Genomic DNA, 72,089 nt, shown 5'->3' on the forward strand with positions numbered 1-72,089 from the left:
AGCCCCAAACTGGAGTGGAGTAGAGGTGAGCAGGGGTTCAGGGAGTTTAGATATGCTTTGAAGACCTCCTTTCGAAATATTGTCCTGCCTTAGATGCCTCCCAGCTTCAAGAGTTAGAAGATGAATCTGAATAGGGATCAAAATGCACAGAACAGGAGGCCCTTTGGGGGCTAATGGAGAGATATCAGGTTTGCAGAGGGGTGTTCGGTTGCATGGTGCTTTGTGAACCAACCCAGGGTAGGAGGTCAAAGCGTTCGCAACATGCACTCCATCCCCCACCCTCCCTTCTTAGAAACAGGTATTTCTCTTGGTCAATCCTTATTAAATCCAATACTTGTTTTGTCCTAGACAGGGGCGCAAGTGTTCTCATATCAGCCACGTTACGGAAAGCAAGGAACTCCAGTCCATCCAAGTGCATTTGGAATGTCGTTTCTGAATCACTGGAATTTCCCAGGGACTTGGGCAGGAGAGGGGGATAGAATCGGGAGAGAAACTCATGACGCCACTTTATCCGTTGCCCTGAGGATAACCCACTTCCAGAGCCCTGGATTTTATTTGCGACTTGCTTCTTCTCTTTCTCGCTTCCCCAGAAGGTGATCTGGGCACGTCCCCATCGCCCCAGGCTGGCTCGAGATCAAGCTTGGAGTCGGGACGCCCCTCCTTTCAGAATCACAGAGCCCCTTCCTTGGAGCCCACTCCCCCTTGACAAATAAAACCAGGGCATGGAGATCATTACGACGCACATTATTAGGCAAAATTGGATTAATTAACCTCGTCTGGCCTCTCAGCTTGGGAGACAGAAAAAAACCGAGGTCTGGTTCAAATGCAGCATTTTGAAAATGTCAGCCATGGCTCGCTGATAAATATTTATAAATATATATGCCGCATATCAACAGGGTGGCCAGTGTATTTTTACATGTAAGTACACAAAGGCACTCTGTTGCTAACACGCATTCAAAGCAGCAGCCTTGAAAGGGCCATTATAGCTTGCACTATGAATGTTTATTAAGAATAATATGCAAAACGGGGCTCCATCTGAATGGGCCCATTGATTGGGTATCAGAGAGGCCAGGGCTGGGATGGCGGATTGTCAGGAATGATAATAATGTCCCTAACAGAACTTGCCCCGGCCCGAGAGAGTGGTGTGGTGTGTCAGCAGCCCTGGCCACTTCTGGTTGTGGGTGTTTGTTCTGGAAACATTGACTTAAGGCTCAAGCAGGTCCTTAAACCATGGCGCTCAGGCCTTGAGTCATGGAGCCATGTGAACGATTTTCCCTCTTGAATTGAGTTCCAAGTAGTAATTCGAGTTTTTGATGTGCATCCCAACCAAATCCTTTACTCCTCCCCATGCTCTGAGTAGAGCATTTCCTGCGGATTTTTCCATGTCGGCCCCTTTCCAGTCTCTCTCCTGCTTTTTTTAGTTGAGCCGCTTTCAGCTTAATGCCCTCTGGGCATCCCAGGATCCCTTCCGTGTTTTAGCGGTCTCTTCATTTATTCAGTCAATGTTTACTGAGTGCTTACTATGTGCCCAGCCTGGACCAAATGCTGGGGCTGCAGTGAGGGATAAGAGAGACACGGTCCCTACCCATCCTCCTGGGAGGAGACATGAAAAAATCAAGTTGACAAAGAACAAGGATGACTTCAGAGAGGGATGTGGCATTTAAAATCGTGCAGGGTCACGTTAGGGAGGGTTTCAGTTGGGTGGGGTGAGAACTGACTGGCAGGAAGGATCCAGCTTCCCACAGCCTCATGAACATCTGAGGCCAGAAGCACCTTCCCAGGCAGAAGGAACAGCAAGGGCGGAAGGCCGATGCGGTGTGAATGTGGCGTGTTCAAGGATCAGAAATGTAGAAAGGTTAGTGAGGCAAAAGCCAGAGAGCAATGGGCAGTTGGCCAGAGCACCAGAGGATGTCCACCCTGGACTTTAGTCTTGGGAAACTGAAAATGGCTCTTGTAACATGGGCTCCTCTCAATCTGTAGTTGCTCACGCCTCCATCGCTAAGAACACTTGGGGAAGCCAGGAGGTGTTTGTCAGGTTGTTGATCCAAAATCGTCCTTGTTGATTTTCCTGGGGAAAAAACCGTGGTCCACAGATTTTGGGTATTTTCCCCTACGCTGTATTTGGGTTTGAGCTTGACTCCGTCTGCCATGACATTTTTCATCACAGAGCTTGAAGATCCCTCTTTTTTATTTTTTTAAAAACGTCTTTATTGGAGTATAATTGCTTTACATTGTTGTGTTAGTTTCTGCTGTATAACAAAGTGAATCAGCTATACGTATACTTATATCCGCGTATCCCATCCCTCCAGGTGGTCACAAAGCTCCAAGCTGATCTCCCTGTGCTATGCGGCTGCTTCCCACTAGCTATTGAAGATCCCTCTTTATTTGATCCCGGTTCACCTGGAGGCCTGCAAGGTAACTGATTTCCCCTCAGGTACTCCTTGGCTCACTTACTGCTCAGCATGGTTGAAGGATAAAATTTAAAGACTCACCTTTATTTACTATTCCAAGAATAGTTGACATCACGATCAATATATCCGGACAGAAGCTATTAACATTTTAATGAGTTACTCAGTAATATTCCAAAGATGTGTCAACAAGTCATGGCCCCTTTGATTAAGGATGTACTTCAGAAACTACTGTAAATATATATAAGAAAGGCTCAGAATGAGGAAGTGTCACCCATCAATCCTGGGAAGAAGAGTGAGGACTCATGAATAAAGAAGCTCACAAGGTGACTGTCCCCGGGTTACACAGTTTACTGTAAGAGCAATAACCTTTTCAAGTGCCATCGGTCTCCACTAGATGACACACAAAGATGTCTGCTTTTGTCAACTGTCAGGTATATGTGTGTTGGCGGGGGCGGAGGGGAGGTGCAATGTGGAATGGTGATGCTGAGGGTAAGGTAGAGAAGAAATGTCTGCACATCTTTCTTTTAGATCCAGATCTGGGACATCAAATAAGGGAGGGATAAAGCTTCGGAGGGGAAAACAAACCTAGGAAAGGGGAAAGTTATTGGAAAAGAGAAGCCTGGGCAGCTCTGAGGAGGAAGGAGGGGGTGACAGAGGCCAGCAGAAGGATGTGTGCACAGATGGTTCCAGTCTGGTGTGCTGAATGCTTTGGTATGAAGACTCTTTCGAGTACGCTCTCCCCTCATTCATCCGATTCCCTAAAATTTCTTGGACAGGTGCTCTTGAGGTCTCCCTTGATCTGATTGGGCTCTAGACTGCTGGCTTTATACTACTGCTGGTGGGTAGTGGAATCCGATTCTGACACTGGCCTCTCCCTGGGACTGTGGTCTCAGGAAGGCAAACTTATTGATAGTTCTGTGTTTGTGCTAAGAGGAAGAGGCCCCCTCGTGTGTGAACTTGGGGTGAAGGCATACCACAAGATGCAGCTTACCTTCTGGTACAGACACGGACCCCAGGGTTTGCTCTTGTGCTAGACTTGGGCTTGGGGGAGGGGTGGGAGACTAGAAGAAATGAGAGGGCACTTCTGATATTCATCACCCTGTGATCTTTCCAGTGATGAGCCATGTGACTCCTGAACCAGAGCATGGGAAGTTGTGAGCTTCAGCAACTTGAATCTAGAGCAGGGAAAAGCAGTTGGTAAGTGGGGGTAAGGTAGGGATGAGGGTAAGCCCGGAAAAGCACCCCAAAACTTTAATGACTTTAAGTCATCCTTGTTCTTTGTCAACCTGATTTTTTTTATGTGTCCTCCTAGAAGGAGGAGGTAGAGGTACGATGGGGAAGGACTGAAGTAAATGAACCAGAGTGCTGTGTTCTCACGACATGGTGCCTGTGAACACCAAGGACATTTAAATCAAAAGAGATCCAGCATTTTCTATCCACTTTGCCATTTTGCTTTAATTTCTCTTTCCTGAAAACAGGCAGACTTTGAAGTGTGAATGACCTGAGTTCAATCCCAGCGCGCCTGTTCATTAGCTGTGAATTTACTTCTCTGGATCACACAGGTTCAGCATTTGTCAAGCGTGACCGATAATACTGCTGCTACCTTACAGAATTATAATGAACATCCAATGAGATAATGTGTATAAGCACTTACCACAGTCTGGTGCGTGGTGAATAAATGCTGTCTAGGATGGCAATCTGTATTGTTGCTAATGGCAGTGATACTGGGCTGTTCTTATCTCTTAGTTGATGAGGGCCAACTCATAAGCCAAATAGGAAAGGAAAAGATGGGTGGCACCTGTAATGTTTTCCATATTATCTTTCAAATAGTTGGAGAACAATAGGGTTGGTAGGCAACCTAACCATGGCTCTTCACTTCCTCTGAGATGACAGGTCGTTGCTGAATTTCTCTATTATTCAGAATTTTGACGATGGTCCTACTGAGTGTCTACGATGCACTTCTGGTTTTGGCAACATGGTGGACCAGGCTGATATGGAACAGATCTGGATACAAATGCCTGTAAAAGCTGGATAACTAAATCAATTAAAAAGTCATAGGTGAAAGAAAGGGGAAATCCCAGTGCTAGAAACACAGAGGAAACTAGAAGCCAGAGGAAATGGAGCCATCTGTCATGCAACTGGAGCTTCCAGGGTGGAGTCTCACCACAATTAGGTCTTAGCACTTGGCTTTAACACCCACTTAAGGGCCGGGGACCTGTGTCTCAGACCCCCTGCATTAAGACCCTCCAAAGGCAACAACACCCTCTGTGAATGGAGGACCCAGAAGCCAAGAGGTTTTTTTTTTTTTTTTTTTCACATCCAAGGTTCTAAGTGGGGAAAAAAAGTTAGTTATTCATTTTTTGGCTGCGCCATGCAGCATGCGGGATCTTAGTTCCCCGACCAGGGATCGAACCCATGCCCCCTGCAGTGGAAAGGAGGAGTCTTAACCACTGGACTGCCAGGGAAGTCCCTGGTGAGTGATTCTTAATCTGAGAACTTACCTGAAATTGCTTCCACAAACCAGGCAACAAAGAATCCCCTCAGAAGAAATCCCAGATGAAGACAAGCTCATAAGAACTCTGGGACACGAGGGGAGCCATCGTGAGCGTGGGCTGGCAGCAGAGTCAGCAAGACGGGCCGATCGTGTGCCAAGTGTTGTACCAGGAGCTGGGGATCATGCAATCTGTGCAGGGTACACAGAAGGTTCTGGAACCTGGAGGGCGGACCTCAAATAATGGCCCACCACAGTCCACCCTGTAGATGTTTCTGAATGTTCTTTCTGACCAGAAAAGATGATAGTCATATATAACTCTTTCAAGATACAAACTTTATAAGAGGTGTTGAAGTCCCCCCAGAAAGTTTACCAGTGTAGAGAACATCTGTGGCTTTAGTCTAACCAGCATGCTTTCTCCCTGCCTCCTGGTAAAAGCCAGCCCCTTGTCTGGGTTCTGGGTAGACTGCCAATCACATACCCTCCTCCTAGGCACAGCTGTGGACACATGATGCCTGCTTGGTCAATCCTAGTATCCCACCCCTGGCCACAGTGAGTACCCCAGACATGGGCATGTGACTCAGGCCAGGGCATCTGAGTGTCCTTTCCTGAGGTTTTATGCGTGGATGATGGGAAGAGTGACTCTCTGTCCTTTAGGTTTGCTCAGGTGCAATAGCATAGGGCTGGAGCTGCCTATGGCTGATCCTCTCCCACCCCACCCACACCAGCCACATGCAAAGAGCCCACCTACCGTGATAATAGTGAGAACTGACATTTATGGAACAATTACTATGTTCCAGGTGCTGTTCTGAGTGCTTTACAAGAATAACTCAATCTTCACATCAGTCTTATGAGATAGTTTATTATCCCCATTTTGCAGATGGAGAAACTGAGGCACAGAGAGTTTAAGTAAGTTGCCCCAAGGCCACATAACTATAGGTTATGAAATCTGGACTTGAACCTCAATAGTCTGGCTTTAGAGACTTGTGCCTTAGAAATGAATAGATAGAAGCAGGACCGTGAGAAAGACAGATGTACGGGTGGGTGGCTGGCTGGCTGGCTGGCTGGCTGGATCAGTAGTTAACCAAATAGACAGATGGGAGATCTGGTGATACATGTGGGTTTCTGGACTCTCTGAACCTAGCTCTAGTCTAGGATTCCCAGTTTTTCATGCAGTTATGTTTCCTTTTTTGCATGAGTTAGCTTGAGTTGCTGCAGATCACTTTGATTTACTTTCTGTGCATGCAACACGCTTTTCCACTGCCCTTCTGGTTGCAGCATATACTTTGCCTTTGGGAACCATCCCCTATTCCCTGCAGTTTCTGATGGAGCTGTCAATCAAGCTGCCTCACCCTCTCCTGGCCACATGGGTGGAGCACATGACCCAGACCTGACCAATCAGAGTACCCGGTCCCCTGGCCACAGTGACTGGTTCAGGGATGGGCATGTGTCAGAAGCTGGGTCCATTGGTGTCCCTTGGGAATTTTATTCAGCAGAGAATGGGGGAGATGATCTCTGTTGGACTTGCTGTGCCAGGGGGATGGGCAGTGGGGCTGCTGGGTGACTCCAGGTTAGGGGCTGGTCTGTTTCCCACAGCTGACTTCTCCACTGGGATGTCCCACCATCCCCTCATGCTCAGCGTATTCCAATCTCAGCTCACCAGCTCCTCCCCTAACCTGCCTTCTCTCACCATTTCAGGGGATGGAAGTCTGGGCTTGGAACACAGAAGATGAATCCACCCAGTTTTAGGTACTGTTCCTAGAACTTGGGACCCCTTAACTCAGGATGAAGATTGGATATTTAGAGTTTCTTGTATATCAACCTTCCTGCCACCCGCACGGCCTCACCAGCATCAGAGGCCTAGACCTGTGCAATCCCAAGGGCCGCCGTGCTTAGAAGGGCCTGTGCTTGCTTTAAAGCTCTTCTAGCACCATCTTGAAATTCTCAACGATTTTTTTAAACAATATTTATTTTTAAATTTTATTTATTTATTTGGCTGCGCTGGGTCTTAGTTGCGGCTCATAGGCTTCTCTCTAGTTGTGGCGCATGGACTCTAGAGCGCACGGGCTTAGTTGCCCCGCAGCATGTGGGATCTTAGTTCCCTGACCAGGGATCAAACCTGCATCCCCTGCAGTGGAAGGCAGATTCTTAACCACTGGACCACCAGGGAAGTCCCTCGACAATTTTTTAATAAGGGTCCCTGCATTTTCATTTTGCACTGGGCCCTGCCAATTATGTAGCCTCCCTCCCGATTCAAATGTTCTCCTGTTCCTGGAGGGAAAGCAGCAGAAAGGGCTTTTGATTTTCTCTCCCTTTGGCTAACTTGCCTGTGTCCTCTGGCAGAGGTGCTATCAGCCAGACAGGAGTAGAGGAAGGGGAGGGGAAGGAATCAAGAGCCCAGAATTAGGGCTTCCCTGGTGGCGCAGTGGTTGAGAGCCCGCCTGCCAATGCAGGGGACGCGGGTTCGTGCCCCGGTCCGGGATGATCCCACGTGCCGCGGAGCGGCTGGGCCCTTGAGCCATGGCCGCTGAGCCTGCGCGTCCGGAGCCTGTGCTCCGCAACGGGAGAGGCCACAACAGTGAGAGGCCCGCGTACCGCAAAAAAAAAAAAGAGCCCAGAATTAGTCCCAAACTGGGTAAGTCAGCTTTGGAATAATTGACTGTAGATGAGGGTGGTGGACCCTCATTGGACACAGGTGTGTGAGCCGTCAGCTTCTTTGGCATGAGTTAGGGCAGGAGCCCTGGGACAGCAGTGAGACAAGGCAAGGTCCCCAGGCAGGACCTGTGATTAGCTCCTCAAATGCCATCAGCCCCCAGGCTGCATGGGAAATGACTCCAGCCTCAGAGGACAGGCGTTGGTACTTGAGGCTCACCCTGGAAATGGCAGAAACAAAAAACCTGACTGATAAAAATAACTCTCAGCCAATAGTTTGTTTCTACAAAATTGCAATTAAGCAGCCACTGGCACTTCCAAATAAACATGGTACCAATATCCATCTCTTTGAGGTTTTATTTAATGCTTTGTGACATCTGACACCCCATGTCACTCGTCAAGCACCAAAACAAGAACCTCATGTCACCCAACCCCTAACGCAGATGTGGAAAGCAATCGGCAAAGTCTGTCATTACGACCACATGCTACTAAAGAGACCTCAGTGCATTGGGACCACAGGCTGGGCGGGAACTCCCCAAAATATATGTTCTTCCCTAAAAACCCCCATTTCTGAGCTGACGTTTCTCCTAGAGAGGAGAGATCCACATGTTCCAGAATTGCCCTCCTTCATCCCCTCGAGCAAATTATTCTTATCAAGACTTGTCAGTGTATGACTCCATTGCAGATACACCAGATCTCAGCCCCTATACCAGATGTTACTCCTCTTTTTAAAAAAATATTATCAAAATCCAAGAATGTGTCTTGTGTATATAACGGAAGGGGTTTCATTATTAAGACACATGTACGACTTACAGAAGACATCCAGGTGACATCAAAAGGTTAAAATCATAGCCTCTTTTCAGGTTGCCGGTAATGAGTGTATGTATGTTTATTGAGGGAAAATGCACATAACATAAAATTAACCATTTTAAAATGAAAAACTCAGTGGCATTTAGCACACTGACAGTGTTGTGCAACCACACCCGTATCTAGTTCCAAAACAGTTTCCTTACCCCAAAAGGACACTGATTAAGAAGTTGCATCCCGTTTCTGCTCTCTCCCCAGCTCCCCCAATCCACTTTCTGTCTCTGTAGATTTGCCTGCTCTGGATAATTCGTATAAACGCCATCATACCACATCATACCACGTGTGGTCTTTTGCATCTGGCTTCTCTGACTCAGCATAATACCTTCAAGGTTCATGGCACGGCAGTGGGTACCAGCGTGCACCATTCCTTTCCATGGCTGGGTAATATTCCACTGTATGTTCACTGAGCATGTGGGAGTTCTTTTTTTTTTTTTTTTTTTTTGCGGTACGCGGGCCTCTCACCGCTGTGGCCTCTCCCGTTGCGGAGCACAGGCTCCGGATGCGCAGGCTCAGCGGCCATGGCTCACGGGCCCAGCCGCTCCGCGGCATGTGGGATCTTCCCGGACCGGGGCACGAACCCGTGTCCCCTGCATCGGCAGGCGGACTCTCAACCACTGCGCCACCAGGGAAGCCCGGGGGTTCTTTATTTAAGAAGTCACTTTGAGTCTTTTCCCTTGGTTATCTGTGACCAGGTAAGTCTTGTTGGCACTGGCTTAAGCACGATTTTATGCACATGGCAAAAGGTGGCTCCCTGGCAGAGAAGTGATGCAATGGCACTGTGAAATTCCCTTCCACCTCCTCCCTGCAACCACAACAGGGCAGAGAAAGATCGCCAAGAAACGTCTGCAGCGACACACGAAGGGCGGGTCAGGAACAAGCGAAAAACTGTGCTCAGGTGAGGCTTGGGCTGCAGGTGTTTGGAACCTGCATCCACTGCTGGAAATAGAGTTTCGACCCCTCAAAGTTACGCAAATAGTAATCAGAGAAATAAATTTGAGGCTGGAGTCTTGGCTGGTTAGGGAAATGGTAATTCAGTTAGTGTTCTTGGGGTGGGGTCCTAAACGAAACGATTTGGGGAACTCTCTCGCTGGTGTGGCATTACATAAATGGAGTCTCTCATATCTACAATGGAATATTACTGAGCCATTAAAAAGAATGAAATGATGCCATTTGCAGCAATGTGGATGGACCTGGACATTACCATACTAAATGAAGTAAGTCAGAAAGAGAAAGGCAAATGCCATATGATACCTCTTATATGCAGAATCTAAAAGCAATGATACAAATGAACTTATTTACAAAACAGAAACAGACTCACAGACTTAGAGAATGAAATTATGGTTACCAGGGGGGAAGGATGATGGGGAGGGATAGATTGTGAGTTTGGGATTGACATGTACACACTGCTGTATTTAAAATAGATAACCAGCAAGGAAATACTGTATAGCCCAGGGAACTGCTCAATATTCTCTTATAATCTAAATGGGAAAAGAATTTGAAAAAGAATAGATACATGTATATGTATAACCGAATCACTTGGCTGTACACCTGAAACTAATACAACATTGTTTTCTTGTTCTGTTTTGTTTTTTTAATTTCTCAAAGTATCAGTGTCCATTTTTTTTTAAACATCTTTATTGGAGTATAATTGCTTTACAATGGTGTTTTAGTTTCTGCTGTATAACAAAGTGAATCAGCTATACATATACATATATCCCCATATCCCCTCCCTCTTGCGTCCCCCTCCCACCCTCCCTATCCCACCCCTCTAGGCGGTCACAAAGCACTGAGCTGATCTCCGTGTGCTATGTGGCTGCTTCCCACTAGCTATCTATTTTACATTTGGTAGTGTATATATGTCCATGCCACTCTCTCACTTCGTCCCAGCTTACCCTTCCCCCTCCCCGTGTCCTCAAGTCCATTCTCTACGTCTGACTCTTTATTCCTGTCCTGCCCCCTAGGTTCTTCAGAACCTTTTTTTTTTTTTTAGATTCCATATACATGTGTTAGCATACGGTATCTGTTTTTCTCTTTCTGACTTACTTCACTCTGTATGACAGATCTAGGTCCATCCACCTCACTACAAATAACTCAATTACGTTTCTTTTTATGGCTAATATTCCATTGTATATACGTGCCACATCTTCTTTATCCATTCATCTGTCGATGGACACTTAGGTTGCTTCCATAACACAACATTGTTAATCAACTATACTCCAATACAAAATAAAAATTTTTTAAAATGGAGTCTCTCTCATTGGAAAGGAAGGTCCCTCACTTTGGGCTACTTGTAAGGCTGTTCTTAAACCTATGTCACTGTGACAATGCAGGATTTCCCTCAACTTTTCAGTGTCCTGCTCAGAATTTCCTGCAGAACCCCCCTCCTCCCAGGCACCCTCACTCCTGTGCTCTGTAAACGCTCTCAGATAATACCCACGCCTGGACCCCTTCCAGTCAGATAAAGTATGAAAGTTGAGGCTTCTCTATCCTCTCAGATTTGATGGAATGGCCACTAAAGTCTCTTTAGCATTTTTTCTTTTTTTTGACCGAGAAGCATAAGTGTGCGTTTGAGATGAAGATAGATGATTCTTGAGTGAAATGGGATTTTATAAATGGGGGTGTTTGTTTATGGGTTTGAAACATTAAAAAACAATACTGTACCGACTCTCACAAGGAAAAGGAGTTATTCTCTCTCCCTGATGAAGTGTTTGGGATGATTGTTGGGGAAATCAGTGAAGGAGGTTTGTTTTTTAATGGTTCCTACTGGGCGTGTCAGGAGCAATTCTCTCACGCGTGCTCCCTCTTTTTCTCTCTTGTTCTCACTCACACGTATGCAGTTTAAAACCTTGCTTGAGTTTTTCTCTGTGACCAGGACTCTGAAGCTATCAAAATCCCCCAAATAAATCTGATTCCCACCTGCCTCCTGTCGGGAGGGCAGGGCTGTGTTTGCTCGGCTCCTAACACAGGGGCTGGCACACAGTAGGTGCTTAGTAAATGCTGACATTTACTCCTTGGCTGTATCAGTATTTTCCGGGTTCTGGCAGGATGGGGGTTTTCTGTAAGCCTTTCATGTCGGCTCGCGCGTGGGGATGGCGAGAGGTGAGCATTGTCAGCCTGACTAGCCGGGGCAGGGAAGGGACATCCTGATGGGATGAATTCAGCAGTCTCGCTGGGGCACGAGGAGTCCCACGTTGCCCTCTGGGACCCCTGACAGGCCCTTCCCTGTAAGGGCAACAGTGAGCCAATCAGGGGTGTCCTGTGATAAGCGCCACTATCTGCAGTGCCAAAGCCAAAGTGGAAAAAAAAACGTAGCCTGTCCCAGAGTGACAAATGATGCTCCTGGTGGGCATGCCGTGGGTGCCTCACAGACTGAACTCCCGCCAGGCATTGATGTTTTGTGAGAAGCAGAACAGGAAAGGCAGACCCCGGGGTCTGTGGCTGGGCCTACTGACTCAGCAAACCCTGGTTATGCCTCACCCAGCACTTTGGTTATGTGGGGAATGCGTCTCTTCATTGTTTACACCGTGTGGAATTTGGCCTTCATTCTTCATTTATTGAACGATTGCTTTGTGAGCACCATTCATGTGCCTGGAATTGCATGTATTGTAGCAGGGAGAAAGACTGTTAAACAATAAACATGATAAGTAAGTAACGGAAATAGTAGGTGAGTGTAAATAGGGCGGTCAGGGGAGGTCTTATGAAGAAGGTGACGTTCAAGTCCAAAGCATCATGATTAACTCCCTCTGTGAAGTCTAATGAAGTAACAGTTTCTGAAATGCATGATTCGAGCTCTTTCCAGCAAAGGTTCCTTTAAATAAGTGGTTCTCAGGTGCAGGCGGTTTGCCCCTCCCTCCCAGGGACACTTGGCAATATATGCAGATTTTTTTTTTTTTTGCGTTATGCAGGCCTCTCACTGTTGTGGCCTCTCCCGTTGCGGAGCACAGGCTCTGGACGCACAGGCTCAGCGGCCATGGCTCACGGACCCAGCCGCTCCGCGGCATGTGGGATCTTCCCGGACGGGGGCACGAACCCGCGTCCCCTGCATCGGCAGGCGGACTCTCAACCACTGCACCACCAGGGAAGCCCTATATGGAGATATTTTTGATCATCACAACTGAAGGGGTTGCTACTGGCATCTAGTGGGTAGAGGCCAGACAAGGCCCAGGACAGTCCGCCCATGACAAAGAATTGGGCCCAAAGTGTGACGAGCGCTGAGGTTGAGAAGCCTGGTCTAGACAGGCAGACTGGCTTTCGTAGACACTGGGAAAGTATGGTGGATCCGTCTGCACTTTCGTTGGCTGAAGGGTGGACCACACAGCATTCGGCAGAGCAGATGCAAACGCCTGGTGCGCTCGAATCCTGCAGCCCCGGCACATTCTGCCGAGATGAGGGTAATAAAGATGATGATTTGCACTAACTGGTGTAACCTACCACCAAATCTCAAGGGAAAGAAAGTGAAACACAGCCCGAGAAGCTCTGTTTATGGTGCAGGAAGGGTTTAGTGACTTGAGCGCTCAGATTACCATTTGGATATCAGTTTCATCACCATCAACCTCCAATTTCCTGTTTTGCTTGTCTTAGAATTACTTTTTTTCTTTTTCTTTTTTTTTTATGTTTGCACAATCCATATGGCTTTGGCTTCAAGTTGATTAGATATGGAACTGGTTTATAATGGATTAGAATGCAGGATTTGTTTGCTTTGTAATATTTTAAGAAAGAAATGAAAGAAGCTATAATGATGGAGAGAGATATTGTATATTTACAGTCTTATTCTTTTTTCATTACTGGAAATGACAACCTATTTAGAAATGTGGATTATGGCTCTTGGTCACTTTTTAATTTGTGTTTCACTTTAGGGTTTTCCTGAGTTACAAATCCCTGCTGATTTGTGAGACTTAAGAGGTACACGTGTACATTTATTTTTCCTTTTAGCCTTTTTCTTTTTTGTCCCCCCTGGGGTTGTTTTTTTCTTTCCCCCTCCATTTATATGTTTTCCTATAAGCCAATCCGTGTGCCACTTTTTCCTGCATGGCCTGTACAGTTGGAAACGTTATTTGAATCAGCCCTGTGAAACCGACGGCCCCAGCTGTTAAACACTGATCCACGGTGCGTTGACACTCAGCGTTGAACTAGGTGACACTCACCTAGTTCAGCTCATATTTCAGTAAATATATATTTTCTTGATCATTTCAAACTACCATGCAAAGCCACATCCTGCCGTCTGTTAGATGCTTAGAGCAGTGCGATATGCCCCTGACGGCTCTGTAGGCTGCAGAGGAAGGTTGCACGGGCTGGATCCATGGCCAGGAGACCATCAGGGCAGTCTCCACACACCCTAGTGACCCAGAAGATGGGCTGATTTGGGGACCAGGACTAAGAGCTTAGATTCTTGGGGTTTTCTGGGTCTCAAGGTTAGAGGTCTTTGGCAGATTTCAACATAACCAACCTTTAGGATCCTTTAATGTCATTGTTAGAAACAGTGTGCATAGTCACAGGCTGAGAACTTGGGATCAGGATCTAGGACGTTTTGTCTGATAGCCCTGGATCCCCACCTTCTGTGATGTAACCAGACCAATGTTTGTGGGATTAGGTAGGCAGTTGTTGTGGGTTGGGTTCCCTTCAAAAGATATGTTCAAGTACCTGGGAATGTGACCTTATTTGAAAATAGGGTCTTGGGACTTCCCTGGTGGTCCAGTGAGTAAGACTCTGTGCTCCCAGTGCAGGGGGCTCAGGTTTGATTCCTGGTCGGGAACTAGATTCCACACGCATGCAGCAACTAAGAGTCCACATGCCACAGCTAAAGATTCCACATGCCGCAACTAAAAAGATCCCGCGTGCCGTAACGAAGATCGCATGTGCCGCAACTAAGACGCGGCACAGCCAAAAACAAACAAATAAATAAATAATGAGTAAATAAATGTTTTTTAAAAAAGAAAAGAAAATAGGGTCTTTGCAGATGTAACTAAGATGTAAGTTATAAGAAGAGAAGAATGAACACAGAGATACATACAACAGACACCATCATGTGAAGGCACAGACGTATGGAGGGAAGACAGTCATGTGACAACTGAGGCCGAGATGAGAATTATGCAGCTACAAGCCAAGGAACTCCAAGGATTGCCAGTAACCACTGCAAATTAGGACAGAGGCATGGAGCAGACGTTTTCTTTCTGAGCCCCCAAGAAAGAGCCAATCCCGCCTACACTTTAATTTTGGATTTCTGGCCCATAGAACTGGGAGAGAATGAATTTCTGTTGTTTTAAGCCACCCAGTTTGCAGTGCTTTGTTATGGAAACCCTAGGAAAGTAATACGGTAGTGTTAGTTCATTATTACTATTATAGTAGCTCATTAAGAGAAACAAAAGGATTCTTCAACTTTGAATTTCTAGGAGAAACTGAGAGCCAAACATATTTAATCCAGAATAATTAAATTGAACCTATTTTTAAAAAAATGAATGGGAAAACTTATCAGTGGTGGTCAACTGGATCCCATGAATTAGTCAATAAAGGGGGTTGGGAGTTGAATACAGGTATTTGTATTTTTACTCAGAGCAAAGAACTAAGGAAGGCACAGGTATGGCTCTTACTCTTGATTCAGTCTCTGGTGTTTGCTAGTTTAGCTGGAGAACTAGTCAACCGGGACAAGGCATGCAGATCAACTTTGAATTCCTTGGTTGCACAGAGTTCAAAACGTTCTTGTTTTACCACTGCCATTGAAACCAATGGATTTTTCTTTTTTAACTCTTTCTTTGGAAAATCCTTCTTGAACAGCATTCTTTCTTTTGCTTCTCATAGTTAACTTGAATATAATTCTACAGTAAAGTTGACAGTAAATTAGTTCGTTGATAGTAACTGACCTGTACTCTGTCCCCACTGCAGCCCCCTCAGAGTGGAAAATGTATCCAACTATCTTTCATGTTAATCACAGGAATGTGTTGGCTGCTGGAAATAGCTTTCTGGTTCCCAGGAATAGTTCTGTCTATCTCCAGCCCTCAGTTTGTTTTGATCCTGTTATATACAAAGGCAGAAAGAAATGAAAATAGCATTTCTGCTTCAGGCATGAATCTAGGACTATGAGTCTTCCATACTAATGCCTTAAGTCTCAATACCCAGGATCCACTTCGATCTCTGTGGGCAGTCCGGCAGTGCCCTAAAGGTTCTCCAGGGACCAGTGTACCAAATGGACTCCTTATACTGGGCAGTTAGGTTATGCCACATCCAGATATGGGATGTGCAGACACCAGCAGACTGTACAGGCTACTTTGAGCCGCTTGGGTGCATTAACTTCAGGGCTTCTAACACCCTGTCCACAAAATGCTGGTACTAACTTTGGACGAGCAACATGTATCTACCGGACACCTGGGAAATGAGATAACCTGGCACTAAGGCGGTGTCCTTGGGAAGTGATCCAATGCTGCCAAGACCTTTGCAGAGCTATTTTAGGCTGGTTCACACTGTAGGTGTTGACTTGTTGCAGTCGTTGGATGGACTAGTGGCTGGGGGTTGGGAGCCAGGGAGAGAAGAATCCAGTAGAGGGAAAGAGTGAGTGGTCTATGTGGGGAGAAGGGGAGAGGGAGAGGTGATGGATATGAGAGGATTGAGGACAAATTCTCCACAATTCCCAGCTAGCCCATCCAGGCAGTTGGTCCAGCCTACACGATAACAGAAAATAGCTACCTGTACTAACCAACCCTGTCTTTTGATGTATAAATATGAACGGCAACCAAGGAGCACCATACGTTCAAAGGGAAAATAAGCCCAAGCAGGAGGACCAAAATGATAAAATAGCTGATGCCAGAGAAAGAATCAATAAACTAGTCCACAGATAAGAACTCAAAACAAAATTTCTCTCCAACTTGCAATAAGAATCTTGGAGGAGTTTGCGAAGATATTGCATTTATAAAATGAGAGTAGTTGCTCTGAAAAAGGAGCACTTAGAGAATAAAGAAGAGTTCTTGAAAATTAAAAATATTATTATCAAAATGAAACCTGTAATAAAAGACTTAGAAGCAAGCATAAAGGCAATCTTCCAGAATAAAAAGATGGAAAAAAGAAAGAAAATGTAGATGACATAAAGGATCAATTCAGTAAGTCCAGTATTTTATCAGACAGCAGTTCCAAAAATACAGAAGAAGAAAATTGAAAGGAGGAAATATTCAGAAAAAATAATAGAAGGAAATTACCAGAGCTTAAAATAAACCTATCAGAGCTAAAGAGAAACAAAAACTCAACTAAAGTGTTCAACAAATATTGGGCACGTTGAATAGGTCAAATTTCATACCTAGACAGGTCCTTGTAAAATTTCCGAACACCAAACATAAAGAGAAGACCTTAAAAACTCACAGATGCAAAGAAAGGTTATATACAAAGGGAAAAGAATCACATTTTCATTGAATTTCTCATCAACAACACTGAATATTAGAAAACAGTAAGACAATGCCTTCAAAGTTCTGAAGGAAAGTGATTTCAAACATAGAACTTTATATCTAGCAACTTGTCAATCAACTGAGAAGGCAAAATAAAGACATTTCATACATGAAAAGACTCAGAAAGTTTTACCTTCCATGTAATCTGTCTGGAAAAATTACTTAAGGATATACTCTAGTAAAATAATGACAATAACAGCCAGCAATTATCAAGGGCTTACAAAATACCAAGCATGGTTTTAAACACTTGATATGCACGAACTAATTTTATCCTCACAGTTCCCTGGAGTTAAGTCACTATATTTATCATTATAATCCCATTTTATATACTGGAAACTGAAGTATAGGAGGATTAGGGAACTGATCCAGGGTCACGCAGCTACTATGTGGTGGGCCTGAAGTTGCACCGAGAGTCCAGCACTTCACCAACAGAATGTACCACCTCTTGGAGCTAGAAAGAATCCAGTGAAGGGCAGGGAAGGCTGCAGGCACAAATGAACCTAACCCAGGAGAAAACAGAAAATAGGTGTCAGGATGCGAGCCACTCAGTGGATGTAGGAAGCAAGCATTCCAAATTAGGAAGAGAAGAACAGACTTCAGGGAGCACAGCTTTAAGGTGGAACTAGATTCTCTGAACAAAGAGTGTGATTAAGAAAGCTGGGTGAGGGCTTCCCTGGTGGCGCAGTTGAGAGTCTGCCTGCCGATGCGGGGGACACGGGTTCGTGCCCCGGTCCGGGAAGATCCCACGTGCCACGGAGCGGCTGGGCCCGTGAGCCATGGCTGCTGAGCCTGAGTGTCCGGAGCCTGTGCTCCTCAACGGGAGAGGCCACAGCAGTGAGAGGCCCGCGTATCGCAAAAAAAAAAAAAAAAAAAAGAAAGCTGGGTGATCTTATGATGGGCTGAAAGAATATGCTTCTTTTGTGAACAAATGTTTAAACTCCATCAAACCCAAGAAACTGCACAAGGATGTCATGGTCCAAACATGAAGGAAACTAAAGTGGGGCATGACTGGAGCTGGTGATGAGGTGTAAGAAGAAAGAATCCAGTTGACTCTGACACCTGGCTCTGTCTCTTTGGAGGGGCCCAAGCTGGGGGCAAAGCACAGTATTTCCTGCTTCATGGGTTGAATCACATCACATGGTTCAGAGATCAATATTTACATAGTCATGGTGTTGTAAACACTGTTTGTTGGGTTTTGTATTTAAGAACCAACCTTTGGACCAAATTCTCAGTTTTCACTCTAAGTAGAATGTGGATGATCAAACCTTGGCATGGCAGAAAGAGAGGGAAGAGGTGGAATGGAGGAGACAGGCCACATGTCTTCATCACAGAGGATGAAGCAAAGCCCAGTAGTGTCTAAGGTTGATGGACCAGAGGTTTGAATGTATTGTTTAAAGCAGGGTTTCTCAACCTCGGCACTGTTATGGTTTGGGCTGGAGAAATCTCTGTTTTGGGGTTTGTCCTGTGCATTGTAAGATGTTTAGCAGCATTGTTAGCCTCTACCTAGATGTCAACCTCACCCCCAAGTTGTAACAACCTAACACTGTTTCCGGGCATCGCCAAATACACGCACCCCACAACACACACCCAAGGGGATTGCCCTTGGTGAGAACTACTAGTTGAGAGTTATGAATATAACCAGTGGAAGAACTAAGAGTAAAATAAAATTAACAAAAATGCGGAGAAGGTGGAGGTGTTGGGGATTAGTATAGTAAGCTAAATCACTCATCTCTCATAGCTATAAGTTATAAGATTGTGATCTAAAGTTGGTAAATCGAGATAAAGCACTATCATTTTGATGTGGCAGCATTCTGAAAATTATGTATGATAAAGTAAAAAATGAACCTACTGGTAGTTAGGCTGTGAGAGAAAACAGAATGGAAATAGAAGCCACCGCTTACAAAACTGCGCTATATCCCCAAACAATAAACCTATTAAACCATGACACAGGAGACAAACCAAGCTTGTTCAGACCTATGTTCTCAACAAGACTACAGACAAGCTGACCTCAGGTAACTGCTGGGACTCATGTGTTCTTCACCTGTTCTAAAGATAAGACGTTGTTCCGGCCACTTGCCTTGATTACAAATCACCCTACGATGAGCCTATGGAAGGGTCTGCGTAAGTTTCTGATCACCCCCATTTGAGACGCTCTGCGGTTTCCCCACTGTTCCCCTTTCCAAGCTAATACACCTAACTGTGACTACAAGTATGCTCCAGGTAGCCTTGGGCTGGTGAGTTTTAACATTTGAAACTTATTTTAAAATTTAAAATTTTAATTTAAAATTACATTAAAATTGATTTTACTTGGTTTTAATTGGTAACAAACCCTGTCGGTTACCTTTGCTCTGGCCTGCCCAAAATATCCACCTGCCGGTGGGGATACTTGGATTTGTTACAGAAGCTACAATGATAAAAGGGGAATTGACCTTACAGCTTACGTTCCTAATTCCTTAATCACTGCCCTCTTTCCTATTCCGAGGGCAAGCCTGGAGGACCCAGATTTGAGAAGCAGTGAAGCCAAGACACCCCTTCTGCCTTCGAAGAGGGAAGCCTATTTGTTCCCTGCTCTAAGAAGGACTGTCACAAGCTTCAGTTCTTTGATCTTTACGATAACAGAAGTGGCTCTGGTATTCTTTGTTGTGCGGGAGAAGATGAAGTTGGAGAGATTCAGCCACCTGTCCCAGGCCTCCTTCCCAGGAAGTAGCCTGTGGGCCGCTATGTGTCCAACACCGGTTCCTCGACTCTCCCCTGGGCCAGCCTGGGCCAGGGAGGGCAGGTGGGACGTGAGGTGTAAGGTGGGGCGAGATGGGCCACCTGCGGCTCCACGGAGGCTTGGGGTGCGGGTCGATGAGCCAACGGCTGGTGGGGACCGAGTTCTCCTGACGGGGTGCTCGCGGCGGGCCGGTGCCCTGGCACTCAGAGGCCACGTGGCTGACATCTCTACCAGCTCCGGGAGTGGCACCAGGAAGACCTGCTTCCCCTTCCCTTCTTCCCCACGCCCACCTCCCCACAGGCTGTGTTCCAGCAGGTGCAGGGCAGGGTCACACAGCACTCACGGCCATCAGGCACCCCTGCTGAGACCGGCAACCACTCAGGCCCAGCAGCCTGGCTTGCTCCTTCCAGGACGCCACCTGGAAATTTCTGCCAAGAGTTGGGGCCCCTAAACTGGGCCAGGAAGTCAGCCCCTTCCATCCACACAGGTGGGGTTCAGGGGTCCCAGAGATGAAGGGCCAAGAATAGCCTGAGATTACGATGCAGTGCTTCCCGCACAGGCTCAGGCCGGGGTTAGCTTCTGGGACAAAGATTTCAGGTCCCTGGATCTTCTCTCCCACGCATCAGCTTCCACCCTTCTTGGGGAAAAAACACCACCAACCACCCCGAGCACCCATGCCGTTCCTCTTCAGATAATTCCCACCAGAACGCTCTCATTGCCTTTGTCTGTCTCACGCAAAGCCTTGCCTGCAGGACCAGATGACTGCACCAATGCGGGCCCCTCGTCTTGGGTAAGCTGGCGGAGGAAGAGCGCGTCCAGGTGTCTTGGATTCTCTGCGTGTTTGTCATGGTGGAGAGGCAGCCTTCACGTCGCGGGGAAATGTGCAGCACGACTGCCGTCAGCCTGGCTGCCCGATTCCTCAGACGATCAGTTCCAAGAGAAGAGGTCATTTCTCTTGTAAGTTTCTGGTTCTCAGACTCGCTAAGAATCAGTCATTCGTACTCACCCATGTTAGCTCTGTCTTTTGAGACTACGGAGCCGCGGAATTTCTAATCCAGAGACGTCACCCCTGCCGGCGCTTCTCCAAAATGGAATAGTGGGTGGTGGGGCGGGGAAAGAGAAGGGAGACGCTGCAAAACAGCAGGTGATTCCTGCCAATGCCTTTTCCTTTTAAATGTCACAACATGGCTTTTTTTTTTTTGGATTACAGGGCAAGATGAACTCTTTGTAGGTTGATCAAACTCACTAAAGGATAAAACCCCATATTTGTCCATCTATTGATGGAAAAAAGAAGCTATTCTTATTCCAGGTCAGGAAATGGTAAAAGGGACAACATTCGTAAGCACCTTGCTCTTATCAACAGCAGCAGAAAGCTGAACGTTAGTCTTCCGGTTAATGGGTTTTCGCAGCTCAAACATCAACGCAGGTCAACTTGCAACGTCACCTGCTCCACCGCCACGCCTTTTCATCTCTCCCAGGAGCTCTGGTGCAGACCAAATAAGACTTTTTCCTGATCTGGGCCGCCTACCCTCCAGGCGGGCCCTGTATTGGCTGGGGGTTGGCTGCTGACCAACCCTCCAGCCTGAGATCCGTAGGCAGTAAGAGTGTTTTCTAAACCCAGTGGCTCTCAAAAGATTATTGTCCAGGTAGAACAGGCAGTCTGACAGCTGGTGTTAAGTCATGGAAGTGTCTGGGGCAGGTCCGTGGCTTTGGGGACAATGCAAAGACCATCAGGATCCTTGGTTTCCAAGAGCGTGGCTCTCGGACTGGCGTCATCCCCAGCCCTCCTTTCTCCCTGCTCTGTGTACCTCCCCTCCCCCACCCCCAATCCCCCGCCCCTCCCCCCCCATCCTATTTGGGTCCTGACCTCAGGCGGAGCGCTTGCCCTACGTTCAGGAGCCTGGCTTCTCAAGTTGCTCCTCCGCCAGTCCACTTCTGAAAACTTGCGCCTTCCTTTTTCTTCAGAGACACAATTCCTTTCTACCATCTGGGCCAGGATGCTAGTTGAGGTCTTGCTCTCAGGGCAGCTGCCCCTAGGCTGGTGAGCTTCCCAGTCTATCCGTGGGAGACCTGGCCTTGCGCACCATCACGCCCCCTCTGCCTGGGCCTGACGTTTCCTTCCTGAACTGTCGGCCTGTGGCCAGCCATAGCCGTCTCCCAGCCCACCTGCCTGCCTCTCTAGATCCCGGACCCTATTCTCCTGGGTCCCTGCCAGACTCCCCAGTCCTGCACAGTGGTGGGCTGGCCTCTTCCTGCTGGTCTGGATTCCCTCCCTTCCTGGCTCTGCTCCCAGGCTGGCACTCTCTCCCACCCCGGGGCTCGCCTGCCCCTCACCCCCTGCCCTTCCCGGGGCACAGGGCTCAGCCGTCCCAGCCTGCCCTGCCCAGCTGCATGCCCTGCTTGGTCTCACATGTCAAGACCAAGAGCTGCCCACCGCTGCTGGGGCCCAGGAGCCTCCCACCAGCCCTTTGGGGAAAATGGTTCTCATTTTTTGCCTCAGTGGGTTAGAATTTCCCAAGAGAAGGGGTCTCCTCTTTTCCTTTGAAGAACAGAATAAAATTAGAATATTTGTACAGAATGCTGTGCATCCAAGAAGATCCATGTTCTCATGGACAACTGCTACTCCAGGGCTGAACTCAGCGTCCAAAGGGCCCTCGCTCACTGACCAGCAGACATGTAGACGCCATGGTGAGCTTCAGAAGGTGCCCTGACGTCCTTTTCGCATCAGGGTGCGACATGTGGTCCAGTTGCCAGCACTGTGGCTGCGTATGGCAGGCCTTCCCTTAGCGTTGGCTGAATGGAGAAACCCCCAAGGGATCCAAGAAGAAAAGGGGGAGGGGAAGGAAGGGGGTACAGGGCTCTTCCACACCCGCCTCCCCCAACCCACCATGAAAAGCAGAGTCATTAGCCACCAGTGGAGCTGTGTAACTGCCCTTTAGGAATTAAGCATGTCTCTAGTTGAGGGTACTGGGGGCAAATGCAGTTCTTTAGGACAGAGGATTGGGAGATGTCTGAGGGCACTTGGTAAGTGCCCCTCCGTTACACAGTGTCATAAACTGGGTGTGGCTTCAATAACAGAAACGTCTTGCAGTTCTGGAGACTAGAAGTCTGAAGTCAAGGTGTCGGCAGGGTTGGTGTCTTCTGAGGCCTCTCTCCTTGGCTTGTAGACGGTGGTCCTCTCCCTATGTCTTCATATCAGCTTCCCTTTCTGCATGTCTGTGTCCAATTTCCCCTTTTTATAAAGACACCAGTCATTTTGGATTAAGGGCCACCCTATTCCAGTCTGACCTCATCTTAATTAATTACATCTGCAATGACTCTATAGGCCAAATATGGTCACATTCTGAGGTCCAGGGGGTTAGGACTTCAACATATGAAATTCAACCCATAGCAGGGGACCTTGGGGTCTTTGACAGCAGAGGTGATGGGGGAGGGGAATGGGTGTTCTGGGGACAGTACTCACCATCACAGTGAACTTGTCACTTTATTTCCTTCTATTCAATATTTCTTAAAGAGATTCATGTTTCACTTGAAGGAGGAAAAAATGTGCCCCAAGAGCTGAAATCTACCATCCTACTTCCATGTTCTTGGTGGGACTCTGGTCCACCGTGAGGCTGGTTGCTGGGCCCACTCCTGTAGTGGCGGCTGGGAGGGGTGGGCAGCGGTGCTGCCGTGGTGCCCTAGGGTGGCTCCCACCAGGTTCAGGTTTCAAGAACAGGGAGGCGGGAGACAGGATGCTGCACAGATGACAGGTCATAGCCTGCTCCAGGACCCGTCAGCCTTCCAGAGAAGGAGAGAACACGTTCTCTGTGGAGGTGAGCTTGACGCTGGGCCAGTGATTGGAAGGGTTGGATTAGGGAAGCTTGAGGGCACTGGGGAAGGAGGGAAGGAGAAGGACAGGGCTGGGTGTGTTGAAGGATGTGAGTGGTCCAGGTTGGCAGAAGCATAGGTTGCCTGCAGGGGCACGTGTGCTGGGCTCCCCATAAGGAGAGCTGCCCTGCCAAGGAGCCAGACATTATTCTGGAGTCAGTCCAGTGCCATCAGGGGTTTCTGACATGAGGCGTGCCTGTGAAAGTGAGGTTTTCAGACCACTAGTCTGCGTGAGTGACACAGATCTGGGTGATGAGAGGTGGGCTGGGGCAGCCAGAAGGGAGAGGGAAGAAGGTGGAAGAGGCCTGGGGCTGGGCCTGGGCGTGGCCCAGTCAGAGGGAGCCATCAAGGCACCTATGTGCCACATAGGTTCTCTGCTCTACGGGAGAACAGGGTTATATTGATGGGAATAGAGGTGCTTGGAGGGAGGAAGGCCTTTGCCTCGGCAGGAGGCCCCAGGAGGAATCATGGAGCAAACAGAGAAGGCAGGTCTGAAAGAGAGGAGACAGGAAAAGGATGGAGTTGCAGACTTGGGGGTTGTTCCTGTTACAGAAGCTTCAAGGGGCAGAGGGAGCAGTGGGAGATCCCACAGCTATTTAGTGGGATGAGGAAGGAAGGAGGAGAGACAAGCTAGTAGAAGATCATAAGCTCCCTGGGGCAGGGACTGTCTGTCACTGCAGCCAAAGCCCTGGGCCTAGCAGTGTCCCCGGCACATAGTAGGTGCTTAGCAAATACTTGTTTAGTGAGTGAAGGAAAAAAGCTGGGGTAGAGCCTCAGCAGCCAAGTTTGAAGAGTATTTTAGGAAGGGACAGCGGTCAACCTTGGAGCAGCACATGTAGACCTTTTATATCGTATCAGTTTCCTGGGGCAGCTGCACAGTTGGCCACAAACTGCGTGCCTTAAAACAACAGAAATTTATTCCCTCACAGTTGTGGAGACCAGAGGTCTGAAATTAAGGTGTCGGCAAGCCACACTCCTTCTAAAGGCTCCAGGGGAGAATACTTCCTTGCCAGTTCCAGCTCTTGGTGGCCCCTGGCACTCCTTGGCTTGTGGCAGCGTCACTCCAAATTTCACCTCCATCTACACATGGCCTTCTCTGTGTCTCTCCTTGTGTCTTTTCCCTTTCTAACTCTTCCAGGGACACGTGTCATTGGATTTAGGGCTCACCATCATCCAGGATGATTTCATCTTGAGATCCTTACCTTAATTACATCTGCCAAGACCCTTATTCCAAATAAGGTCACAGTCTGAGGTTCCAAGTGGATGTGAATTTTGGTAGGGCCACCACTCAACCCACAGTGACCATTGACTGACATTTTTGAGAGTGAAAGAAGAGAAAAAAATATATAAAAGTTAACGGTCGGTTTCAATCTTTGTTTGGAAGTACCAGAGAAAGAGAGGAGAAAAAAGTTTGGAGATGTTAGAAGGGCAGGAGGTGACTGAGAAACAGTTATTCCATGGAGCAAATTTGGAGATAATTGGCAAGGCTGCCTCATGTTCAGTGTTAGCAAGAGCAAAGCAACACTGATTGAGGAAGGAAAACAAAACATTGGCTGAGTTGTTTTCCAAAATTGTGGTGACCTGGGGTGTTCCATCATGTTGTATGCAAACACTCCCACCCTCATTTCACTTTCAATATTGGATTAGTTTCCCCGGGGTTGCTGTAGCAAAGTGCCACCAACTGGGGGACTTAAACAACAGAATTTATTCTCTTACAGTTTGGAGGCCAGAAGTTGAAAATCACAGTGTCAGCACCTGAAACCTGTAGAGGAGAATCCTTCCTGCCTCTTCCAGCTGCTGGTGTTGCCGGCACTCCTCGGTGGTCCTTGGCTTGTAGAGCATCACTCCAACCTCTGCCTCTGTCATCACATGGCCTTCTATCTGTGTCTGTGTCTATGTCCTAATATCCTCTTCTTATAAGGACACTAGTCGTATTGGATTAAGGGCCCACCCTAATGACCTCCTCTTAACATAACCAATTACATCTGCAATGACTCCAATGATTTCCAAATAACTTCACATTCACGGGTACTGATGGTTAAAATTTCAACATATCTTTTTGAGGGAAAAACAATCCATAACAAACATATTCTACAGAGCTGGGGAAGTTCTTCAAAAGCCTTAGAAATAGCACCCCCACGAATCCAAGAAACTTCAGTGGAAGCATGTGGAATCTGGTGTCTGAGTGTAATTATACCCAGAGAATTCCCACGTGGTGTGAGATTCCAGCCACAAATAGAGTGGCCGAAACAGCATATTTTTTCCATGGTTGACTATGGCCCCCATGAGAGGAGATGCATTCAGGACATCTTGGAAGAATAGCATGGGCACACCTCTCCCCACTCCTCTGGCCCCTGGCCCCCTTCCCATCACCCAGGACCCTCCTTGACCACCGCCTCTAAATCACAGCTGTCATGCTGGCCTTGAGCCCACTTCTCAGCAACCAGGGGTTGAGGGCAAGAGACAGACCTTTTTTTCAACTTCAACCAGCTTCCAGATTCTTGGCTTCTGGTGGATCATAAGTGAATGAACTGAAAAGTTTCCCACATAGGCAGCTGGCCCCAAACTACCAAATGCCAGAAACTTCAGAAACGTAGCATCGTCCAGACCAGCTGCTCAGAGGTGGGGATAAATTGCAAAACAGGTTTGGTAGAGGAGATGGTGCCATTCTACCCTAACCCCTAGGAGGACCTCCCATCCTTGGATGCCAGGAATCCTTCCAGGACTGGATGGGAAAACTGGGGTCACCCCACCTGCCCACAGTTTGTCCTGACCCCCGGGCCACTGTTTGCAGTGAATCAGGCGCCCCCTGGTGGACATTTTGAATACTCCCCTTAGAGAGGCGCGTGCTGGCCGTTGGAGGAATGGTTGGTTCCCCCAGGACGCTTCCCTGGCTGTCCACTGGTTAGGTCTCCGCGCTTCCACTTCAAGGGACACGGGTTCGATCCCTGGCTGGGGAGTAAAGATCCCACATGCCGCCTGGCGCAGTCAAAAAAAAAAAAAAAAGGCTCAGAGTAAGAGAAGACATTAAGATTGTCCAGGACATGTCTCTGGTTTCAAAGATAAGAAAATGGAGGCCGAGAAGAAAGGTGACATTTCCACTGTCTTAGAGCTATTAAAGGCAGAGCAGACTTCTCCATTCTTTAACCACTGAAGAAAGCTTGTGCTGTTGCAGTCTCAAAAAGAAAAGAAAAAAGAAAAAAGAAAAAGAAAAAGAAAAAGGCAAAGCAGCTTAGAACCCTTGGTTATCTAACAGGACACCAAGGATAATTTAACACCATGCAGAACTGGGTCATTTGTGCCTCGTCATGTCCTTAAGTGGAAAAATGTTCACTTGGGGGTGGGGTAAATCTCCTCCCCAGATCCTGTGTGTGATTGACAGTAGGTTAGTTATTATGTGGTGTCATGGAAAATAGGGAAAACCATAATGTGTTTTTTTTTTCAATTATTTATTTATTTAGGCTGTGTTGGGTCTTTTGTTGCTGTGCACGGGCTTTCTCTAGTTGCGGTGAGCAGGGGCCACTCTTCGTTGCAGTGCACGGGCTTCTCATTGCGATGGCTTCTCTTGTTGCAGAGCACGGGCTCTAGGCACATGGGCTTCAGTAGCTGTGGCACACGGGCTCTAGAGCGCAGGCTCAGTAGTTGTGGTGTACGGGCTCAGCTGCTCCGCAGCATGTAGGATCTTCCCAGACCAGGGCTTGAACCCGTGTCCCCTGCATTGGCAGGCGGATTCTTAACCACTGCGCCACCAGGGAAGCCCAAACCATAATGTTTTAATCACCTTTTTAAGAGTCTTATGCTTTAGTGTGCTAGTTATCTTCTAGAAACGGGTTTTTTTTTTTGTTTATTTAGTCATTTTTTATAGTTTTTTTTAATTGAATGAAAGACTCTTTACAATTTTCAAAAGTTCCACACACATAATAACCCTTTTTTCCCCTTACCCCTCTATTGCCCCTCCTCCCTTCCCTCTCCCCACTGGTAACTACTAATTTGTTCTCTGTATCAGTGAGTCTACTTCCTTTTTTTGAAAAACTGTTTTTCTTCAATCAGTGACAATGTAGAGTTTCTAACTAGGAATTTTTAAAAATGGAATATTCTGGGGAGGGGTGAAGTGAGGGTACTCTCTTACAGAAAATGTTGCTTATAGAAAGTACGGCAGCCTGTCCCATCATTTCCCAGGATTGGGTGGGGCAATGCCATTTTCAAAAGACTTGTTGGTGTTTGCCCTCCAGTCACAGAATCAGTTTCTGCATTAAGCTAACAGGGATTCCTTTTCCCCACACTTCTAGGATTTGCAAATGTCTTAGAGACTTTAATCAGTGGGGTCTGCCCAAGGTGCTGTGGAAGTGTCTCCAGAAAATGCAGGTGATTCCTGCACACGTACAGAGCTAAACTTGTTTACAGAGCTAGCAATATCTAGCATTATTTTTTTCCTTTTTAAAAGATTTTTTTTTATATCGGAGCATAGTTGATTAACAATGTTGTGTCAGTTTCAGGTGTACAGCAAAGTGATTCAGTTATACATATACATGTATCTGTTCTTTTTCAAATTCTTTTTCCATTTAGGTTATTACAGAATAATGAGCAGAGTTCCCTGTGCTATACAGTAGGTCCTTGTTGGTTATCTATTTTAAATATAGCAGTGTGTACATGTCAATCCCAAACTCCCAACCTATCCCTCCCCCTGCTTCCCCCCTGGTAACCATAAGTCCATTCTCTAAGTCTGAGTCTGTTTCTGCTTTATAAATAAGTTCATTTGTATCATTTTTTAAAGATTCTGCATATAAGCGATATCTTATGATATTTGTTTTTCTCTTTTTGACTTACTTCACTCTGTATGACAGTCTCTAGGTCTATCCACGTCTCTGCGAATTGCACTATTTCGTTCCTTTTTATGGCTGAGTAATATTCCATTGTATATATAAATGCCACATCTTCTTTATCCATTCACCTGTTGATGGACATTTAGGTTGTTTCCATGTTCTGGCTATTGCAAATAATGCTGCAATGAACATTGGGGTGTATGTATATTTTTGAATTACGGTTTTCTCCTGGTATATGCCCAGGAGCGGGATTGCTGGATCATATGGTAGCTCTATTTTTAGTTTTTTTTGTTTTCTTTTTTTTTTTTTTTGCAGTACGCAGGCCTCCCACTGCTGTGGCCTCCGCCATTGCGGAGCACAGGCTCCAGACGCGCAGGCTCAGCGGCCACGGCTCACAGGCCCAGCCACTCCACGGCACGTGGGATCCTCCTGGACTAGGGCACGAACCCGAGTCCCCTGCATCGGCAGGCGGACTCCCAACCACTGCACCACCAGGGAAACCCCTATTTTTAGTTTTTTAAGGAACCTCCATACTGTTCTCCATAGTGACTATACGAATTTACATTCCCACCAACAGTCTAGGAGGGTTCCCTTTTCTCCACACCCTCTCCAGCATTTTTTGTTTGTAGATTTTTTGATGATGGCCATTCTGACTGGTGTGAGGTGATATCTCATTGTAGTTTTGATTTGCATTTCTCTAATGATTAGAAATGTTGAGCATCTTTTCATGTGCCTCTTGGCCATCTGTACGTCTTCTTTGGAAAAATGTCTGTTTAGGTCTTCTGCCCATTTTTTGATTGGATTGTTTGTTTTTTGGATATTGAGCCACATGAGCTGTTTGTATATTTTGGAAATTATGCCCTTGTGGACTGCATCATCTACAAATATTTTCTCCCAATCTATGGCTTGTCTTTTTATTTTGTCTATGGTTTCCTTTGCTGCACAAAGGCTTTTGAGTTTAATTAGGGGCATTATTTATTTATACTCTATCTCCTTCCAAAAACCTTGGAAGCTGCTATACACAAAGCCAAATAATATATATGGCAATGTTAATGTAACAACAAACCCAAGACCTTGCAAAGGAGAAGGAAGCAGATACAGTAGGCAGAGCCCAGATAATTCTGAGACTTATCCTTGAATTTGGCTCTGAACTTCCTAGCAGCCACTAGGTTGCATAATATTCATTTTAGAAAAAGGGGAGTCAGCAATCTTTTAAGTGGTTTTTCCCCTATGGCATTATATTCTAAAAAATTTTTAATCTTTCCATGGACCTTCTATTGGGTTCACTGGGTGACAAAATGAGCCCCACCCTTGACAATCATTTCAGCCCCAATGCAGAAGCAATTCTCATCCAGCTGCTTATTGTAATGACCTCAATGAAATCTAAGGGCAGAACCATAAACGCGAACATACTGAAGCAATTCGTCAAGGGCCAAAGTTATGGAGTCCAGATAGGCGCTTTCCTCGTATGCAACCGTCATGAAGGGATGGGACGTAAGTCCATTTAGGACTGGAGACCATCGCCGGGCGAGGCCTAGCAGATGGCAGAAGTCCTGAGTTGCACAAAGCATTCCTGGGGAGCACAGCTTCAGCACCTCCCCACACACAAGTGTGTTGATGCTTCAAAGTCTTCCTCACGGCTGGTCCAAGTGGATGCTGGCAGGGTGATCGCCTCCCCGCGTTGTCTTTGGGGCAACCTTCACTTAGGGACATAGGAACACAGCAACTAGCCTGTTCTTATGTGCTGGACGTGCAGAGTCTTCATTGCCTATAAGCACCAGTGAGAGTTGTAGTTGTGAGGACACTCACCCTTCTGCATACGCCTGTGTCAGAAAGCCAGGCTCACCTCTGAGGATGATGCGAAACTGCTGTCTTCACTGACCTGCAGAAAGATCTCAGGAAGCAAGTATTTTCTTACTGCCCTTCAGAAAGATCAGCACTGAGCCCAGGTTGGTGGTTTACGAACCCCTTGTGTTACTGAGTCTAAGCTTCTGCTCACTGCACAACAGGCCAATAATCGAGAGACGACTTGCCGGGGCAAGGCATAATGACTCTATTCAGAAAGCCAGCAGACTGAGAAGATGGTGGACTCATGCCCCAAAGAACCATCTTGCCTGAGTTAGAATCCAGGCTCCTTGTATACTAAAAGGCGGGGAGTAAAGTCAAACACTTCCTGGTTCCCATCAGCCTCCGGAGGGGATGTGTTAATTTCTTCCTCCCTGCAGTCATTCACAGGTGGGCCTGGTCAGGGTATTTCCTGTGAGCTGAACAAAGTTATTTTAGCTTAATGCTCATTACCTGGGAGGCAGGGTTCCCAGAAATGGGCCACTATGTATAATTTAGGCTTATAGGCAACATCCCTTTAATCTTGTAATTCTATTACAAGATTAACTTGTGATACAACACAAAGGGTTTTTCCCTATTACACTTACTGTTATGGAAACAGAACGGATGTGCTGAGCAGGGGCGGTGAGGATGGCGCCCTGGGCGTCACCTTGGCGCGTTCAGGGTTCTTCTGACAAAGCGGATGCTGGGACCCCGATAACCATCCATAAGGCATTTCAGCGTTTTGTGATCTCCTGCGGGTCAGTTAAGTAGCTAATTGATTCTGGCTGCTTCCCCTCCAGCAGGGAGGAAAAGCAAGTGGCTTACGCTTGTTGCCACAATACACCCTGCAGTCCTGTCCCACGGAGTCCAGTTTCAGGAGGACGGTGCACCCAGGGACCCGAGGGGACGCCTGCAGGAGTGGGGACAGTGGGGGAGCTGTGGCATGAGGCGTGTGGGCTCCAGGGGCCTGCCCGGCACAACTGCATTTTGTCGCCCTGTGTTCTCCAGGATGAGACTGCTGGCACAGAGGGCTGAGGGGCTGTGTGCCCTCATTAAATGTCATTTTCTCCTTCAGAAAAACAATGGCTCACTGTCCGCAGCGAGGCCAGAAGGTGGATGGACCCCAGCAGTTAGTGGAGGCCTCCAGCTCGCTCAGGTGTGGACGTGGGGATGCCAGACCTCTGGGCTCACAGAATGAAACCCACAGGTTCCCCAAGCAGGCCCAGACAGAGATGGAGGCCTGACTGAACTCTCTTCTCCAAACGATTTTTACTCTTTCTCACAACTGTCATAGAAGCAGGGTGTCTGGGATGTGAAGGGAGCACTGAGGAGAAAAGAAACCCCTGTGTTATTTGAAGAAGACTGTGATCTGACAGAACAAAAATTTGGCTGGACTTTTCTTTTGACACCACACCTAAAAGATTTAGATTATTTAAAATATATTTTCAATACTATCGGAAAACAACCTGAAATCTTAGATTTGGTGCAGGCCACGAATAAAAATGACAAATGACTTCATCCTGGAATGGTAATAGAAATATTCTGCAAATCTATGAATGTTCTCTAAGCGTTATATATGTGTACGTGTATATATATATACACATACATACATACATATGCTGGCGGTGTATTAGTCAGTGTTGCTGCAGGAACAAACATCCCTACATAGTCAATGTTTGGTCCTGGGTAGAAAGGCCACATCGTGGCAGTGTGGGGTCACAGTCACGGTGACACATTGAGATGAAGACGACGAGGCCCTCCAGTCCCATGTGGCTCTGATGCCACCTGTCCCCCCTTATCCCCACTTCCTGGGGTACAGCAGCCCAGGCTGTCTCTGCCCTGTCTGGTGTCCTAGATGCATGGGGCTCCTTTAGGCCAATGTCCGTCTCCAGCAGCTGAAGGCCCTTAGAGATATTTGCACCAGGAGCGGCCAGGGAACTGCAGGTGTTTGACACGGAGAAGAGAAGCTTGGGAGGAAGATGATCGTCTTGACATACTTGAAGGGATGGTCATGGAACAGAGGAATAAGACTCATTTTCTCCTTCCCCAAGGGATGGAAATTGTAGGGAAGTGTGTCTTGGTTGCACATAAAGAACAGTTCTATACCTCCCAATCTATCCCAAGGAAGGAGTCTGTCCTGGGTCCTGTGCTGTGACCTGGAGGGACATATCAGAGAGGACCCAGGCCCTGGGTGAGCTGGTTGGTGGCTTTCAGGCCTCTTCGAACCCAGGAGTTTGTGATCTGTGGGGCTGCCTGCCTGAGAGCCTTGGAAAAAGGAGCTGACCCTCCCGGCCTGGGTTACCATCTATTTGAGTATGTCAGAGAATTCTTTTAAGGGGTGACTGCAGTGTATTTCACAGTTTTATTTTTGAGCTATTTGAATAGGATTTTACTTTGTGAAGCCTTTGACAAAACCGTATAAAGCTGATTTTAATTTCACATATGTTGCTGATCAAAAGATTCATCATGGAAAAAAAATACCCTAACGATTTGAGATGATCTAATTGCTGTGCCTTTTTCAGAATAGCTCCATGGTCCCAACTGGAGGCCCTTTATGACCACTTGGGATGTCTTGAGAATGACATGTGTTGCCATTATCACACCAAAGCACACGTTTTCATTTTGTTAAAACATATTTTTATGGTTGAGAAATGATACATAACATTTGTTGTCTTTATCAAAGAAACAAAAAAGAAGACGTAGTAGATAGACAAACACATTTTCCAGAGACCTATGAGTCATCCACCAAAGACTTTATGAAGATCAGTTTCATTACATTTATTACATTTTTGGCTACAACTGAAAAAAGAAAGGAAAGTGGAAAAAAATAATCAAAATTAATGATGGCCTCACAAAGTTATGTGAACTTTCTAAAAGTGAAAGCTGTGTCTGTTTCTAAGCTGTGAAGAATTTATAGGAAGGTTATGTGTTTTTAAAACATTCCTTATAGCAATGCAAAACTTTAAGTTTCAAGTTCCTGATGGTGAATTAGAGTCCATTTGATTAGCTGGCATGGTGCTGCTGTGTTTCGCAATGTGTTCCCAGTAGGGCCACCTCTCCAAACTGCTCCTCAGCTGGTTCTGTGGGTTCTGGGGTCAAAAAAGTCAGAAAAAGCTAGAATCCACTTCCCTAATTGGCAGAGTCATAAATCTCAATGGCATATTAAAGGCTCTGAGATGTCTTACAATAAAGACCCTCGTTAATATCTCTTGGAACATATTTTGGGAAACTCTGAGGGTAGGATTAAGATCATTGGGTGATTGCCAGAGATTCAGTGCTAGCCCTGGTTCTGCTGCTACCTGGTGTGTAGACTTGGGCAAGCCACTTCCCCCCCCCCCCCCCCCGGTGTCTCAGTTTCCTCAGGTGTGTAACAGAGTTAGGGATGTGCTGTCTGCCGTACTTAGAGTTGGCGTTCACAGTGAATCACTCTCCCCTCCCTTGTTAAAGGATTAGACATCCTTGCCCCGTTGACTTTGGGCTTATCCATGGGGTATCTTTTGGCCAATGGAACGTGAATCCATGGACTTAAGCCACGTGTGAGCACACCCTCTTTCTAGGAGGCACTGTGGGAGTGTCTGCCCACTCTCCTGCTCTCTTCCTCTGCCTTGAGAGCCAGAAGAGGCTGTTTCTTGAGCCTGTGTCCTGGGATGAGAAGATGGGCAGACCAGGGCCACAGCGGTGGACCCGATAACGTAGTGAGAAAGACGTCTTTGCTGTTGTAGCCACAGAGAATTTAGAGATGTTTGTTACTGCAGTAATGCTGACCTATACACCAGCTCAGGTCCCCTCCAGCCCTGACACTCCAACGTTCTTAAATGCATCTGACCCTAGCCCTGAGTTGTCCTCTCAAGTCTCCCCATCCTTGTCAGCCTCGGACACATGGAGATGCCCATGTTACTCCTCCCCACAAAATCTCCATGTGGTCTTTTGTCACTCCCAAGGGACAGAGGGTCAACAGTCTGTGGTGGGGACGCAGCAAGAACCCGAGCCTGCTGACTCTAGGATGTTGCTGGCTTTGGGCATTTCTAAAGCCTGTCGGTGCTTGAATCAGGAGTCTAGTGGTCTGGAGGCCTGAGCGCTCCCTTGGAAAGAACCCATCCACAGGTAAGAGCCAGCAGATCTTCCAGTCTGGCTGAGCATACTAATACTGTCCCTGCATGTGGGTTCTGGAATCTTCCAGGCCTGCCTAGCTCTGGGGTCTGTGGACAGAGACAGCAGGAGCCAAGGCAGTGCCGAGCTTGGCCTGTAGGTGGCAGAGCTGGGGAAGGACTTTGCTCTTCCCCCATCAGCTTGGAGACCTGCAGCACCAGAGGTGGGAGGCGGGCCCTCAGCACGGGGAACTGGGTTGCTGACATCTCACAAGATGGGTGCAGGGAAAGTGAGCAGAAGAAAGCTGTAGGGTGGCCTAGAGGCCCATGTCCTGCTCCTTAGAATTTAGGGGGGACACTTCAAGGAGGTTTGGGGGTCCCACATGGTGGGCCTGGATAAGCCAAGAATGCAGGTTGTATTGTTACTGTGATGTGGACGTTTTACTCGCAAAGGGCGTGGCCCAGAATGACATGCGTAATGACACCCTTCTTTTAAAACCTGCCCTGTAAATCCATCCTGAGGAAATACTGCAAGACACGGGACGATACATGAACATTTCCCAAACTCGGGGTTGTCTGCATATCACGACATTGGAAACAACCTGCAAACTTGTCGAATGAAGTGTTGAATCAGGGTCCATGTGTTGATGGAGCACACTACAGCCCTAAAAAAGGATGAGCTACCTGGGACGGTGTCGCCATGGAAAGACACCTGAGGGCCAAAGCCAAGTGAAAAGGCAGGTACACAACAGTGCATGTTGTGTGGATTCTTGGTTCTAACTGTGCACAAGTGCCTACAGTGATTCTTGCAGAGCAGGGAGAGGATTTATGGAGGCTCTTTGGTCATTTTATAATGAACATGCACTTCCTTAAAAATAAAACAGTAAGATACTTCCATTATGAAAAAAAAAAAAAAGCTTTTTCCTAAAGAATTGGCCACGGTTACCTAGGAGTGACATCTTGGCTTCCTGGCCTCTTGTTACTATGAGGTTATCCTGCCTCATTTTTCCAGTCGATATTGGGGTGAAAACCCTACAGGGGGAGTTACTTTTGGGTCCATGGTAACTTACTCATAAATCTTTTCAGTAGAAAATTTCCCACCTTGGTGCAAACACAATGGATCCCCAGGGCATGTTACTGAAACTTTGGGGGCAGCATCGCAGTCACACAAATACAGGTTTGATTTCTGGGATCGCGACTTCCAGGCTGTGAGCAGTACCTGGGCTGTGGGCCTCAGTTTCCTTGGATGACAAAGAGACCATCACAGTTCCCCCAGTGTGGCTGTGAGAACTTCACGTGTGACCGTCCTAGGAGCTTGGCATGTGCTCACGCAGCGGACAAACGTAATGATCGAAGCACTTCTGCATCTTGTGTCTTCTCTGTGCTTCTGCATCTTATGTCTTCTCTGTGCTTCTCATCCTGTTCTTTTTTCCTTTTTAAGACATTTTGCTCTTGTGTCTCATTTTTGTTCAACTGCTCAGACTCAGGCCAACTTTCTCCCATAAGTTCTTTGTATCCAGATGGATGACAACCCTTCCCTTTCCTGCTCATAGTAACCAAGAGACCAAATGTCCTGGTATTTGTTGTTCTACATCCAGGGTAGCAGCCATCAGCCACATGAGATGTGAAATCTTAGCATGTGAAATGTGGCTAGTGTGAACTGAGAGATGCTCTAAGTATAAAATACGCACCGATTTAAAGACTTAAAAAGAAAAAAGTAATGACAAATATCTCAATAATTTTTGTATAATATTAATATGATTACAAGTTGAAATGATAATGCTTCAGATATATCAGGTTTAAATAGAACAGAGTTCTAAATTTTTTCCACCTGTTTCCTTTTATCTTTTTAATGTGGCTACTGGAAATTTTTTTTTTTTTTTATAAATTTATTTATTTATTTTTGGCTGTGTTGGGTCTTCGTTTCTGTGTGAGGGCTTTCTCTAGTTGTGGCAAGCAGGGGCCGCTCTTCATCGCTGTGCGCGGGCCTCTCACTGTCGCGGCCTCTCTTGCTGCGGAGCACAGGCTCCAGACGCGCAGGCTCAGTAGTTGTGGCTCACGGGCCCAGTTGCTCCGCGGCATGTGGGATCTTCCCGGACCAGGGCTCGAACCCGTGTCCCCTGCATTGGCAGGCAGATTCTCAACCACTGCGCCACCAGGGAAGCCCGGGAAAATTTTAAATTACATCTGTGGTGTGACTGACACTTCTATCGGGCGGGGCCGTTCTAAATCTACCACATTAATTTTTTTCTCTCAGTTCGCCTCTCATTTGTTCCCTGCTTGTTCCACAGACCTCTGTGCACCTGTGTGTCAGTCGTGGGGACAGTGGGCCTGCACGTGGATGGTGGCACAGAGGACACCCAGCGTGGTGGTTCTCCAACGAGCAGGAACCCTCTGGAAACTCAAGCTCCGACAGCCACTCCTGCCACAGAAACTCCCCAGGTATGCACAGAAATATTGGCCTAATAGACATGTTCTTCTGAGCAAACGTGACTCCCCAGCCCAAAGATGCATGAAAAAGGAGGGTCTCAAGAAGGAAGGAAAGCAGGGAAATGTTGTTAATTTATAGAAAAAAATGAATCATAAGCCTCCTTAAAAACGTAAATGTCCTAAAGCATTTAAAATACCATTTGATCCGCTGCGGTGACTCTCCCGGCGCAGGGGGGCCGGGGAGGGGGGGAGGTTATCTAATCTTATATTTGAGTTTTCTCTCTGTCTTTGACTCCTGAACAAAAACAGGCTCCTAAGAGCAGGACATGTGCATTAAATGGCTCCCATTAACCGGCTGAGGGTGGGAGGAGGTGAGAAACCTCTCACAGGGTTGAATCGTATGAAGGACTTGGACTTGGGCAGCCTGGGTCTGAACCCTGCCTCTGTCCCTTATTAGCTGCACCTGTGTTTTAACTTAAATCCTGTATATTGACTATATTTTCTTATTTTCTGTATTCTTAATGCTCTGGCATTTGGGGTCTTGAACCTGGAGAGACTGCCCCTCCCAGGGCTAGCTAATTCTTAGATAGCAAAGCTCCCCTGCAAGTGTGCCTTTGATATACAAGCCAACCAATCCAGAGCCCACATCTCAGCAATCTCCTATGTTTAGCTGTCACATGTCACGTCAATATTCTCCCTGCCCTAAATCACCCCGGGGCCAGGAACCAGACAACCAGGGACAGACAACCAGACAACCCTATGGCCCAGAGCCTGCGGTAATTATTCAAACTTACCAGTCCTAAACTGTTTCCTCTGCCCGGCCTTTCCTTCTCACGAAAACGTCAGTAAAGGCTGTGGACCGAGCTCCCCTTCCCCTGCCCTCTGCCCCTGACCGACCCCTCTGCTTCCCCGGGTGGCCCGGCAAGGCACTCCGTGCCTCCTGTTTCTCGGGGGCTGTGAGTATAAACTCCTTCCTCTGTGATAATCATTTCTGCGTTTTTGTATCTTACCACACCTGATTAAAACAAACACATCTTTGGAACATCCCGGCTTCTCTGGGTCTCGACTTCCTCATCTGTAAACCGTGGGTGACAGAGTCCCCTCCACAAGGAGATCCTGTGTGTGAAAGTCCCTCAGCACCTGTCCTGCCCCGCAGAGCTCAAAACATGGGGAGGGACTTTTAAAAAGAAGGTGCCCCCTGTGATTTCATTCCCTCTTTCTGTTTGGTTAGTTGTTTTACTGTTATGCCTTTTTTTTTTTTTTTAATGTTTTGGCCACACCGTGCAACGTGTGGGATCTTAGTTCCCTGACCAGGGATTGAACCTGTGCCCCCTGCAGTGGAAGCGCAGAGTCTTAACCACTCGACCGCCCTGTTATTAAACAAACAAAAATAATAATAAAAGCCCCTCAACCTCAGATGCTATAGTCGCCAGAGTCCAGGCTCCAGCAGCATTGGGGTGGCCCGGGTGTAGGTGCAGGTGGACACGCCCACCCCCTCCTCAGCCCCAGCTCCACCCCTCAGCTCCCGGTGGAAACCAGCTTCTAAGGCCCCCTTCCACCCTTAGCACCAATGGGCCTGACACCCACCCAGGGAATGAGCTTCCTCTCCCCCTAGTCGCCGCTTCCCTAAACCTGGTCTACCTGGTGTTGCCAGTTCAGGAATATGTCAGCCAGAGGGCTGGTGGGCAGTGTATCTTCTCAACCATGAGGCAGTTAAAGGGGACCATGTAATCCAGATGTTGTCCCCGCCCACACCTGAACACAGGCAGGATGGAGGGGCCATGCGGGTGCCTGTTTCCACCCCGATGCCATAGCATTTCTCCTCTCCTTCTTTCTCCAGAATCCGTCCATCCATTCAGGAAATGACGGCAATGGCCAGTAGAGGGGAATTGACCTCATGGCCACAGATGGCCATGGAGCCCCACCAAAGTCTGACCAGAGAATATGCAAACTCAGCTCTGCTATGGATACAGGCAAAAGTTTATTTATAAAACTGATATAAAAGAATGACACTTGAATATTGAGTAAATCACAGGAACATCGTTTTTAAGTGGCTTGTGGAAGGAAAAAATTGAAAGCGATGTGCCTCAATGTTGAAGGAAGTGAAATAATGAAACCGGCACCTCAGATTGGGACTTGACCCCAAGTGCCAGAACTCGAACCCAGCCAAAACCCAGGTTGGGACTTGACCCCACATGGCTGGGACTCGAACCCGGCCAAAACCCACAGTCTTCCAACTGAGATCACACACCTGGTTTCAGGACTTAAATGAAGCTCAGGTTCTTGATGTCTCATCGCAGAAAGAATTCAGTGAGAGACAAAGTAATAGGTAAGAAGTGGATTTATTTAGAGAGAAACACACTCCACAGACAGAGTGCAGGCCATCGCAGAAAGTGAGATAGGCACCAGGGTATGGTGTTGTCAGTTTTTATACGGGCGGGTAATTTCATAGGCTAATGAGTGGGAGGAGTATTCCAGCTATTTCGGGAAGGGGCGGGGATTTCCAGGAATTGGGCCACCGCCCACTTTTTGATCCTCATGGATCCTCGGAACTGTCGTGGTGCCTGTGGGTGTGTCATTTAGCTTGCTGATGTGTTACAGTGAGCGTATACTGAGGCTCAAGGTCTAAGGGAAGTCGACTTGTCCGCCATCTTGGACCCATTTGGTTTTAATCAGTTTATGTCATGTCCTCGGGCTGTGTCATTCTTTCAGAGGCTGTGCCCTGCCCCCTTCCCTCCTGTTTCAATAACAAGTGGAAGGGCCCTGGGAGGGGTCAGGGCAGAAGACCCTCCGTGCTACAGGCAAAGGCACTGACCTCAGAGGTGATCCAAACTTGCTGATTGTCCAGGTTTGCCTGTGCAAAACATTTCTTCTGCATAATCTATACGATGACATCGGATTTCCTGGTGGTTCACAAGAAATGAAAACACTATATATTAGCTGTAATTTACAAGGTCCAAAGGAAATTTTTGGACAGATACTTAACTGTATTCAATTACTAGAAACGTCTGTTTGTTGTAAAATAAGGTAATCATCTTGAATAACTCTCTTTAAAATGAAAAAGAGGATTTCAAAACTTTTTTCCGTTTACATCAGAACGTCTTGAGCCAAATAAGAAGTTGAATAGCTTTTCATGATTATATATTTCAGTTAGCTGCCTTAAACCCTTATTGGAACAAGGCAGGGTACAATAAATAATATATATTTTAAAGTTAAGTCTGGAATATATCACAGTGAGCCTGCTAGTTAGGACCTGGGCTGCCATAGGTGTTCAATCGAGAACCTAGAAATGGTTGCAGCTTTTGTCAGGCAAGGAGTGGTTTGCATTTTTTTTTTAAGAAAAAGCAGAGACTTCCCTGGTGGTCCAGTGGTTAAGACTCAGCACTCCCCATGCAGGGGGCATGGGTTCGATCCTGGTTGGGGAACTAAGATCCTGCATGTGGCACAGTGCAGCCAAAAAAAAATAAAGCAGGTTTAAGACCTCACCCAATCCATTTGCTTTCAGTCTTTCAAGAGCTCTGCTTCTACCTCTCTGGTTTCCGCTTAGATCAGCTGACATCCAGAAGACCCCAAGGGAAATGCCAGAGGTATGTAGACATCAGAGCTTCTGAGGCCAGACTTGGTAAACCCTTTCTCTTGTAAACAAAGCATTCTCCTCTTTTAGGACCACCTTCCCCCAGAGAAAGAAGGTGACCCTCTCTGTAAGGTTTGCCCCAGGAGAGGAAGGAAAATCTCGACCCTGCCATTGCTTTAGGGGAAAAATTCTGTTGGAGAGTCTCCAAGGTTAACTTAACTAATTCTGTGGCACTTGAATGATGGGGTTAAAATATAACAGGGAGGGGCATCCGTGGCAGACGGGAGAGCCACAGGGACTGGATTAGACACAAGACAAAAGGCAGAAGGAAATAATCTTTGTGTTTTTCAGCCAAGGACTAAAGCTCAAAAACCCATCTTTGATAAGGGATTATAAACCATGATCAATGGCAGAAAGAGGACAGTTTCATTCTGATCAATTGATGGCAACATAACGAAACGGTAGGGAAGTAAGGGCATGGAGTTTTGCACAGATAGACTCTGATGAATTTTCATCTACTTAACCCATGCTTTCCTGCCAAAGAGCTATAACCTATGTCGATCGAACAAAAACACATTTGAGAACATGCCGGGCACCTCTTAAACTGACAAAGGAGACAAGAAAGTTGAAACATTAAGGTTTAAAATAAATGTTGGTCGGTGGGACCATTAATAAAAAACTCACTGCATTTGGGGTGGATTTGTCCCACTCTCTTATTCTGACTTGAAAACACTAATAAAAAAATAATGTAGCTCTGAATGTAAAAACCATATTACCGCAGTCTTAAAGATTTCTCCTGTCAGGAAACCCCAGGGAGTCGTCAAAAATAAATAAAATCTAAGCTAAAGAGAAAGTTATTGAGAAGGTGGGATATGGTAAGAACTTTACGTGTGGAGCCAGGAATGCTGGGTTGACAGATGTAGCTAATTCTGAAAGAATAACTTCCTATTCAAATAACAAGTAAAAGGTGTTTAAAGAGAGAAAGGTTATATTTTACCTCAGCAAGTACAGCTTTTGGTGAGTGTTACATAAATATTGATTAAAAGCTCTGCGTCCTTTCCTTCACTTTGACAGATAGAAAGACTTATCGGGTCATCAGAGTTTTTCCTCCTTGGCTGGTATACTACAGACATTGGATTCACCGAGGCTCCTCTGTTATATTCAGGGGAAATAGGAGTTTAGATTTTATATAATTTTAATTCAAAAAGCGTGTGTGGGGGGTTGTGCTCGTTCGTTTGCCTTGCATTTTGCAGCAAAAGCAAATGGTCGTTTGATGATGACCATTGGTGTGGTAGTGTTTACTATGTACGGAGTTTAATTCATTCTTCGGGGTCAGATCACACAGGATGAGTAATTTTCCTGGGGGTTGAGTCCTGAAGAACCAAGTAATAGGAGTGTTTCTGTAGCTTCCTACAGGGCAGTTTACCAGCCGGAAACAGTTAGTGTAAGACACATCAGAGAGTCCCAGGCCGGACATTGGGAGGGATGACCAACCCAGAAGACTAGTTGTGTTCACAACTCACCTGGTCAGACCATTTTAACTCTCTGTCCTTTTATTTCCTGCTCTGTTAGGAAAGCACAGTCATACCTGTCTTATCAGTCTTTTAATATTGACACTGATAACAGTAGTAATAGTAACTAATAATAGAAGTAATTATTCTTGTCACATTCCAGTGTCTACTGCTGTGTAACAAACTACCCCAACCCCAGGAGGCTTAAAATGATCACTGTTGGGCTTCCCTGCTGGCGCAGTGGTTGAGAGTCCGCCTGCCGATGCAGGGGACACGGGTTTGTGCCCTGGTCCGGGAAGATCCCACATGCCGCAGAGCGGCTTGGCCCGTGAGCCATGGCCGCTGAGCCTGCGCATCTGGAGTCTGTGCTCCGCAACAGAGAGGAGAGGCCACAACGGTGAGAGGCCTGCATACCGCAAACGAAAAAAAAAAAAATCACTGTTGTATTTTAGTGCCCAATTTTGTTAGTTATGAATTCAGGCGGGGCTTGGCTGGGCGATTCTTCTGTTGCACGTGGTGTTGAGGGAGGGAGGTGCTTAGTGGCACTCAGCTGGCAGATGGGCTGGTCTGGAGGAACTGTGATGTCTGACACCTTGGCAGGGAGAACTGGAAGGCTTCACTCAGCTGGACTGTGGACCAGAGTGCCTCCACAAGGCCTGTCTCAGGGTGGGTCATCTTATTTGCTGGCTCAGGGTTCCAAGAGTGAGTGTTCCTGGTGAACAAGGAACGGGCATGGCCTTTCATGACTCAGCCTTGGAAGTCACACTCTTCCTGTCTCCTAGTGGTCAAGGCAGTCAGAGAGCCTGCCCAGATTCGAGCATGGGGGATGTGGACTTTCTCTCCTCTGCCCGCCCTGCCCCTGCAAAGGGAGCAGTGAAAAAGTTTTGCGGCCCTGTTTTAAAACTACCACAAGCAGTAATAGCTAACATTTATTGAGTACTTCTTATGTGCCAACCAATCTCTATGAACTTTATTTGTGTTAAGTAATTTAATCCTTACAACAATCCTGGGACTTCCCTGGTGGCTCAGTGGTTAAGAATCCACCTTCCAATGCAGGGGACACGAGTTCGATCCCTGGTCCGGGAAGATCCCACATGCTGTGGAGCAACTAAACCTGCTAGCCACAACTACTGAGCCCGCAAGCCACAACTACTGAGCCCGTGTGCCAAAGCTACTGAAGCTCACCTGCCTAGAGCCCATGCTCTGCAACAAGAAAAGCCACCGCAATGAGAAGCCCGTGCACCACAATGAAGAGTAGCCCCCGCTGGCTACCACTAGAGAAAGCCCACACGCAGCAACAAAGACCCAACACAGCCAAAAATAAACACATAAACTTATTAAAAAACAAACAAACAACAATCCTATCAGATAGATGTAGGCCCCCTCCTCCCCACCCGACCCCACCCCAGCTTGGGCTTGCAGGTCGTAGGGTCCAACCCACACTTGTTCAATGAATGAATCAATGAATGAATGAGTAGTCTGTCAGAATCTGCTCAGATGGTAAGATACAGTTAATTGGAAATTTTCATTTTTTCAGGAGAACTCTGGCAGACGTTTGGTCCTTGCTTTCTTCCTGGCCAACAGAATACCAACTCTGTCCCAGTGACGGGCAAGCCCAGAGGAAGGGGGTGAATCATGACAGGGATCCCAGGCCTCTTTCCAGTCATTGACCTAGCGGTGAGTGTGTGACCTAAGACACAAGGGCAGTGTGCTGGGGCTTCTGGAGGAGATGTCCTTCCGTGATGAAAGAGGTCCGGGTGGTGACCAACTTGTCCCAGTCTGCTTGGGAACTACCAGGGAAACTCCCCTTTAGTCCTGGGCAAAGGGGGATGGCTGGTCACCCTGGCAGTCGACCACCTTTTCTTCCCTGTTTGAAATGTTGTGTCTGCAGCTGCAGAGGCATCTTAGGACCGCGAGGTGTTGCATTTAAGGATGAAAAACTAACTTACTGAGAACAACTAAGCAGAAAAAGAGTCCTCAATGACATGCCTGAGCCACGTGAGAACAACCATGGCATTTTCTACTTCTCACTTCTTGTGATGTGGCATAATCAATTGTCTTTATTGCTTGGGCCACTCTTAGGTGGGTTGGCCATTACTTGCAGCTAAAACAGTCCTAACTGATACAATCAGTGGAGTGCAGGGGAAAGTGTCAGCAAAAATAAGGCCAGTGGAGTCTCAGTGATGCACAAGGCAGGAAGGACCTCTGAGTTCTCCACGTCGTACAAACGCATCGGCCAACAGTGGGAGACCTCGGGATCCGGCTCTCAGGCTGGAAACCGCTCAGGCCTCTTGCTGTCATAGGTGCCGCCCTACATGCCCTCTGTTCAAATATTGTCCAACAGAGAAATCCTGTGTTGAAAAACTCCTGCACAATTCAACTTCGCGTTTTACTTGCTGCAACAGGCAGAGCCATTCTTTGAGAATTTCCACTAAACAAATAAGCCTTCACATTTCGTTTGGTAAGCCGTGTGTGCCGTGCACATGAAAAGCTGAATCACGTGCGTTATTTTGTCTTGATGTGCACATTTTCACGGCCCAATAGAGGTGTGTGTGGTTTGGCTCCGTTAAAAAAATTCCCCACCCTTCCTTGTAAGCTTCGAAACAAAAGTGCTCTCTTTACATCTCTCTCATCGACCTCTCGTCCAGAGCCTTCCTGTGAGCTGGATTGAATGAGTGCTCTGAGTTTCAAAGGGAGGCTCCCAGAGACGCTCTGGGCCTCCTGCACCCCAATTTGTTTGCAATTATGGTGTCGTGTACCTTTTGTCTCCTCTCCAAGTTAGAAGTTTCCTCTCGTTCTCCATTCCTCATGCCTCGGATGATCTTGGCAGCTTCCCTGGACAAAAAGGAAGAGCAGAAGTTGTCACCCTGGAGTTCAGATCAAACGGATGGATCAGCTCGAAGATGCACGCCGTTATCCACGCCTACATGTGTTACGGAACCCTCGCAGGGCGTCCACCCTCGGCACTATTGACACTTGGGACTCGATCATTCTTAGTGGGAGGCTGTCCTGTGCACTGTAGCATGCTTAGCAGCACCCCTGGCCTCCACCCGCTAAAAGCCAGCAGCGCTCCTCCCCCCGGATTGTGACAACCACAAATATTTCCAGATATGGTCCCCTGAGGGGAGAGATCACCCGTGCTTGGTTGAGAACCACAGATTTAGGGGAACATAGAAGTTATAACCCAGAAGTTACAAGGTTCATCGAAGCTCACTGCTCCCATACTAGGGCTGGGGATGCACATTTGGGAGAGGTTAAGGTAAGTGATTGGTCAGGATGCCCAGTCAGCTCAGTTTTGGGTGACTGGGGGGAAAAGGGGAGGTCATTTTGCAAGTCCTCCAACATGTTTGATGAAGAACGTCCCCATAAGTCCCAACCCATTTTGTTTGCGTTTGATTTGGGGAATGATCTCCTGAGGTAAGCGTCCATGGGATTGTTGGCACAGAGGAATCAGACATGGTCAGGCTGAGGCTCAAGTTCACTGCTGAAGCCTCTGCTAGGCTGGCTTTGGGAGCCCCGCACACATCAGAGACGCAGCAGTATCGCAGGTTAGAGACGGGAGTGTGGAAGGCCTGGGCCTGCTCTCTAAAGGGAGCCAATCAGTGGGGTAAACAGCATGGGAAGGCGTCTGTTGCCCAATTATGAGCTCTCTGGGTGCCGGGACCAGGAAGGCTGGGGCCAGGAGACAGAAAAGGGCAACACAAGGGCAGCCCAGTGGGCTGGAGGTGATGCTATGGGGGTCTGGAGGGGGCCGGGCAAGCATGCCCAGAGGGGCCCGCATGGAGCTGGCGAGGGCGTGTGAGGACCCTAGGACAAGAGGGGGCAGGGCGGGGATGGGGCCACACTGGCCTAGGCAAAGGGGCTGAGGTGGTAGTTCAGTGTCCTTTCCAGAAATAGTGACTGAGCTGGGAGGGGGCACCCCATCCATTTGGGGGGCTGGTGGGAGACGAAATGGAGAGGTAGGGGGAGGGAGCGTGGAGGAGGCCAAGGTCCCGATGTGGCATCAGGCAGGGGACCGCCGAAGGGCTTCTGCACAGCATCCAGGTTTGCGAACACCAGTGACCAAGCGAGTGGGGTTTGGGCCGGACGGCAGGGGTCCCACAGGGGGCCAGGCCGCGCTCAGCTTACACCCGCCGGCTTCCCACCCCTAGGAGCCTCCTGCTGTTCACCGGCGCCCTCGTACCTCCTGCTTGTGTTCTGTTCACTTTAATGGCGGTGAACAAAACACTCCTCCACAAAGGCCCAGTGTGTGGAAAGTTGGGGCCGCCCGTCCTCAGCGTCACACCACATTTATCCTGGGAGAGAAGTGGGGAGTCGGGCATTTATCAGGACGATGTGATCGATGCAGACACGAGGGATCCGGAGTAATTAGGTAAAAAGCCCCTCTGTCTCTTAAGCACCACTTGGCTGGGGCTGTTTCTGCCGAAATCATCTGGAGATCGGCCTGGGCTCTGCAGGCCCCTGGATGTGGGGTGTGGGAGGGCCTGGCAGCGGCTCCTCCCACCTCTGGGGAGGCCAAGGTGGGACCCCAAGGGCAGGTATTCTGCAGGGCAGTGGGCTGGGAGGCAGCTCTGCGTCTAGGGGTCAAGTCCTGGGGTGTGTTTGGAAAGTGCCTCCTCTGTCCCGCCTCCAAGTCCCTGGACCCCATGGTGCTAGGGTGACGGCACACATCTGTGGGACAGACACCCAGGATCACCGCTTCCTCTGATGCCTGGCTCTGTGCTGTGAGCAGCTGGTCCCTGCATACCCCCAGGAGATGCTTCTTTCCAGGGAAGATGTTGGGTCCCTAGCGCTCATCCCTACCAGCTTCCAGATGCAGCGAGAGCAGGGTGTCCACTCCGTGGGATCAGCTGTCTCTGTCATAACCACACAGAGAGGGTTTCCTCCCAGCTGTGGACGCCACGCTTGCCCAGCTTTGGGGTCTTGGTGGGGTTTCTCTGTAACCCTCCTGTGAGCGGATACGCCACTTCATTATTGTTTCTTTTCTTTTTCTTCTTAAAAACTTTTTTTCACTTTCTACTTTATATTGGAGTGGAGTTGATTAACATTGTTGTGTTAGTTTCCCGTGTATGACAAAGTGATTCAATTATGCATATATGTGTATCTATTCTTTTTCAAATTCTTTTCCCAGTTAGGTTGTTACAGAATATTGAGCAGAGACGATGGGCCACCTCAGTAAATCCTCCACATTCAAAGCAGTTTTTAGGGCCCACAGGCCAGACAATGTCCTAGAGGCTGGGTGCGAAGGTCACTGAAACGCAGCCTCAGGCCTCCCAGCGCGGGGAACGAGGTGGGAAGCAGACGGGCACTCGAACAGGATGCAGTGCAGGTTGGCGAGGGCTTCGCGGGCAGCGGTGCATCTACCTGCAGGGTTAGAGCGGGCACCCCAAGAAGGCAACCTGCGGGCTACATCAGGACGGCTACGGGAGCCTTCCTCACTAGGAAGGGGGGCATCGTCGGAGGAAAGGTCGGACGCACGTAGGTCGGAAAGGGCCCGGAACCTTGTGGGGTGGAAGGGGAGGGACAGAGGAAGGGAACCATTTCCACCTTGGAGCCCCGCTGCTCACAATTCAGGTTCCCGGAGAGAGACTCCCACGGGCCAGCTCCCACCCATCCTGTGCCCAGCTCTCGGTCTTGGGAGGGCACTTAGATCAGCAGTCAGGGTCACTGCAAAGGTGAGAGTGATTCCCCAAGAGAAACAATCCTGGGTGCTATTGGCAAGGGGGGTGGGTGGAGGGTGGAGTGTTGGTTATGGGGGAACAGAGGGGCAGGGCGTTTGTCCCCCAGGCCTGGGGAGTGACGGGACATGAAGAGTGGGCAGCCCGTTGGCCATACCAGCAGGAGAGCCCGGGTACCAAGGAGGCAGGAGATAGTGGTGGGGTGGAGGCAGGGGCATGGCCTGGCTCTTCCCCTGGGGTCTTCCTCCCAGGACGTGCTGGTGTTAGCTTCTTTTACTGAGAACAAGCCGATTTACTAAGGGGCTTTAATGCACTGCCTGGTGACTTTTCACAATTCCACGAGGCCAGAGATCTTTCCTCACTTTATGATGGAACCTGGAGTCTTCAAGTTCCTTCCCTCAGTCCTCATGGCTCTGAGATCCCCTTGACACCTACACATCCCTGCTGAAACTATTGGCTGCTCTTCTAGATGGGCTATTTAACTCATTTAGCAATAAATCGGTAAACTCAAATGTTTCCAAAATTTTTACAATACCCTTTTTACGGGAACTGTGTTGGGGCCCAGGCAGTGTCTTAAAACCAGAGCTACGACATACCCTACGAGCCAGGGGGCGCTGCTCTTCACCACCACACCTGGCAAGGCCCCCTGGCCAGGGTAGAGGAGGTGGCCAAGGAACCCAAGTGGACTGGAGGTGCAATAAACAGCATCATTCTTATTCTATTTTAAAATTAACTTTTTTTTGGCGGGGGTGGGGGGGAGAGTCTGGGTACCAGAGCTACGTGGTTGAAAAACCAAAAGAACACAGAAAGTAGGAAGTGAAAACTGGCCTCCCTCCTTCCCCCTCCCCCTCCCTCCTTTTCTTCTGTACCTCTCCAGAGTTCCTTTAGAAAGCATCATTTCCAGACTTTTCTCATTCGCCTTCTAGGCTGCACATCACCTACTCAGGAAACCCAGCATGTTTAGTACATGTCAAATACACTCTTCAACTCAGAGAAAAATCTCTCTCTAAGCCCCTTGAAGGAGTTTTAAAATCCTGGTCTGAAGAATCTTTGCTGAGGGAAAAACATTAGGCTCAAACCTTTGTTCATCGGATAAATTAAATCAAGACCTAAAGTCTCCTTGGAAATGTAATCTATCATCTAGGAAGACACCCCCTGTTTCTTTGGCTTCAAAACACTGCTGTTTTGTCTAACAGTCAGAAAATAGATTCATAAAGCCCAAGGAATCCTTTGTGTTTGGAATTGCCTCTGTAATAACAAGATCTCCAGATGGCCCGTCTCTGCCCTTTTGTCACTGGTGTTAGCCACCGGAGCTGGTCCCATTGGGCTGCTGAAGACGGCACCAGAATGCCCACGAGTGCGGGAGATCATGCTTTTCTATGAAACAAAAGGAACCAAATCTCCACTCTCTGCATCTTGACAGGCTTGGCATTTGCTCAGCAAGAGGTAGTAATAAAACATTTTCAAAATGGGGCCAGTTCCTGAGAGCTCATAAAAGACACAGAAAGGAGCACACTCGCTTAAGGGAGGTTCTGGATTTCTAACAAGCAGCAGTGAGCTCTGAGGAGTTTGCAGGGAAAGAGGAACTGTCTTGCCAGCATTCAAGACTTGGAGGCCGCTGTGACCGACAGAGCAGTATGAGGCCCAGCTGCCTTCCTTGGGGTGTAGAAATTAAGAAGAGCCCAAGTGACTCGGCTGGGAAAATGGAAAGGGAGCCTGTGTGGTCCTTCAGCGATTCCAACAGAAAAGCTTCTGCCCTTTTAGATTCCTTAACCTCAAAGGCCAGCAGCTGGCAAACTATGACCTATAGGTCAAATCTGGCCCGCTACATGTTTTTATCAATAAAGTTTTATTGGAACACAGCCACACCCATCCACAATTGTGACAGAGACCCCTGTATAGCCTACAAAACCCCAAATAGTCACTGTCAGGCTCTTTACAGAAAGTTTGCTACTTATTGTAGGCAGTAAAGAGGGGCATTGCCTGTAAGGAAATCTGTGAGGCATTTTCCTGGGCTGCGAGGTTACCTAAGGAGTGCGGACAGAAAGAAATATGGCAGGTTGAAGGAAGGAAGGAAGGAAGAAGCCAAGAACAGAGCCCCACAGACTCCACAGCTGAACTGTTTGAAGGAGACCCCAGCCCAGAGAGGCCAGCCTGTGGCCATGGACTTGGCCTGGATATGCGGGTGGGGCTGGGAATTACAAGAGGGTCACCAGGGCTGCTTCAGGGGCACCTGGCACCAGAGACCCCTCAGAGCTGTCATGTCTCCAGGGGAGACGACAGATGTGCAGCACTTTAACCCCAGCCACCTGGGGGTCCTCAGAAGATGGGCTCTGGGTACCAATGTCTCAGGCAAGTTCAGCCATAGACCATCCCCCAAACACACTCCTCCTCATTCTTCCAGGAGCTTCCGTGGCCAAGGGGACGGTCCCCACCCACAGCCGACCGGAGTCTCTGAGGGTTTTACCCTCTGCCTGAGTACGGAGGAGGCGACCCCTTAGGCCAAAAGAGGGTTGCAGGACAGCCCAGCTCTCCTCGGGAGGGGGGACCCACTGCTGAGCTGGTGACCCTCCAGGGCTGGGTCCGTCCACTTGAAGAGCATCGTGTGCTGGCCTCACGCCTCCATCTCATGCTTCTCCCATTTGGGTAATTACAGACCCTCTTTTATTTTTTTGTCTTCTAAAAAATTAACTACATATTTATTTAATTATGTCTATAGATACCAGTATTACTATGTGTCATGAACTGTTCTGAGTGTTTAACCAAAAAATAACTAAATTAACCTCCTACCCATCAGGGTGAAGAGATGGCATTGGTGCTGCCGAGGGACGCAGGAGGAAGAGGGAGGCAAAAGAAGACACGGCAGGACTTCCCTGGTGGCACAGTGGTTAAGAATCCACCTGCCGATGCAGGGAACACGGGTTCAAGCCCTGGGCTGAGAAGATCCCACATGCCGTGGAGCGACTAAGCCCATGTGCCACAACTACTGAGCCTGTGCTCTAGAGCCTGCGAGTCACAACTACTGAGCCCGCGAGCCACAACTACTGAGTCTGCGTGCCACAACTACTGAAGCCCGTGCTCCTAGAGCCTGTGCTCAGCAACTAGAGAAGCCACCGCAGTGAGAAGCCCGTGCACTGCAACGAAGTGTAGCCCCTGCTCGCCGCAACAAGAGAAAGCCCGCTCATAGCAATGGAGACCCAATGCAGCCCAAAATCAGTCAATCAATCAATCAAAAAAAAAAGACACGGCAGGGGAGAACTGGAAGGTGAGAAGTAAAGGAGAGAATGAAGAGGAAGGAGAGGAAGAAATACAGAGCCGGGAAGGGAGTGAAGGGGGGAAAGTTGTACTTTTCACGAATGAAGCCGTGAGACCCCAACTGTAGAAGCTGTGACACTCTCAAGCCCACAGATGTGATGATTCCTGACATAATGATGATCTCTTGGTTATGAACAAAACAAAAGACAGTCTTCCCTCGATTTACATGGTGGTCACATTCCTGGAAAACACAGAACAAGATTCACTTTTTGCTCATATGGAGATAGTTTCTAGGCCGACTTGCAAGCAGGCTTCCATTTACATGATGGCGTGTGGGACAGGGGACAACTTTTTGTTGAGAGCTACTCTCCTGTACCTGGCGGGTCCCCTAGATGCTTGGAAGGCCCCTTCCCCCTCCCCCTTCCCCCTCCCCTCCCTCCTCCTCCCTCCCCGCCCCCCCCCGAAGGTGCCAATCAAAAATGCCTCCTCCAATCTCCAAAACAGCCCCTAGGGGGCAGTACCGCCCCTGTTGGGATCAGGTACCTATTGGACTATCTATCACGTATCTACTCTGTGTGTGTGCCAGGCTGGGGAGGGGGAGGGGGAGGGGAGGGGGAGGGGAGGGGGAAGGAGGGCTGGGAGCATAAATGAATGAGCCTTAGTGTCCTACCCCATGAAGCAGGTACTCTCCTTAAGTTAGGGGTGCCAGATTTAACAAAGAAAAATATTGCATGGGATACACTTATGCTAAAAACTATTTGTTGTTTATTTGAAATTCAGATTTAACTGGATGTCCTGTTTTTTTACCTGGTAACCCTACTGATAATACCAAGATCAGGGGGACATGATGGGTGGTGCCTGCTTAAGGACCGAGGGGACCCAGAGGAGGGGTCTGCAGGGAAGGAGACTTGGAGAGTGTTTCAAGCATTGTCGTGGCCTCTGCCATTTGCACAGTTCGCCATATGTGGTAGCTCCTCGAATGCTCACACTGATCTGTGGTGGACATCATTATCCCCAGCTGGCCAGTGAGGCCACTGAAGTGCTAAGAGGTCATGTGACTTCCTCCAGACACACATCCAGTAGGGGCAGGAGAGGGGTCGCTGATGTGACTCTCCCCACAACTGTTTGCGGGAGCCCTTGCACCCCAGGGTTGGGTGAGGTGTGTCAGAGAAACCTGCTGCTGGACGTGGTGTCCACAGGGAGATCCAGTGTCAGGGATCCTGGCTTAGAATTGGAGTTTAGCGAGTGTGGCTTCGAAGGGGGTGATGGTCTGCGTGGCTATACAGACCTGAGCTGCCTGGGGTGTGAGAAGTAAATTGCTTTCAAGGAGTCTGGCCCACCTGGAAGAGAAAAGGATAAAAAGTGTGTACTTGTTCTCAGGAAAAAGCGCAGGTGCCTACAGCACAGTGCAGCACCCATCGCCCTGCACACTTGGCTCCCCGGCCCTATCCCGCCGCCCCCCCACCCCCGCCTTAGCAGCCCCTTCCTCTGCAGGGGCAGGACGAGACAAGGATGTCCTCTCGAGATGGACAGGGAAGACACTGGAATCAGCAGCCTTCGTGCTTAGCAGGCTTAACTGGACTGGCTTCCAATGAAACTCACATTTCATATCTTTAGGGGATGAGTTCACAGTTAGTGCAGTGTTTTCTCAACTAACAGCAGGAGAGGGAGAAACTGGCCTGGGACCTGTTGCGAGTAACCGCGTCCTGTCCCGTGGGGACCCAGCAGCCCCAGAGCGGGGTGGGAATTCGGTGGAGGTTATCCTTGACTCCCCAGGAAGAGCAGGGAGAAGTTTAAAGGAGCTGCAGGCTCAGTCAAAGCCTCTCATTTCTCTCTTCAGAATGTTCCGGGGAAAAACCAGACTGGATTGGTGAACAGTCTGAGTGCAGAAAGAACTAGAATAGATTTTGTTTCTTTATGAAAAAATAATGTCAACTTTCCCCCAATTATAAAAGCCTTTTAGAAATGCCGGCATTACAACACTCTGCTTGCTGAAGAAAATTTAGGAAAAATATAGTAAAGTAAATCACGGGAAATAAAAATCACCTGTAATCTTGCTAGACAGAGTAAGTTCATTTTCTTCTTTTTTTAAAAATAAATTTATTTACTTATTTGTTTTTGGCTGCTCCGGGTTTTAGTTGCTGTGCATGGGTTTTCTCTAGTTGTGGTGAGCGGGGGCTACTCTTCATTGTGGTGCACGGGCTTCTCATTGCAGTGGCTTCTCTTGCTGCGGAGTACGGGCTTCAGTAGTTGTGGCTCGTGGGCTCTAGAGCTCAGGCTAGTTGTGGTGCACGGGCTTAGTTGCTCTGCGGCATGTGGGATCTTCTTGGACCACGGCTCGAACGCCTGTCCCTTGCATTGGCAGGCAGATTCTTAACCACTGTGCCACCAGGGAAGTCCCCCAGAGGAAGTTCGTTTTCTAAGTAAAAAGAAGAACTTAAACTAACCGCTAACAAAACATTGCCAGCTCAGTCAGCCCCCTGTGGGTGAGTAGATGACAATCATTTGTTATCAACAAATGGTTTGTATAAAAATAGATACAGAGCTGGTTTTAAAAGATTCTTGAAGACATTGATATCTCCTTTTAGTCTCCTTACCTATGAGTTTTCTTAAGCCCTTTTTTTTAAAAAAAAATTTATTTATTTATTTATTTATGGCTGTGTTGGGTCTTCGTTTCTATGCGAGGGCTTTCTCTAGTTGCGGCAAGCGGGGGCCACTCTTCATCGCGGTGCGTGGGCCTCTCACTATCGCGGCCTCTCTTGTTGCGGAGCACAGGCTCCAGACGCGCAGGCTCAGGAGTTGTGGCTCACGGGCCTAGTTGCTCCGCGGCATGTGGGAACTTCCCAGACCAGGGCTCGAATCTGTGTCCCCTGCATTGGCAGGCAGATTCTCAACCACTGTACCACCAGGGAAGCCCAAGCCCTTTTTTTTTTTTTCCATAGGTGTTCTAAAGGTAAACTTTAGTGCAGCTCTTGTTAAAATAATTAAAAAGCAATGAAGTTTTGCTATATGACTCCTAACATAAGGCTCCATATTTCAAAAATAGATAAAAAATTGCTCTACTCAGCCATAAAAAAGAATGAAATAATGCCATTTACAGCATGGACCTAGAGATTATCATACTAAGCGAAATAAGTCAGAGAAAGACAAATATCATATGATATCACCTACATGTGGACTCTAAAAAAGTGATACAAATGAACTTATTTACAAAACAGAAATAGACCCACAGACATGGGAAACAAATTTGTGGTTACCTAAGGGGAAAGGAGGGGGAAGGGATAATTAGGAGTTTGGGATGAACAGATTCTCACTGCTATATATAAAATAGGTAAACAGCAAGGACCTACTGTCTAGCACAGGGAACTCTACTCAATACCTTGTAATAACCTACAGTGGAAAAGAATCTGAAAAAGAATTTACATATACAGATATATGTATATATATACACAACTGAATCACTTGGGTGTACAGAGGAAACTAACACAGCATTGTAAATCAACTTACACTTCAAAAATAAATAAATAAATTAATTAATTTAAAAATTTTTACATAACCGGGATGGGAGGCCTGGGGGAAGCAATGAAACCTCACTCACGGCCATTCTCCAGCTTGGTCAAGCGTTAGCCAACAGCCAGGACATTTAAACCTCAGTTTCCTTTTCTGTGGAGATACATCAGAATCGCCCAGTAGAGGATGCCCATGAGAACCACACTGGTGAGCTTTTAAAAATACGCATGCGGGGCTTCCCTGGTGGCGCAGTGGTTGGGGGTCCGCCTGCCGATGCAGGGGACGGGGGTTCGTGCCCCGGTCCGGGAAGATCCCACATGCCGCGGAGCGGCTGGGCCCCTGAGCCATGGCCGCTGAGCCTGCGCGTCCGGAGCCTGTGCTCCGCAACGGGAGAGGCCACAGCAGTGAGAGGCCAGCGTACCCCACCCCCACAAAAAAATACGCATGCGCAGTCCCTACTCGGGGGATTCTGGCTCCGTGGGTGGGCCTGGGGCAATTGTGGAGTAGGAGAGAGAGGGGGTCTTGGTATTTCCAAAAATTAAAATATATAAGCTTACAACTAAATAAATGACATTTAAAACAAAGGTCGCAGGACTTCTCTGGCAGTCCAGTGGTTGAGACTTCACCTTTCAATGCAGTGGGTGTGGGTTCAATCCCTGGTCTGGGAGCTAAGATCCCACATGCCTTGGGGCCAAAAAGCCAAAATATAACACAGAAGGATTAGTGTAACAAATTCAATAGAGACTTTAAAAATGGTCCACATCAAAAAAAATCTTTAAAAAAAAAAAAAGGTCATACATCCTCGCAACTCACAATTTCCTACCTATTTTAGTACATTTTACTATTCCCTGTGCTGTGACGTCATTTGTGTCTGTTGCATCTGTATGCGGCCCTGGCAGCAGCTCCAACTCCCCCTTCCGTGAGCCACACCGGTATCTTGAAATCAGCTGCCCTGGGAGTTTTTACACCACAGAAATTGGCAGATGCTACAGATCAGGGTTCTTCTCCCCCTTGGCAATCCAGTTGTTCAACACTCCCCAGGACCCCACTGTCCCCAGTGTGATGCAGGGTTAATTCAGAACACTGTTAATAATCAGGGTTTTTACAGTGATCACTGACTCATTTTTTAAAACCCTTGACCTGAAGATTAGGTTTCTCGTTTTCACTTGCTGAGATGGGAGTGCCTCCGGGGGAGACTGGCTCCGAGGCTGCAGTGTCTCTTTCGCCGCACTTTTCTTTTAAAGACAGATGTTTGCTCTTGTCGGGCGCTGAAGAAGCAGGTGTGTTTGTTCAGGTCTTTAAGGCATCTTTAAAGCAAATAGGCTTGATAAAGTCTTTTCTTTTCTCTTTCCTTCATTCTCCTGTTACTCATAAAGATCCAGGTCTTTCCTCGGGCACAGAGCATGCTGGCTGTGTTTGTACATTTCGGCAAAGAGATAATCGTGGAAGCCTGGTGTATAGAAATGGGCCCTGTTATGATGAACTGTAGCCCAGGGGGTGGTCAGCTACTTCCTCTCCTTTGAGATTTTGGTGTTTGGAAGATTTTCACTTAAACTCCCTTCCCCAGCTTGGCCTGGCTCCTTTGTTGCCTTATTTGGAAAGCATACCAGCTATTGTGGAGTAATAATACCGGAGGAGAAATCAATTCCCTCCTTGGCCTTCTGTGGAGAGTTCAACCTTGCCTGGGGTTGGGCCCTCTGCTTTTCAGCCTCAGGTATATTTTGTGGCACATTAAGGGCTGATGTGAGTGGATTGTTTGTAAAGTGCTAAGTTAATTGGTGTTCAAAGTGAGCCCTTTCTGGGGTGCCCCCCAAATGGCCCACTCTTCCCTGCCCTGATTCTGAACCAATTGAGAGATGAAATGAAGGGGTAAGGGGTCCCAAAGACCACCTTTATAGCTGATAAAGGCCAGGTTGAAGATATGGCTTGTATCTGTGAGCAAATAAATTCCCTAATACGAAGACCAAATTGAGCAGGGATGTGTGGTGGATCTGGGCACCCCATGGAGGTACAGCGCACGCCACGGAGGTACAGAGCACTCCAAAGAGGGGATCTCTCACTGCTCATGACCAGTTTCTCCTTCTAAACGCACCAGCCGGGAAGGAAAGTGAGCGACGGACAGAGAGAGCCGGGAGTTAGGCCAACGCGCCCCCTCACCTGGAAGGAATCCTGAGGGGCTTCCCACAGGCACCCCCAGCCTGGCCTGGCCAGCAACTACAGCTGACACACATCCTTGCCTTGTAGTCACTCTGGAAAACTCCTTTACGTGAAAGCTCTGCTGTGCCTGTGCTAGACCAGATTTACCGAATGGAAAGGGGAGACCCCTGGTCATTTCAGAGTGCTTTGGGCGGAAAAGGGGATACTGTAATAAAAGTTAGCTATACCTACAAACTTAAACGCTCTGGCTTCTTTTACTGGGTTGAGTAGTATCCTCTCAAAACTCCTGTCTCAAAAGGAGCCTCGGAATGTGGCCTGATTTGGAAATAGTGTCTTTGCAGATGTGATCAACATAAGGTAAGAACATCCTGCATTAAGGTGGGCCCTAAAGCCAAGATGACCAGTGTCCTTAGAAGAGGGAAATGTGGACACAGAGACACAGACTCAGGGAGACGGCCATGTGATGACGAAGACAGAGACTGGAGTTACGCTGCCACAGGCCAAACAGCACCAAGGATGCCCGCGAACGGCTGAGCTAGAGGAAGCCAGCAAGGATTCTTCCCTGGAGCTTTCAGAATGGCAAGGCCAGCATGGAGGCCCTCGAAGCAGCAGGAGGTAGGTTTTCTTTGGTGGAGAGAAGATGAAGGAATGGCCAGGATCAGGTGTCACTGGACCCGTACAAGGTGATGGCAGGGGGTGGGATGCCCTATGGCTTAACTTCTAGCGAAGCCCTGCATCGCCTAGATACTTGCAGCCCTCCCCAGTCTGTCAATCACATCCCTGATGGGAGCGATTTGCCTGTGGAAATACCTAGCTTCCTCCTGGGTTGCTGTGAAGAGTGGCCACACAGGCCTCCAAAGGCTGTTCAGGACCCTCGAGGGCGCTTTCCCTGCGTGTCGCACGCAATAGGAGGGGTTTCCTTCCATCTTCCCTCCAGCCCAGCATCCTGACTCTCTTCCCAAGCTTAGCCTTGGCAGGAGGGGAAACCTGGCTGAGATTTTTGTTTTTGTAACTTTCTGTTCAGCTGGTTTTTTTGTTTTTGTTTTTTTAATCGGAGCATAATTGCTTTACAACGTTGTGTTAGCTTCTGCTGCACAGCGAAGTGAATCAGCCAGACGAGATCACACATCCCCTCCCTCTTGGACCTCCCTCCCATCCCCCATCGCACCCAACTAGGCCATCACACGGCACCGAGCTAAGCTCCCTGTGCTATACAGCAGGTTCCCACTAGCTATCTATTTTACACATGGTAGTGTACTTATGTCAAACCTAATCTCCCAATTCATTAACCCCAACCATTGGAGGGCTGTAAGGGACTTCCCTTTATGGACCAAGCCGGTTTGGGGATCACTGAACAGTCATTAAAGACACAGGGACCTTCCAGATGCTACTGAGGAGCTGACAGCTCACTCAAGGCCTTGGCCAGGTACTGTGCTGTCACCCTTGACATCATGGGGGGCTGGGGACAGGGGACCTGAGCTACAGATCTTGCTACGTCATTACCAAGTTTAATTTTCAAGATCATGGAAGGTACTGCAAAGAGAAGCTTCCATTGCTAGAGACCTAAAACCCTTTCCTTACAGCTTGTTTGTTGTAGGTAGAACACGTGTCGAATTCCCGGTCTGAGGCCAAGCGGAGTGTGTTCGTCAGCAATGGGTGGAGACAAAACTGGTCCACGCTGGTGGGCTGACGAGCTGCCTCTTGGAACCAGTCCCTGTGTGGAGGCGAGGCAGGGATTAAGAGACTGAATTTGACCTTGGACATTCAAATTCTCAGCCCTCAGCGCTGGCCTGATTCTCATCTCAGCTTTATGCTTTCTCCTCTGGGGAATCAATGCCTGCCTTTGGAGTCTGTTTTCCATCCTAAATTCTGACCACTGAGAGAGAGGACATTTATTAGGTTTTCCCCCCAAAATGGTCTGATTCTATTGCTGAAAAATTACCATGGCCATTCTCAAGCGGAATATATTTCCTCGGAGAGTTCTTGCCTCTTGGTTAAAGGGGGGAAAGATGCATTTTTCTACCTAATCCTGCTGTGAAAATTTTTCTGCATTCAATGTATTCATTCAGATAACACCTCTCAGCCTTCACATTTCTCACTCCTAATCTTTTATTTATCTTTTTTGAGATTTATAACTTACATATGCATCTGTCCCTTTCTTTAAATTTATTGCATTGCCTCATCCTCCTTCCCATCATGCCTCTGCAACCAATCCTGCATGCCCACTAGGAATCCTTGGTGGAGCCCACACACTCAGCGCGCGCTCTGCTGCCCTCTCCCTCCCTTTGCCCAGCGCATTCCATTTTTCTAGTTAAAACATCACCTTCTATTGATATATGAGGTTTGTTTTGTTTTGTTTTTTTGGCCACACCATGCGGCTTACAGCATCTTAGTTCCCTAACCAGGGTTCGAACCCGCACCCCCAGCAGTGAAAGCGTGGAGGCCTAACCGCTGGACAACCAGGGAATTCCCAAAATGTCACCTTCTAAAAGGTCTTCCCTCTACTCAGAAATGATGTTCATTTTTTAAAAAAAATTCACTACTTCTGGTATGTTTTGAAAACAAAGTAGATTCTAACCGTCATGAAATAAAAACCACCTTCTTTCCTTTCATCTCTAATCAAGGACATTTATACTTGAAACAACAGATACATAAAATATGAATGATCTTTGCTAGAGCCTTTTTTTAAAGTACTAGGAAAATCAGCAGTTTCACCGTCATTTCTCTTATTGAATCTGCAATGTGTGTTTGTTCTTGTGTTTAAGACTCTTCTATTTTGCTAGAGAAAATAAGAGAAATGAATAAGGAGGATAGATGAAACCGTGCATAGAAGCAAGTAGCTTGTGATACCCGTTAGCCATAGATAAAGTAAAGCATTTGTGCGTTGAATGGAGTTAGAAGGGATGAAAGCAAATATACATGAGGAACTCAGTATTCAAGAGGTCTTAACTCAGCCACCCATTAGGGACAACTTCTCTGGTTCTACGTGTGCTTCGCCCCCAGAAATGCAGGTAAATCCTGCAGCCGTTCAACAGGCTAATTGATGAGCTGCAGCTATTGGCCCAGTGAACTTGCTCCTGTGATTCTTCAAAGAGCAAGGTCACCTGCCGTCTGCTGAGCCTCCTGGTTCAACTATAGGCTGGTCCCATAACCACACCATCAGCAGGGAAGGCTGACGTGGCAGATAGAGAGGTTGTGTGAACGCTGCATAGTCTAGGATTCAGGTGTGTGGTCCTTCCACCCCACCAGCATCTGATCCTGAGTCAGTCAACCAACCCCATACCTCTCCCTTTCTTTTTTGCTAAGTGTTTTGAGTTGATTTAATAAACTGTGTGGTTGGAGCATCTTGACTTGGTCTGTGAGCCTTTCTGTTCCATGACAGCCTTCCCAGAGGGGCTTTTGGAGGCTAGCACTGCATCAGTGACAGGATCCTTCATCAGGCTGAGACAGCAGATGTTGCATGGATGTTCCCCAACTGTTCTGCGGACACTGGTCCAGAACGTATCAATCAGTGTTCTCCAGAGAAACAGAACCAATAGGATGTGTATTTATATATTGTGATAGTTAATTTTATGTGTCACACTTGACTGGACGAATGGATGCCCAGACTAGCTGGTGAAACATTATTCTGGGTGTGTCTGTAAGGGGGTTTCTGGAAGAGATCAGCATTTGAATTGGTAGACTGAGTAAAGCAGATTGTAATCACCAGAGCAGGTGGGCATTATCCAATCCACTGAGGGTCCAAAGAGAACAAAAATGCAGAAGAGGGCTTCCCTGGTGGCGCAGTGGTTGAGAGTACGCCTGCCGATGCAGGGGACACGGGTTCGTGCCCTGGTCCGGGAAGATCCCACATGCCGCAGAGCGGCTGGGCCCGTGAGCCATGGCCGCTGAGCCTGCGCGTCCGGAGCCTGTGCTCCGCGACGGGAGAGGCCACAACGGTGAGAGGCCCGTGTACCGCAAAAACAAAACCAAAAACAAACAAACAAACAAAAAATGGAGAAAGAGGGCAAATTTGCTCTCTGCTTGAGCTGGGACACCCATTTTCTCCTGGCCTTCAACAACAGCACTCCTGGTTCTTAGGCCTTTGGACTTGGACAGGAATTACACCACTGGCTCTGCTGGGCCTCCAGCTTGCAGATAGCAGGTCACGGGACTTAGCCTTCATAATCTCATGAGTCAATTCCTATAATAAAGCTCTTTCTATATGTTCATAGACTGGAATATATTGGACATACTGCCTATTCACTTCCAGGCCAATGAAATAAAACTAATATTGCAATAAAGCGTCACATTTATTGTTTGGTTTCCGGGTGCATATAAAAGGTATGTTTACACTCTACTGTATTAAGTGTGCCATAGCATTATGTCAAAAAAACCCAATGTACGTACCTAATTAAAAAATGGTTTATTGTTTAAAAATGCTAACCATCATTCATCTTCAGCAAATCATAACACTTTTGCTGATGGAAGGTCTTGCCTTGATGTTGTTGTTTGTTTTAATTTTATGTTATGTGGGTTTTTATTTTATTTTAAATTTATTTATTTATTTATTTTTGGCTGTGTTGGGTCTTCGTTGCTGAGCGTGGGCTTTTCTCCAGTTGCAGAGAGCAGGGGCTACTCTTTGTTGCGGTGAGCAGGCTTCTCATTGCGGTGGCTTCTCTTGTTGCGGAGCACAGGCTCTAGGCACATGGGCTTCAGTAGTTGCAGCACGTGGGCTCAGTAGTTGTGGCTCGTGGGCTCTGGAGCACAGGCTCAGTAGTTGTGGTGCACGGGCTTCAGTAGTTGTGGCTCGTGGGCTCTAGAGTGCAGGCTCAGTAGTTGCGGCACATGGGCTTAGCTGCTCTGCGGCATGTGGGATCTTCCCGGACCAGGTCTCAAACCCGTGTCCTCTGCATTGGCAGGTGGATTCTTAACCGCTGTGCCACCAGGGAAGTCCCTTGCCTTGATGTTGATGGCTGCTGACTGATCAGGGTGGTGTTTGCTGAGGGCTGGGGTGGGTATGGCCGTTTCTTAAAATAAGACAACCATGAAGTTTGCCACATTAATTAACTCTTCCTTTCAAGAATGATTTCTCTGTAGCATGTAACGCTGTTTGATAGTATTTTACCTACAGTAGAACTTCTTTCAAAATTGGAGTCAATCCTGTCAAACCCTGATGCTGCTTTATCAACTAAATTTATGTAATCCTTCTAAATCCTTAACAATCTTCACAGCATCTTCACCATGAGTAGTTTCCATCTCAGGAAACTACTTTCTTTGCTCATCTGTAAGAAGCAACTCCTCATTTGTTAAAGTTTTATCATGAGATTATGGCAATTCAGTCACATCTTCAGGCTCCACTTCTAGTTTCCACCACACCTGCAGTTACTTCCTCGGCTGAAGTCTTAAACCCATCAAAGTCACCCATGAGGGTTGGAATCAGCTTCTTCCACACCCCTGTTAACCTCTTCCCATGAACCACAAATGTTTTTAATGGCATCTAGAATGGTGAATCCTTTCCAGAGGTTTCCAATTTACTTGGCCTAGATCCATCAGAGGAATCACTGTGTATGGCAGCTATAGCCTTACAAAGTGTATTTCTTGAATAATAAAACTTGAAAGTCAAAATGATTACTTGATCCGTGGACTGCAGGTTGGAGGCTGTGTTAGCAGGCATGAAAACAACATTAACCTCATTGTACATCTCCATCAGAGCTCTTGGGTGACCAGGTGTATTGTCAATGAGTAGTAATATTTTTCTTCTGAGCAGTAGGTCTCAACAGTGGGCTTAAAACATTCAGTAAGCCATGTTGTAAATAGATGTGCTGTCATCCAGGCTTTGTTGTTCCATTTAGAGAGCACAGGCAGAGAAGATTGAGCATAATTCTTAAGGGCCTTAGGATTTGGGGAATGGTAAATGAGCATTGGCTTCAACTTAAAGGCACCAGCTGCACTAGCCCCTAGCAAGAGAGTCAGCCTGTCCTTTGAAGCTTTGAAGCCAGGTGTTGACTTCTCCTCTCCAGCTATGAAAGTCCTAGGTGGCATCTTCTTCCAATATAAGGCTGTTTCATCTATACTGAAAATCTGTTGCTTAGTGTAGCCACCTTCATTAATGATCTTAGCTAGATCTTCTGGGTAATTTGCTGCAGCTTCTACATCAGCACTCGTTGCTTTACCTTGTGTTTTTGTGCTATGGAGACAGCTTATACCTCATACCTCATGAACCAACATCTGCTGGCCTCAAACTTTTCTCCTGCAGGTTCCTCACCACTCTCAGTCTTCATAGAATTGAAGAGAGTTGGATCTTGCTCTGGATTAGACTTTGGCTTAAGGGAATGCTGTGGCTGGTTTGATCTTCTAACCAGATCACTAAAACTTTCTCCAGATCAGCAATAAGGCTGCTCTGCTTTTTTATCATTTGTGTGTTCACTGGAGTAGCCCTTTCAATTTCCTTCAAGAACTTTTCCTTTGCCAGCACAACCTGGCGAGCTGATACAAGAGGTCTTGCTATTGGCCCATCTCAGTTTTGACATGCCTTCCTCACACTGTGCTTAATCATTTCTAACTTTTGGGGTTTTTTTCTGTTAGTCAAAGTGCAATTTTATTCAGGAAGAAACATAACAATGATCATACTTTCAACTTTTGATTAACTGTAGCAATCACACATAGTGAGTCATGGCAAGTTTACACTATACCATTCATTCAGTTTATCAGCATGCCTCTCTAGCCCTGGTCTTATAAAAAAAACTAATGATACCCTCATGTCCTTGGTTTATGGTTTTACACATTATTTCCCTTAAACTACCCTCCTGCTCCTTATTTTATTCTATTTTTTATTTTTTTTTACAGTAGGTCCTTGTTGGTTATCTATTTTAAATATAGCAGTGTGTGCATGTCAATCCCAACCTCCCAATCCATCCCTCCCACCAACCCTTCCCTGCTGGTAACCATAAGTTCCTTCTCTAAGTCTGTGAGTGTTTCTGTTTTGTAAAATTTAAATAAATTTTAATAAGTTCATGTGTATCCATTGTTTTTTTTTTAGATTCCACATACAAGCGATATCATATGATATTTGTCTTTCTCTGTCTGACTGACTTCACTTAGTATGATAATCCCCAGGTCCATCCATGTTGCTGCAAATGGCATTATTTCATTCTTTTTAATGTCTGAGTAATATTCCATTGTATATATGTACCACATCTTCTTTATCCATTCATCTGCCTATGGACATTTAGGTTGCTTCCATGTCTTGACTCTTGTAAACAGTGCTTCAGTGAACATTGGGGTGCATGTATCCTTTCGAACCATGTTTATCTCTGGATATATGCCCAGGAGTGGGATTACTGGATCATATGGTAGCTCTATTTTCATGTTTTTAAGGAACCTCCATACTGTTCTCCATAGTGGCTGTACCAATTTACATTCCCACCAACAGTGTAGGAGTGTTCCCTTTTCTCCACACCCTCTCCAGCATTTATTGTTTGTAGATTTTTTGATGATGGCCATTCTGACTGGTGTGAGGCGATATCTCTAACTTTTGATTTAAAGTGAGAGACACATGACTCTTCCTGATGCTTATAGGCCATTGTAGGGTTATTCATTGGCCCAATTTCAATATTTTTGTGTCTCAGGGAATATGCAGGTCTGAGGAGAGGGAAAGAGATGGGAGAAAGCCAATTGGTGAAGCATTCAGAACACACACATACACACACACACTCACACTCACACACACACACACACACCTCCACACCATTTATCAAGTTTGCCATCTCATAGGGGCATGGTTTGTGGTGCCCCAATACAATTACAATAGTAATATCAAAGACCACTGATCACCATAACAAATATAAAATAATGAAAAAGTTTGAAATATTGTGAGAATCATCAAAATGTGACAGAGACATGAAGTGAGCAAATGCCGTTGGAAAAACGGCACCAGTAAACTTGCTTTGACGTAGGGCTGCCACACACCTTCAGTCTGTAAAAAAACACAATATGTATGAAGGGCAATAATGCAGAGCACAATAAAAAAAGTATGCCTGTATATGTTATTGGTTCTGTTTCTCTGGAGAACCCCGACTAAGAGATAGGTAGATAGATGCTTTAAGGAATTGGCTCACATAATTATGGAGGCTGGCGAGTCCAAATACCTGCAGGGTGGCCCAGCAGGCTGGAGGCTCAGGAAAGGCAGATATAACAGCTGAAGTCTGAGGGTCAGCTGCTGGTAGAATTTTCTCTTTCTCGAGGGAGGTCAGCCCCTTTTTGCTCTATCCAGGCCTTCAACTGATTGGGTAAGGCCCACCCACATCACAGAGGATCACCTGCTTTTCTTTCAAAGTCCATCCATCTAAATGTAAATGCCATCCAAACCCACCCTCATAGAAACATCTAGAAAAATGTTTGACCAAATATCTGAGCACCGTGGTCCTGCTAAGTTGACACATAAAATCAACCATCATAGGAGGAGGGCTTGCAAATGTGCTGTAGCACCCGGTAAAAGGGTTCTGTGCTCAAATGAGTTTAGGAAAGACTGGGTTAAGCAAAATTATACTGGTCTTATTTTATGGAAGGACTTCTCAGCATCTTTAATGGGCAGGATAGAATAGGACATGTTTCACAAACTCTGTTCCTGGAACCCTCTTTTACAGAGCATTCCTTGGGACAGGTGTTCCTCAGAACTCACTCTGGGGAATGTGGGTCTAAGGCCACTCAGGAAACCAGGCAAGAACTTTAGGGGGTCTGGGTGAGAAAGGCCAGGTGGGTTTCCAGATGCTGCTGTCCCAGCTGTGCTCTTCATTGGAATGCACTTTCTCAGGCAAGAATAGCATGGATGCAGCCAGAAGGAATGGACCTCAGCACTCCTGACTGCTGGGTCATCATAACTTGTGTCACACCCAGAAAACTATGTCTTTCCCTAAGGTCTCCCATAGAGGTAGAAGGGAAGATTGCAACATGCAATATTTGGGACATACTCATACTAAGAAATTATTCATTCTTTATCTGAAATTCAAATTTAACTGAGTGTCCTGTATTTTACCTGGCAATCCTGTTCCTTGCTGATACTCAGCTACACCAAACCCACTCATCTCAGGGCCTTTGCATGTGCTCTTCCCTGAGGCTGACCTGCCCCTCCCCTAGCACCCTCACTTCTTGTTGCCCCCCTCCTTTAGGTCTTTATCCAAACACCACCTTCTCAGCAAAGACTTCCTTCTCTTGTCATTCTCTCTAAAGGGGTAACAGCCTCAGATCTTCCTATCCTGTTCCCTGTGTTATTTTTCTCCTCAGCATTTATCACTGTCAAAGCTGCCTTGCAGTTTGCACCTTCATCTTGTGATTGTCTCTCTCCCCCACTAGGGCAAGGATTCCTTTTCTGCTCACTTCCCTGCTGTATCCTCTGGGCCTAGAACAGCGCCTGGCACATACCAATGCTCAGTCAAAACTTGCTGAGTGAGGGAACTGCAGCCCAAACTAGATGACAGGGACGAGTGAAAGGTTCATATTTACACTTCCGTGCTTGTGTCTTTGCCACAGTGATTTGTTACCAAAGCACCTCTTGACTTCCTTGGTCTCCTTCCGTATTATCAAAGTGCCTCAGGGTTTTGTTGTCTGCTTGTGGCTTTTTCTCCTACACTTTCTCCTGGGTGTCCTACCTTACCTGTACTCACCAAACCATTGCCAGGTCTCCGCCTTCGTCTGCGCTGTCAGGGCAGCCTGACAGTAAGGAAATAAGCTGTAGCTTCTAATGCCAAGTGTGGCCCTGGATCAGATGTCCAGCCTACAGACCTTCCCAGGATCTGTCACCCAGGCACCTGGCCACGACCTTGCTTCTTCTAGACTCCTTCTCAGCCTTTCTTCACATCGCTGGCTTTCCCTCTCCCTCCCCTCTGTCCCCGATTCCTCTAGAATCTCTACTCTTTGGTGTTTACTTCTTTGGGGCTAGTTCAGCCACACTGTTATGCTCTGTGACCTGAACACGGACCCTAAGTTCACCTGGCATTAGTGAGCCAAGTGAACTTGGCAGAGATCTCCTCACTTCTCTGACCCTCAACAGATGCTGTGGCTGTGATTTCACAGGGCAGGGGTGGGGGTCGGGAGAGTAACCCCCTTCCCCGTGGTCATGATGCTCCCATGGGGCAGTGTGGCGGGCACCGTGCGAGCAGCAAAGGCCATCACAACACAGGGATGCGCATTCCTCAGTCGCCTGCTCTCGTATTGTCTCTGCAAAGAACCAGCTTCACACAAATACTGTGGAGGGCACAGGGTACCTGTTTTGAGAATTTGGAGTCAGGGAGGTGGCCCTGGAGGTGTTCAGACACCAAGGCAGGTTTGGGGATGGCTCCCACCTGCTCTGTGATTTTTTTATTGTAAAATACACACAACATAAAATTTACCATTTTAACTATTTTTAGGTGTACAATTCAGTGGCATTAAGTACATACATTCATAAAGTTGAGCTCCCATCTCCAGAACTTTTTCATCTTCCTAAAGAGGAACTCTGTACCCACTAGCTGTCCACTCCCACGTCCCCTGACCCCTGGCAGCCACCATTCTACTCTCTGTGTCTATGAATTTGCCTCTTCTAGGTACCTCGTATAAGTGGAATCATACACTATCTGTCCTTTTGTGTTTGGCTTATTTCACTCATTATGTCTTCATGGTTCATCCATGCTATAGCATTTGTCAGGATTTCATTCTTTTTTAAGGCCAAGTAATATTCCATTGTATGGTTGTACCACTATTTTAATCCATTCATCTGTCAGTGGATGTTTGGGTTGCTTCCACCTGTCGCCTATTGTGAATGATGCTCTGGACATTGATGTACAAGCATCCATTTGAGTCCCTGCTTTCAACTCTTCGGGGTAGTATATACCTAGGAGTGGAGTTGCTGGATCATGTGGTATCTCTGTTTAATTTTTTTAGGAGTTACCATACTGTTTTCCACAGTGGACACACCATTTTACATTTCCTCCTAGAATGCACAGGGGTTCCAATTCTCCACATCCTCACAATTACTTATTTTCTGTTCTTTTGATATATTTTCTGTTCCTAATGGGTGAGAAGTGTGCTCTGTTATTTTTAATGCTTTATGGCTTCTTCTGCTTCCTTGTAGTTTCTGCTTCCTCATAATTTTAGTCCGTGTTTGAACGCTTGAGGGCTCTGGTCCAAGTTTTACAACAGCTATTCCCACTCCCACCTGGCCCATTTCCTCTAAGACAGAGAGAATCTGATTGGCTGAACACACCTTGCAGTACCAAGCCATACATCATAGGCTACTGGCCAACAAATGGGTTGACAGTCCTTGGGTCAGTGGACCACCAACTAAGACCAGGAAGAGGAGGGTCACTGTGGCCACGTACATGGCTTTCTGGGGAGGACCTCGCCAGGTTATCTTCCCTTAGGAGGGGCCATGGGAGTGAGTCACAATCAACATGTCCACCATACGAGGAGAAAGATGCTGGGGGTTAAGGTGCATCTCACCTAAGTTGTCAGATGGAGGAAACTGGCCCCCTGCACATGTCATCTCTTATCTAGAAGCTTCTCTCTCTCTCTTTACCCTCTGGGGTCTTCAGTAAGCACACCCAGGTCATTCTCACCTTCATTGGCTCTCAACCATGGTGCTGCATTTTAATAGAACATTCTTGAGAATAAAAATCCCTTTAATGCCCAAAGAAATGGAACCATTCTAGTGGAAAGACTGGTCCACAGGTTGCTAGCCATCCTGTCTAGCGACTACTCCTTCATTGAATAAGGCTGAGAAGAAAATTTGTTCAAATAATCATTCTCTCCAGTCTTGAACCACGGGCCAATGCTGAGGATGGACTTGTAACTTGTTTTAGCTGTAAGATGCTGTTTTTTCACATTTTATGAGAAAGCTTGTGGAAAACCTGTCTGTGTTGAGAGCTAGCCACTGGGTAGTTCTGTTTTTCCTGAGTTTATGGACATGAGCTTTTGTGATTGTCTAGGTTTTCCTTTGAGTGTTGGGAAGCTTAAAGCAAACTGATTTTCTACTGCGATGGGCTGAACTCTGGTGCCCCCTGCCCCCATTGTCCCGTCAAATTCACGGGTTGAATCCCTAACTCCCAGGACCTCAGAATGTGACTGTATTTGGAGACAAAGCCTTTAGAAAGGTAATGAAGCTAAAATGAGGTCATTAGTTTGGGTCTTAATCCCATACAACTGGTGTCCTTATAATAAGAGAAAATTTGGATACAGATGCACAGAGGAAAGACTATGTAAAGATACAAGATACGAGGAGAAGATAGCCATCTAGAAGCTAAGGAAAGAGGCCTTAGATGGAACCAACCCTGTCAACACATTGATCTTGTACTTCTAGCCTCTAGGACTGTCAGAAAATAAATTTCTGTTGTTTAACCCACCCAGTCAGTGTACTTCGTTATGACAACCCTTGCAGACTAGTATACCTACCCCAAACCATCGTTTAGATATTTATGTTTGCATTTGGTTTTTTCGCTCTGCACTTAGTTTCTTTTTTTTTGCATCTTTATTGGAGTATAATTGCTTTACAATGGTGTGTTAGTTTCTGCTTTATAACTAAGTGAATCAGTTATACATATACATATGTTCCCATATCTCTTCCCTCTTACGTCTCCCTTCCTCCCACCCTCCCTATCCCACCCCTCTAGATGGTCACAAAACACTGAGCTGATCTCCCTGTGCTATGCAGCTGCTTCCCAGTAGCTATCTATTTTACATTTGATAGTGTATATATGTCCATGTCACTCTCTCACTTTGTCCCAGCTTACCCTTGCCCCTCCCCGTGTCCTCAAGTCCATTCTCTAGTAGGTCTGCATCTTTATTCCTGTCTTGCCCCTAGGTTCTTCGTGACCTTTTTTTTCTCTTCTTCTTAGATTGCATATATATGTGTTGGCATACGGTATTTGTCTTTCTCTTTCTGACTAACTTCACTCTGTATGACAGACTCTAGGTCCATCCACCTCACTACAAATAACTCAGTTTCGTTCCTTTTTATGGCTGAGTAATATTCCATTGTATATATGTGCCACATCTTCTTTAGCCATTTATCTGTTGATGGACACTTAGGTTGCTTCCATGTCCTGGTATTGTAAATAGAGCTGCAGTGAACATTGTGGTACATGACTCTTTTTTAGAGCTTTTTTTTTTTTGCGGTACACGGGCCTCTCACTGTTGTGGCCTCTCCCATTGCGGAGCACAGGTTCCGGACACGCAGACCCAGCAGCCATGGCCCACGGGCCCAGCCACTCCGAGGCATGTGGGATCCTCCCGGACCAGGGCATGAACCCGTGTCCCGTACATCGGCAGGCAGACTCTCAACCACTGCGCCACCAGGGAAGCCCCATGACTCTTTTTGAAGGATGGTTTTCTCAGGGTATATGCCCAGTAATGGGATTGCTGGGTCATATGGTAGTTCTATTTTTAGTTTTTTAAGGAACGTCCATACTATTCTCCATAGTGGCTGTATCAATTTACATTCCCACCAACAGTGCAAGAGTGTTCCCTTTTCTCCACACCATCTCCAGCATTTATTGTTTGTAGATATTTTGATGATGGCCATTCTGACTGGTGTGAGACGATATATCTCATTGTAGTTTTGATTTGCATTTCTCTAATGATTAATGATGTTGAGCATTCTCTCATGTGTTTGTTGGCAATCTGTATATCTTCTTTGGAGAAATGTGTATTTAGGCCTTCTGCCCTTTTTGGATTGGGTTATTTGTTTTTTTGGCTGCTTGTAAATTTTGGAGATTAATCCTTTGTCAGTTGCTTCATTTGCAAATATTTTCTCCCATTCTGAGGGTTGTCTTTTAGCCTTGTTTATGCTTTCCTTTGCTGTGCAAAAGCTTTTAAGTTTCATTAGGTCTCATTTGTTTATATTTGTTTTTATTTCCATTTCTCTAGGAGGTGGGTCAAAAAGGATCTTGCAGTGATTTATGTCATGGAGTGTTCTGTCTATGTTTTCCTCTAAGAGTTTAATAGTGTCTGGCCTTACATTTAGGTCTTTAATCCATTTTGAGTTTATTTTTGTGTATGGTGTTAGGGAGTGTTCTAATTTCATCCTTTTACATGTAGCTGTCCAGTTTTCCCAGCACGACTTATTGAAGAGGCTGTCTTTTCTCCACTGTATATTCTTGCCTCCTTTATCAAAGATAAGGTGACCATATGTGCATGGGTTTATCTCTGGGCTTTCTATCCTGTTCCATTGATCTATATTTCTCTTTTTGTGCCAGTACCATACTGTCTTGATTACTGTAGCTTTGTAGTATAGTCTGAAGTCAGGGAGCCTGATTCCTCCAGCTCCATTTTTCTTTCTCAAGATTGCTTTGGCTGTTTGGGGTCTTTTTTATTTCCATACAAATTGTGAGATTTTTTGTTCCAGTTCTGTGAAAAATGCCAGTGGTAATTTGATAGGGATTGCATTGAATCTGTAGATTGCTTTGGGTAGTAGAGTCACTTTCACAATGTTGATTCTTCCATTCCAAGAACATGGTATATCTCTCCATCTATTTGTATCATCTTTAATTTCTTTCATCAGTGTCTTATAATTTTCTGCATACAGGTCTTTTGTCTCCTTAGGTAGGTTTATTCCTAGATATTTTATTCTTTTTGTTGCAATGGTAAATAGGAGTGTTTTCTTAATTTCACTTTCAGATTTTTCATCATTGGTGTATAGGAATGCAAGAGATTTCTGTGCATTAATTTTGTATCCTGCTACTTTACCAAATTCATTCATTAGCTCTAGGAGTTTTCTGGTAGCATCTTTAGGATTCTCTATGTATAGTATCATGTCATCTGCAAACAGTGACAGCTTTACTTCTTTTCTGATTTGGATTCCTTTTATTTCTTTTTCTTCTCTGATTGCTGTGGCTAAAACTTCCAAAACTATGTTGAATAAGAGTGGTGAGAGTGGGCAACCTTGTTTTGTTCCTGATCTTAGTGGAAATGGTTTCAGTTTTTCACCACTGAGAATGATGTTGGTTGTGGGTTTGTCATATATGGCCTTTATTATGTTGAGGTAAGTTCCCTCTATGCCTACTTTCTGGAGAGTTTTTATCATAAATGGGTGTTGAATTTTGTCGAAAGCTTTCTCTGCATCTATTGAGATGATCATATGGTTTTTCTCCTTCAATTTGTTAATATGGTGTATCACATTGATTGATTTGTGAATATTGAAGAATCCTTGCATTACTGGGATAAACCCCACTTGGTCATGGTGTATGATCTTTTTAATGTGCTGTTGGATTCTGTTTGCCAGTATTTTGTTGAGGATTTTTGCATCTATATTCATCAGTGATATTGGCCTGTAGTTTTCTTTGTTTGTGACATCTTTGTCTGGTTTTGGCATCAGGGTGATGGTGGCCTCGTAGAATGAGTTTGCGAGTGTTCCTCTCTCTGCTATATTTTGGAAGAGTTTGAGAAGGATAGGTGTTAGTTCTTCTCTAAATGTTTGATAGAATTCGCCTGTGAAGCCATCTGGTCCTGGGCTTTTGTTTGTTGGAAGATTTTTAATCACACTTTCAATTTCAGTGCTTGTGATTGTTCTGTTCACATTTTCTATTTATTCCTGGTTCAGTCTCAGAAGGTTGTGCATTTCTAAGAATTTGTCCATTTCTTCTAGCTTGTCCATTTTTTTGGCATATAGTTGCTTGTAGTAATCTCTCATGATCCTTTGTATTTCTGCAGGGTCAGTTGTTACTTCTCCTTTTTCGTTTCTAATTCTATTGATTTGAGTCTTCTCCCTTTTTTTCTTGATGAGTCTGGCTAATGGTTTATCAATTTTGTTTGTCTTCTTAAAGAACCAGGTTTTAGTTTTATTGATCTTTGCT

The 72,089-nt window shown here is 46.9% G+C and overlaps 1 long non-coding RNA gene across 2 annotated transcripts; it reads left to right on the top strand.

The window, feature by feature from the left end:
- Positions 1 to 17,708: 17,708 nt before the first annotated feature.
- On the top strand, positions 17,709 to 45,358 carry LOC114890195. 2 transcript variants are annotated; one of them, XR_003792261.1, is made up of 4 exons: positions 17,709 to 20,520; positions 36,463 to 36,613; positions 43,224 to 43,363; positions 44,469 to 45,358. It is a non-coding gene; the product is annotated as an uncharacterized LOC114890195 (long non-coding RNA). The 2 variants fall into 2 exon arrangements; XR_003792262.1 differs by lacking the exons at positions 43,224 to 43,363; positions 44,469 to 45,358 and adding exons at positions 40,107 to 40,188; positions 41,850 to 41,887.
- The last annotated feature ends 26,731 nt before the right edge of the window (positions 45,359 to 72,089 follow it).

This window comes from Monodon monoceros, unplaced genomic scaffold (genome assembly GCF_005190385.1).
Source record: "Monodon monoceros isolate NGI ecotype Baffin Bay Population unplaced genomic scaffold, NGI_Narwhal_1 Super_Scaffold_11, whole genome shotgun sequence".
NCBI lineage: Eukaryota > Metazoa > Chordata > Mammalia > Artiodactyla > Monodontidae > Monodon > Monodon monoceros.